The 60948-nt window shown below is 37.6% G+C and overlaps 1 protein-coding gene and 1 pseudogene across 6 annotated transcripts in view; both read left to right on the top strand.

Moving 5' to 3' along the window:
* Positions 1 to 506: 506 nt before the first annotated feature.
* Positions 507 to 48520, top strand: LOC145467572 (receptor-type tyrosine-protein phosphatase S-like). Of its 5 annotated transcripts, none has more exons than XM_081451134.1 (35): positions 507 to 1253; positions 7074 to 7387; positions 10043 to 10190; positions 12481 to 12747; positions 13490 to 13663; positions 17679 to 17918; positions 19977 to 20165; positions 20940 to 21247; positions 22672 to 22819; positions 23809 to 24111; positions 24725 to 25012; positions 25171 to 25479; positions 26327 to 26433; positions 26946 to 27135; positions 28057 to 28159; positions 29208 to 29469; positions 30315 to 30366; positions 31056 to 31176; positions 31962 to 32098; positions 33006 to 33157; positions 34720 to 34801; positions 36505 to 36581; positions 37118 to 37157; positions 38232 to 38329; positions 39775 to 39891; positions 40765 to 40913; positions 41259 to 41394; positions 42191 to 42340; positions 43358 to 43460; positions 43977 to 44047; positions 44390 to 44524; positions 45148 to 45270; positions 45783 to 45937; positions 46467 to 46602; positions 47993 to 48520. In XM_081451134.1, exons 1-35 carry the CDS (start codon positions 1109 to 1111, stop codon positions 48071 to 48073), a joined length of 5610 nt encoding a protein of 1869 aa, XP_081307260.1. In that variant the 5' UTR covers positions 507 to 1108; the 3' UTR covers positions 48074 to 48520. The 5 variants fall into 5 exon arrangements, with proteins under 5 accessions (XP_081307260.1, XP_081307259.1, XP_081307263.1 ...); XM_081451133.1 differs by having other exon boundaries at positions 25171 to 25485; XM_081451136.1 differs by lacking the exon at positions 507 to 1253 and adding an exon at positions 4656 to 4938 and having other exon boundaries at positions 25171 to 25485.
* A 9945-nt stretch (positions 48521 to 58465) lies between these two features.
* The window catches only part of LOC145468735 (exosome RNA helicase MTR4-like), a 6259-nt pseudogene continuing 3776 nt past the window's right edge, over positions 58466 to 60948 (top strand). Inside the window, exons 1-5 of the transcript XR_014042241.1 lie at positions 58466 to 58532; positions 58620 to 58701; positions 59108 to 59173; positions 59542 to 59647; positions 60202 to 60258. The product of XR_014042241.1 is annotated as an exosome RNA helicase MTR4-like (transcript). The remainder of the gene's footprint in view (positions 58533 to 58619; positions 58702 to 59107; positions 59174 to 59541; positions 59648 to 60201; positions 60259 to 60948) is intronic.

The following is a 60948-nucleotide window of genomic DNA, read 5'->3' as shown; positions in this document are numbered from 1 at the left end:
AAGAAATCGTTTGCTTGACGTCGGCTGGCTCACAAATTTGCCGCGGTTTCAAGGAGCACAACCTGATCACGTGCGAGTCGAAAGTTCAAGTTGTTGTTTCCCTAGGGAGTTAGTGAGTTTCGACCCACGACACGTGACACGTTCTCCTCCAACGAAAAACGTGTTTGAGTTGGGAGGTATAACAAAGCTTATTCATAATTCATTGCCTATGGAGGTAGCTATTTCATTATTACTTTAAGCGGACTGATGTGCCAACTAGCTTGAGTTTTCCTTGAGCTAAAAGTTATCAAGGCGCATCCAGGTTGAATACCACTCGTAGAAAACAAAGCGTGAGGTCAAGATGGCTGGATATTGGCCAAGTTCTTTTTTTTTGCGTGTTTATGAACCGAGACGGAGTCGAAATCCATGAATACGCGAAAAAAAAGAGCGATGCCAACATCCCGCCATCTTGAAAGAATAAGCTTGGTCAATAAAGGATTTATTATATGGATGTCGAAGAACACTATTTCATTGCGGGACACAGCGGGTAATTCCGAGTGGGCAAGATAGTGCCATCTTGCCCGCTCGGGTAGCCAATCACAGCGCAGGATTTGATTGATCTTGCCCGGGCACGGAGCTAGCCACATAATAAATTTAGTCACCTCATGCGTACTATTCCTAATAAAATGTTTTGTTTCTTGGGTTCACGATCTCTGAGTCGTGAGAGGAAAATACTGCACTTGCTTCTCAGAGAGTGAACCTAGGTTCTTTTTACGGTTCCAGAGTACGGCAAACAATTGGGTCTATCGGGCGATACGGATGGGAAATAAGATCTCTGAATGGCCCTAGGTTGGGTTCAGAGACCTACAATTTTCTTTTAGCTAACCTGTTAAACTGGAATCCTTGTTTCCTATCATCGTAGGGTATCTATATTCGTTTTAGAGTTATTTGTAGTTTCACTTTTACGCAGAATGTGCTTATATAGTGTGATTAAGATATAAAACTTGTGAGAATTTTCGGACACCTTTTCGTTGAATCGAATTGTCCTTGAGCAAATGTCACGAAAAAGAGAAACGTCGCATTAATTTCAATCTAATTACAGACATTTCTATTGAAATCAAGCCTTTCAATGCAAAACGTTGGCCAAGCGAAAAGTCCCTCCCTCTTTATATTGTATTCTGGAGCCGAAATAGAAAGTGCCAAGATGTCGGAGCATGATCCCAAGCTATATTTCCGGGTGGCTTTTATCGCTTTACTTCTTCATTTTGCCTCAGGTGAGCGCAGTGTCGTTTATAATGTTTCCACAAGTTAAAGTTTCGGTTGCAGAACTTGTTTCATTTGGCTTTTTAGACTGATTTTGTAGCAAAGAGGGAAAATGTGTTTACTCTAATTAATATGCGAGACTATACGCAGCTAAGTCAAATGGGTCCAAACAGGATTTTGCGTCGAACTACACAACACCTTGCAGCTTTTTTTTTACATTCAGGGTTGATTTTCCTGCTCCTGTTCTCACTAACATTTTGCTGTGCAGTGATCTAAACAAATGGTATCTTCTTTTTGAACTGCTCATTTTAAATAAATTTCAGTCATAAACAGACATCGTATCGCTATGCAAATTCAGCGCAGTTGACACTTGACTAACTTTTGCTTTACAGTACAATTTAAGCATAGCCATGATCTGTTTCTCAGGAACAGAATTGAAGCTAGATGTATTAATTCTGCGGCAATGAATTACTAGGTTTTAGTATCTTCTCTTAATATGTAACACAGTATAATTTAGGCTTTTAATTAACAATTAGACCCGTACCCGCAAGGGCTACGTGTCAATAGCCCATGAGGCGAAGCCGAATGGGCTATTGACCCGTGGCCCTTGAGGGCGAAGGGTCTAATTGTTTTAGTATCACCCAACTAGTCGGACAGAAAAGGTAAATAATAAAGTTAGCAAATGCAAGTTGAAGAAATATTTATTTGGGAATAAAACGAAAGAAAACGTCACGCTCGATGGCGCCAATTTCGCTACTCGAGGACTATTACTAATAGTGCCCTAGTAGCGTAGCCAATCAAAATGCAGGATTTGCATTAGTCCACTAGTTGGGTGATACTAAAAGACTATATGCAGGGGTAATAATGCGATGTTGTTATTGCTTTCATTCCGTGATACTGGCTGTTAGACGCACAGAATTCATAAGAATGTCTTTCGAGTTTTTGTCTTTTACCTTATTACAATCAACATGCCATACAGGTTAAAGATTGAAGCGCAGTCAGGATGAGACATAATCAAAATTACGATAAAAATGTTCGCTGGCTAAAAAATTTCAAAAAAGAACATGAACTTTCGGCTGTCAATCTAGACTACAGCCTTCCGGCGACGGATAAAAAATGGAATGCAAAATGATAAACTATATGCAAGAAAAGGCGAGATAAAAATATTAAGAAGAAAAATGTATAAATTAGGTGACTATTATATATATATTTCGCCGATAAAAGTAAAATATAAAACTTTAAGGTAAAAAGTTGTTAAAATTAACAGCTATCTGTTTAAAAAGAACACTATACTGGTTTGGAATCGGCGTAGAATTATTGTCAGCATGCTTGGTAGCAGAGGTGTGCCAAGCCTCCAAAGTTTTTCTAATGCGAAAGGAGCCTTTGTCGATGACACTAGAATCATCAAAATCTATGCGATGGTCGAACGACCACGTATGTTTTGCATTGTTTGACCATTAGCACATGTTTTGACATTCCTGATATATCTTCTTTCTTATGAGTTTCAAAACACTGGCCAGTTCCGCCTACATAACACCAATCACAATCGGCACAGCGTATTTTATAAATCACGCTCGGTTGATGTTCAATATTCCACCTATGTTATTTCCCACATCTTAAAGCGGAAATTTTCCAAACCACCCACACACGCCATCCCAACCGAAGAATTGGCTTGCATGTGTTTTGAAAGGGCTGCGTCTCAAGAGAATCCTAATCGTTTTGCTGTCTTTCCCTTCATCAATGGTGTCACGCAACCACTAACAAGAATTCTTCAAAGGCACGACATTCAGGTTGTAAATAAGCCCTTCAAGATTTTACAACAAGAATTTCCTTCTCCCAAATTCAGACCATCTACCATAAACGTCCACCTCTCCTCAGCGACCAGTTTTCCAAAAATACCATAAGTTTCCAAGTCAAATCAGTATATTTGGAACCTCTTGTAAGCGACCACCTCTCGTAAGCGACGACGACCACTTTTAGAGCTAAAGGTTGAAATTTTCTTTTATTTTTAACCTCCCGTAAACGACCACTTGACAGATAATAGAGCGTAACTGGAGCGTAAATTGGATAGTAAGTTGTTGCAGCATTATTGCATTCCTGGGTAGTACAAGAGACGGAATTTTTTTCAATAAGAAGCCCCAGATTTTCTCGAAATTGACTTTTCTCCTGAATAAAACATTTAAAACATGGGGTAAGTCTTATGGGAGGTACGAATGTAGCTGTGGATTCCCGAGGCGACAGCCGAGTGGATCCGCAGACTACTTTGACAATGTTATGATGAAATTCATCGTCAATGACAGGACAGACGCATGAAAAACTGACATCAATTTGTTTTTTACGATAACAAATTGTCAAATTGTCCGCTCTCGCTCGTTGACGTATCGCATTAATTATAAATTCATGTGTCTGTCCGCTTATTGTCAATGAAAATTAGCCAATGAACTTACGAGAATTGATGAGAAACCAGAAACTGCAAGGGACCCCATACGAAAAACGCTGCCAATGTAGGATCTACAAGAGATCTGATCAGCCAAAAAAATATAATAACAAACAATAATCCGCAAGGCTGATACTACGTGAAAGACGTTTCGAGACACCAACATGACAAGAACTGATAAAGCAGGATCGCAACAGTGGGCAGCTGTTTCGTTCTTATTGGGACTCGTCAATTTAAGACTGTGTAGCTTTATCGGTTTTTGTCATGTTGGTGTCTCGAAACGTGTTTCACGTAGTATCAGCCTTACAGTCTATTTTTTGTCGAGAATTTATGTAATTATCGTAAAAGTGTTCGTTCTTGCTCGTTGACGCACTGCATGAACTATAAATTGATGTGTCTGTCCTCTTATTGACAAAGAAAATTAGCAAACGAGCGCGCGAGAATTTCTGCAGTTATTGTGAAAAAGCAGATACAAGGCTTACTGAAACAGATGAAACATAAACTTTCCATGGCATCAGTTAAAAAAAGAATAACTAAATAAAAGAAATCCAGTGAGTGACAAGCCCTGAAAGAAATCGCGTGTGTTTACCGCTTTTGCATTGCATCCTTTGAATAATTTTGCCAGAACTAATCAACAATTTGGCAATATTAAGGACCTGTAAATACTTTTTTTCCGAGAAACGGAACCAAAAGACGAATTTATACAGTCTAATTAAAAGTTCTCTTGAAAAATTTACTTCACATAATAGACATAATAGACTCCATATAGCAATAACCTTTTAGTCCATTAGAAAGCAACGGTGAGATCATCGACAATCGTCAGATCGTTGAATTTTGAATGCAGACCGTAAGTTATTCAGGCTGCGGCCGGTCTATTTTCGCGCCAAAAATTAAGGCAGGGTTACTAAGCTTGCAGGAAGCACACACAGCCCACGATGGCGGCCGTTTGTTATTGTACAAGTTTGGCGCGTGGTCATGTGAGTCATGCAACGAAACTAGTACGTTTTTGTGATATTTTAAACTCTGGACGTCCAGTTATATCAAGTTTGTGTCAAATGTTGTCTCGAGGAATGTCACTGAAGGTGACTGAAAGTGCAGAAATTATGTACATGTCCTGTCAGAGACCCTCCCAGAATGTTGGCGCAACTCTTCAGTCTTTTAACTGGCAAATCTAGGCCTTTGCCGGCTTTTTCACAGCCTGGGTTGGAAGATCTCTGCTACAAACAGTTGCTCTTGTTTATAGCGATGACCAAGCAAAGGTACCTTGGTATGGCTGGTATCGTTTTGTGTTTTGTAGCGGAGAGTGAGGTGGGGGCTTTTTTGACAGCTGTAAACAGTGGCAAATTTAAGCTTAGAGTCAACAAATTCCGAACAAAATTGAGCTTCGAAGTAACAAGAAGCCTGGCTACCGTCCTCGGGCAGTTCTAGCAGTATGAAGTCTTAAGCCAAATTCTATGTAAACACGAGTACATTTGTAAGCCGTTTCAATGTAGTTCCGCTTGTTTTTCAACTCTTTGGCAGCTGTAGAATGATTGAGAAACAAATTATTTTCGCATTTGGATCGTGTCTTACTTATGATCTATTAGAGGACAGACACATAGATGACATCATTAACATTCTTTTGTTTTCTTTGTTATCTTAATAATAAGTATATTCCATGCTGCCATCCATGCATCTGTTCAGTAACAGATCACAGAAGACGTCAAAATGTAATGAGGACATCAGTGATGCACTCGGCTATCGCCTCATGTGCCACTTTTTTGTTAGGCTCGATTACCAGCCGCTGTTCGGGAAAAGAGCCCACGCTCCTCCCCCAAACTCACGGCTGGACTCGTGGACTTGGCATTGTTAATTTCAACCAATAAGAAATCTGCCTGCCTGAATCGAGCAGGCTGCATAAATTAGCTTTCTTGCAGTTGCAAAGGAGTTCAGTTGTGCGATGTGAAGTGCGATCGCATTAGTGGGATATTTAACCAAATACCGTCAACTGATGAAATCTTGCCTGATCTAAACCATAGTGGCATATACAACATGCAAAATAGTCAACGGACTTATACATTAGAATCTATATTTGAATCATGTGGTGCCAGAATATGAGATAACGAACAAAATAAACCAAGGGAGGGATAAACGCAAACATCGACTTCAAGAAACAAAACACTCAGTCAAATTGATGTGTACCTTAGTCTTCTTGAAGAGAAGCAACACCAGTCCCTGGTGAAGCCAGACAAAATTAAATTTTTAAATGAGTCAAAGCAAACCGAACTAGCAAAACATAAACATGGTGTCAACACCATGCACACTGTCCAACATATGTGTGACCTTTGGCATGACGGTTGCTACAGCATAGTCAAACAGCTCTGCTCTACCTTTTTTTTTGGAAAAAACTCTTCTATAGAACACAGCATGTAATGCCCTCTGGCAACAATAATGTGAAACAAACTAGGTTGGAGGGTCAAAGTTAAAAGAGGTGGCGAAAACGCCACAAGTTTTACGAGTCGTAGGCATCATGTGGGCCTGCCTATCATTGTCATCAGATGACATTTCTGGCCACCTGAAGCACTGCAAAAATTACATTATGAAGTTACCTCACAGACATGCTTTGCCGCTCACGCGTCCAGCCATCTCTTCTTGGGGAGGAACGTAGACCGGACTCGAGAAAGCAGGCGGAAATCGAGCCTACTTTTTTGTTCTTATCACTTTTTTATGTCATCTGTGTTCTATTACTGAACAGATGGGTAGCAATATGGAATCTATTGGTCTATTAGTCAATTAGACACTTAACGAAAACGACACTTTTCAATATTTAACCTTTAATTCTACATGTTATTTCATTGTTTAAATAAGTAACACATTCTGTGAAATTCCAGAGGGTGGGAATTTTGTTTGCAAATGAATTTAAAAAAAATCAGAGGATTGCACAGGCACTTCCTGGTCAGATTCAAATGTTCCCCAACCCACAAATATGACCAAGGATTGGCTGCCCAATCCATGGTATATTTTATTTTGACAAATCCTGATGTTTTCTCTACACTCCTTTTTTTTTCAGATGGATTTATCTTGTTACACGTACTTCATAAATGAATGCAAGCAAAATAAAAATAATGTAAAGGAGACTGGATTGAAAATATGATATACAGAGTAGATACCTCCAGGTTTCAATAGCTACCCCTGTACATGCACCTGTAGTGCTTAAACATTGTATGAGGGTTTTATCAGTGTACATGCAGTGCACATAATACTCGTATATTACTCTGAAATTAAATGTAAAACAGTTAAGTACATGTAGTCAGACATTCCTTTCTCCTTTTACATCTAGGTACATGTTGGTAAGTTAATTTGACAAAAGAGTTGTGATACATTAAATTCTTTGTTTTTTTTGTATAATTTCCAGGAGACTGTGTTAATTTAGATCTTGGAATGGAAAGTGGATCAATTCCAGACAACAATATAACTGCTTCCTCAGAAAAAAATGCCAACACAAGAGCCAAGAATGGTCGACTGAACTTTAGATCAGGGTCATCATGGTGTGCAGGAACAAGTGACAGTAATCCATATCTACAGATTGATCTACAAACACTTCATATCATCTGTGCTGTGTCCACTCAAGGGAATTCTCAAGCAGATCAGTGGGTGAAGACCTACAAACTTAAGTTGTCTACAAATGGGTCAACATGGACAGACTACAAAGAAGGTGGACAAGTTAAGGTAAAACGTCATATATACAGTCCATTTAGATAACACCAGAAGTAAAGAGCTGGATTAGTTGGTCCAAGACATTTACTTGCTACCCAGAGTTTCATGCTTCTTCTGAAACAATCATCAGGTAACTGCCAGAAAAAAACAGTTATAGGGAAAGATATTTGAAAAAAATCAGAACAATACATAATACATTGTAGGTCAATAATAGTAGTTATTACAATTCACCTATTATGTATTGTAGCATATATTTCTGTACACAAGCAAGTATTCACTGTATTTCTCATAAGAACTGATCAATTGGTTTGTTTTGCTTTATATAATAATTAAATGAATGTGCGTACTCTGATTGGTCAATCAGCTATGGTTTATTGTGCCAGTAAACTCATAGAAATTTCACATGTCTTCTTAATTATTATATAAAAGCAATAGACCACAAGTTTTTATGGTTTAGAGGCATAATAAACCAGTTGGGATGTTGGAAGAAGACTAGAAGAACTCGTAAATCACTCGCCTGTGTCTCATGATTTATGAATTCTTCTCATGTTCTTCCAACATTCCACGTGGTTTATTAGCCTATAAACCATAAAAACTTGTGGTCTATTGCTTAATTACACTGGTGCTCTCTGAGGGTGGCAAAGGGTTTTTGCGTAATGTGTGATCGCCCCAAAATTACCAGCGCAATGCGTCATTGAGACCAAATTAGCCACAGGATGTGGGATCAGACATCACAATGTGATGCATGATTTGCTTTTGTACAAGCATGTGATGCATGATTCACCAATAATTAGATTTCTGTGATAAGTGAATGTTCCTTGAACTAGATGGATACCATTACCTACATGTATAGTCTTAAAAAAGTGTCAGACGTGACACCATTTCTGGTCTCTTTCGTCCTTTTCTTGACCACTTGATCTTTGTGGATCTTCATGATACTGTAAGTCCAAAAAATTGTGACACAAAGGAAAAAGCTTTTTCTTATGGTTACCGTATACATGTACCTTCAGATTGGCAATTTTCTTCAAATTTGTGTTTTTGGGTCAAAGTAATGGTTGAAGAGTAATCTCTAATAAAAATTTAAAAAGATTTAAAAAATTTAAAAGAGACTAAATATTGGCGGCGAAATGCCAGTTTTACGTTTTCACTGGAAGTTAAAGTTTCCCTCTTGATTGGCAGCCCTATAATGTGTATGCAGTCAACCAAGATGACTTTTGTGGGAATTGCCTGGATACGAATGCCACCCATTGGCTACTCAGTTGATCAGCATTGTTGTTCTGACTCTCAAACACTTTTTGTGTCGTGTGTAATTCTGTCAAGTTATAAGTAAACTTGGACCACAGAAACTCCATGGACCAGTTCAAAAAAGGGAAAAGAGCGAGGAACAAATAAAAATACATCATCGAGTGAGGAAGTGACAGTTGGCCTCGCGGATGAAGCTATAGCTATTGTATCCAGCAGGCAAAAAAAATCGAGTCAAGAGAAGAGAAAAGTTCTGTAAAAATTTGGGAACTTGACAGTGATAACAGCGATGTTGACAGATACTTCTGATGAGTCTGATACTGATGAAATGTTAGACTCATTGAGAGCCATTGGAATATTATCCATGCACAGTTGCTCTGCCATGCTTTCTTTTGTTTGTTTTCTTCACCCAGCTGCTCTACGGTTCGTTATATTTTCCCCATTTTCCCATACCAGCTTCAAGAAAAACCAAGCTACTTAAGAATTAACTCTCCGGCTTGAGCACAATGCGAAACACAAGGTTAGGACGGTTTTTTGGAGACTCACGCATAAATTATTGGAATAATTTTATTGATTCTTGTGTTATTTTATTTTAATATTATTCTGTTTTAATTATATTTTTTATGACCTGTAAAGTGCCTAGATTACGCTTGGATAGGTGCTATAAAAATGCTATTTATTATTATTTAGTACTATAAATTTCACCAGGAGGTTGACAGTAGTAAACTTTCCCTGCCCTGATTGGTTTAGTTATCTGAGAACCCAGTTGAAGGCATTTGTGGGCAGAGTTTGTTTGTGAAGCAAGAGATTTTTCTTAGCGCTGTTTTCTCGAATAATTTTTTTTGCTTGAAGTGGACATTTTAAAGAGTTATAACTCAAAGGGAATTTGTTCGGATTGCTCTCAAATTTGAACAGTAGGTAGTTTAACATACAAACAACAAATTGTTGTGAATTGTTTATTTCCAAATATTTTTTCTCTGAAAGTGACAAGTTTGTATGTCACTCCACATTTTTTTTGAATCCTGAATGTTCTGTAAGTTTTTCTTGTATTAGAAGTTCAGTTCAAATAGTTTTGCCCACGTGTGAAAACTGGTTCACAGCTCTCCTGTTGAATGAAACCCCTGGGCATAGCAAATAAACATAAAATGCAATGCTTAAAACACCCAATACTCTGAATTATGATTATTATGTTTTAGTGGTTTCTTTTTTTGTTAAAATGACAAAACAGCAAAGTAAAAGAAAATACAAAACAATTATTGCAGCACAATACCAGTACCTATATCACTAATTTATATAAATTATTTAATCCTCTGAATTACAATGTCTAAACAATCATGCTATCATTTGATCAATATTTTGCATTTATGCTTTGAGTTTCTGAGTTTTTTTGTGTTTTTTTTTTTGCTGTTTCTTTTTTGACTTCAGTTTCTTAGTGGAAATGAGGACAAAAACTCAATGGTGAAGCACATTCTTTATGAAGGTGTTTTAGCAAGGTATTTGCAATTCCTGCCAGAAACTCACCATGGTGGTGTGTGTTTGAGAACAGAGTTGTTTGGAGTGAAACTAAAACCAGGTGAATACAGATTTTATTCCCTATACAACTGTTTTACCATGGCCTAATGGTTGCTGTCCTTGAATTTTGTAGGATTATTCTAGGTCTTTTTAGTGCAGAGTGCACTATTGGGATGGTTATGGGAGCTGCTTGCCGCTAAGGAACTAAGGCGCTATGGTGCTATGAGGCTATGGCGCTATGGCCCTATGGCACTAAGGTGTAAATTTTAATGTTTGTTTAATTAATTAATTTCAATTAATTAATTAGTCTAGAGGCAAGGAAGTAGTGGGGGTAGAGTGGGAAAGGTATATGTGTACTCTACGTAAAACACATTCCATCGCCGTCACTTAACTTTGAACATCGCAAAGCTATATATTTGTTTCAGGTAACTTCTTGCTCTCCTTGTGGTACCATTCTCCTTAGAACAAAACTAATTTGCCCTAAACGCATGTGCAGATTAGTTAGCGTTTGTGGCTTCTATATTAGGTGAAGGATACATTGCGTACGGAATCACGTACAAATGTTGAGTGGTTTTCCTTATGGTAGAGCTCAACATGTAAGACACATGCGTTCTAGCATCGTTAGTGTTATACACTATCTTTCCACGCAGTATTTTATATATCATGTCATGTGACCAAGGACGGCAGTTATTTTTCAGGTAGCGCCAATTGTCCCTTTTTATTGAAAAAGTGAAATGTTGCTGTGGCTGCGTAGCTTTTAGAATTACACACAGGTTGGTTCAACAAATATCATCTGCTGTTTTCAATCAACAATAATGTGCTTGTCAGGATTCAAATGTATTGCTTCTCCTTAGCGGCTTGTTTATTTCTTGCCTTAATTGTGTCTGTAAGAGAGACCAAAAAGTTCCCAAGTTAGTGGCTTTAATACTCCGCAAATTGCAAATTTGTAACAAAAGAAACCAGGAAAATGCTCAAATATTGCTGCAGATGCCGTGGCACCTAATGAAAGCGCAAATTAATTTAATCAGTCTTTGAGGAGACTCATTCATATCGGCCAAGTAGCGCTGTTTATCTTCAATACTTTTCGTTGAAATGTTTCTCAGCCATCAATATCGTTGTGTGTTAATTTTGAATTGTTTTATTGTTAACAACAAAGGTGGCAACAAAAAGAAAGTGGTATTTCGTGACTCTCTGATAATTAAATTAGTTCTTGTTCATCGGTAAAGATTTGCATTTTTAGTAAAACAACATCGTTTCTGTTCCGTTTCTTCATCACTACATCAGATATTTAACTTTCTTTCATTTATCTCCAAAAAACAAGGACATCTTCCGTATGTTTTGGAGAAAACAAGGGTTTCATATTACATGCCTTTGCGAGGAAACAAAAGTATCAAGTTACAAAGTTGGTGTGAAGAGCTAAATTGTCATGTTTGCTGCTTCAGCGTATTATTGAATTTAAAATGGACGAAAATCAACGTAAAACACCAGTAGTAATTAATTTGTACGTAATTTTTGGACCTTGAATGAAAACACAACCTTGAAACATACACACTGCAAAGGGGAAAAGCCGTAGCAGACTACCAAGGTAGACACAAACCGGAAGTGAACCGAGCAGGGTTGAGTACTTATGGGACTACTGTACCAGAGCTATCAATTGCGCTCTGCACTATCTGAGATTGTCTCTCTAGTTCCACAAAGTTTCAAGTGAATGTAGTCCATATCTTTTAGTGGATACTTTTGGGACTGGAGTGGTAACTTTAAAGAACCGAATGTAGTTCCCAGGCATCAAACCCATGTATCACTTAGTTCCAAGTCAGTTAACCAGTCTCTTTGCATCACCACTGTGCATAGTGCATGTACACTGTATGCATGGGACAACTTTGCAAATTTGGCAAACTCCTGATGTGAAAGTAGCCTCATGGTTAGTGTGCTCGTGTCTGGATGGAGTGGTGCTGGTTCGAGGGCCTCCTGGCCATGAACATTGCGCTGTGTTCTTGGGCAAGACACTTTACTTTCACAGTGCCTCTCTTCACCCAGGTGTATAAATGGGTACCAGTGAACTTAATGCTGGGGATAACCCTGTGATGGACTAGCATCCCATCCAGGGGGAAGTAGAAATACTCCTTGTTACTTCGTGCTACAGAAGCCAGGATAAACTCCAGCCTGATGGGCCATTTGGCTTGTATGCAGACGTAACCTGATGTGAATAATCAATGAAAAGCATCTCTGTATGCACTTATCATTCAGAGACATAATGGTTAATCCTATGTAACAGTCAATAATTATTTAGAAAATTGAGGGGACAATAAAAAGTTAAATAAAATAATGTTGTTTTCTGGACTGACACACAGAGAATCTTGCTCTTGGAAAACCCACAGCTCAGTCTTCAATACAAAACAATGACTTAATTGGTGATGCTGTATCAGGAAGAGCAGTGGATGGAAATCCTGATACTAATATGCGAAACAAACACTGTTCACAGACAAAGAAAAACAACCCCAGCTGGTGGCGAGTGGACCTGGGTTCAGATTACGTGGCAGTCTCTCAAATATACATAGTCAACAGGTTCAGTCCAGGTGATCCAACAGAAACCAGTAAAGACTATGAAATAACATTAGGTGAGTACACTTTTATTGAAACTGTTTTTTAATAAGCCTGCATTAAATTAGTTTTAATTACGAATGGGTTTGTTTATGCAATTATTAAGATTAGTACAGATCATTTTGGCGAATTGTACAGCGCCTAGAGCAGGCATGGATAGGCGCTATATAAATATTTATTTATTATTTTATTTATTATATGCAACTTTGTCATTGAATTGGCTTATGTGCTGTCTGTTAATGATTCATAAAATATCTTCACAGCAAGTGAGTAACTCAGATACTGAACAAAGAAAGATGTACTAACCCATTGAGTCCTGGAGCTTTTTGCCAAAAATGCACGTTTTGGTCATTTTCAGCCTGGATATGAGCCAAATTAGCTGCAATGTACTCAAAAAGGCAATTGCTTCATGACAGCATGCCTCTCTTTCCACTAGCATCATGTTTTATGACATTTTTGCTCGGGCATGGGCAGAAATCAAAATTTCAAGATATCGGTAGTTTTTGGTCCAGAAAGTGACCTTTGTCTTTAGGCTTTTGGTTTTTTTATTTTACAATGTATTATTTTTCGCCTCTCCTTTTTTTCGTTTCCTTATCTTTTTGCTGTAGTGATTGACCTCCTACTAGACTTGCTTCCAGTTCAAGAATTCTTTCTGTATATTAAATTTTTTTTGTAGAAGTATGAGAAAACTATCAAATGAGAGATCCCTGCAAAGCTCTGAAAGATCAAATTAAGTGCAGCATACTATTTCAATGATAGGTCGCAACACAGATGTGACAGCCAACTCTAAGTGCATGGGAAGGTACACTTTTATTAAGTTCAAAGCATCGGCTGTATGTTTCACTAATCCACTGAGGACTGGTAGATATGTTGGTATTAAGACTACAAAGAGTCAAGCTCTGCAGCTATGTGAGGTGGAAATTTACTCACGAGGTAACTCAACATTGATAATAAATATGATTAAGAGACATTATTATTATTATTACTTTTATTATTATTAATTATTATTATTATTATTAGTGAGTTCTTCAAATAGCTGAAATTGCACGAGCTGTTTCGGCGAGTGCAATTTCAGCATTTTGAAAAACTCACAAGTGCAAATTAATTCCAAATTGAACGACAAAAACCTTATGATTACTTATTGATAATTAATGTTGCAGTTCCTAGGGAGAAATGCTTTAAATACCCTGATAATCACAAGCAATAAACACATGTTCTATGGTGTAAAGGGGGGAACGCTGCTCCGCAATCGGCTTGACAGAGGAACTTCCATTGCGTGACCAAATGCCAAACTTATCTCCCCAGCAGTTAATTCTGCACTGGATTGGACAAATCGGCAAGGCCTCGCCTGCGAACAGGCTCCTGGTGAGCCCAAACGAAGCGAGGGAGCCTGTAGACATTCTATTGATGCCGCCGTTCTATGATACCAGCTCCTGGTATCATGATATGATTGATTAAATCACTGATTGTTGACATCTTTGAGATGAATATTTGACAGATCTTTGTAAAATTATACGACTCTAATGGTTCGTTACAATAGTGCATTTGCTGTTCTCTTTTAAGTCTCGGTCTCTAAACCTCTCGTTATTTCACAAGTGATTCTGAAGGGTACTTTATGCTCTGGTATGAGCAGGAATTTTAAGTAGAAGCTAGTGGAGTGGAGCCGTTTGCCGGTACTATAGCAATTTTTTTTAGAGGTCAAAGGCATGGTTTCCGCACTTTCCACTGTTATCTGCTTGTCGCCTCGCAGAGTTTGACACCTTATAATTTCTTTAGGCTCATTTCAGTGTTGCAAAATATGTTTTAAGCTCTTTAAGTATTGGCTCTGGCGGGACAAAGTTAAGTTTGAAATATCCCGTGAACATGTTGCTTACTTGCACTCTATATTATAACGCCCGGCCCGGCTATTTGATTAGCTCAATTAGAACTGCTTGGAAGAACCGAAAATGTAGCTTCTTGACAGGTCTAATTACCTCATTGACTGATTTGTTACAGGCTTATCACCAAGGGCAGATAGGCACATCAAAAACAAAGTCCACAGGCTCCCCTGTCCCCCCACTCCTCCCCCCCCTGATTGCTTTGCTCTCATAATTCTTCTGTTTCGTGCTCGCCGAAATTTTTTTCTGTCCCTGCCGGGAGCCTGTTCACAGGCTAGGTGAGGCCAAAAGCTTACACGTCCTATAAGCGAAACTCTAAACAGCACTATGAGCTGACCTTCAGTCAGCATCAAGCTAGAGTGTAGACAGTTCTCAAGCCTTACTTATCTCCCCAGCACTATAAGCTGACTCCGCCAGCACATGCTGGATCGGACAAGAAGAGGCATAAAAAGAGCATTGCATAGTGCCACTAAATGAGTGAAAACAAAGCTTGGGGAAGTCGCTGCAAGACTTAACCGCCACTGATACCTGCGGAGCATTAATAATATAAACATGAAAAAATTTACGTAGAGGAAGTGCCGGAAGACCTTTCTTGAAGCCATGTTTTCTCATGTGAGAAAACTTTTTTCAAAGTTTCCACACAAAATTTTCATCCTCATTTTACGTAAAATTTCCTATTGTCTTTCAGCCAATCATAATTCAGAATTACGATGTGTAATTTGCACTGGTGTTACACTTTTTGCACTGGTACTACACTTTTTGCACTGGTGTTACACTTGAACTGCATTGCTCTCGGTAATTTTTTCATGTATGTCATCATCATCATCATCATCATCATCGAACTAGCAGGAAATCTGTGTTGGGGAAATATTGGTTGAGTTCTTTTCACCTGCGGTTTAGTCCATAACCTCGCAAAAAAAGGATCACAACCAGTATTACCCTAACAGCAACAATGACTGTTTCCTTTTGTGTAATATTTTGAAAAAGCAAATTGGGTTATTCCAGAAAAAATACACACCCCCCTGATGGATGGCAAACTGGAAATTCTCGCAGGAGGGGAGGTTGATGGCTCAGGAAATCCGGGCGGGAGGAGGGAGTCTGAACCTAAAAATTCTTCCTTGGGGGTCACTTTTAACTTTAACCTCGATCGATATATTTTAACCACTTAAAAAATAACTTTGCAATGGTAAATCTTGTAGTCTTTCAGTTTATAGTGTTCTTACCTCAATCATGAAGAACCAGCGCGTCGATTAATGGATAACAACAGCTTTACGACCAGATAAAACGCCATTGACTGAGCATGCAACGCCTGGAACATTTTTACGGTACCCAGGCCACCCGCGCCTGTGCTTTGTAACATCCTCAAAAATGTGAAGAAAAGACTATTTAGGCTGGGAGTCAGTTGTACTTTACTGTTTTATTCAGGCAACCCAAGAACTCGTTTTGCTGGCTAATATGCGTATGCACAATCTGCGTATAATTTCTTTCTTACCTCTTACGATGTGTAACCGTAAAATCGTGGTGACGAATTTGCTTGCAGCATTGGGAATCTAAACGACCTCACAAGAGCAGAACTTGTTTATAAACAAATATACTTATTTCGGCGTTGATAAGTTCTTTAAGTATTTCACATTGAAGATTCCTTGTCGGATCTACAAGAGTTTTAAGCAGTTTTATCTTGGCTGCTTCCACTTTATTATCCGTGCCTTATGATCGATATGGTAAAAGACAAGTTTATGGAAGCCAGAATGTGGGCATTACGCATGAAAAAAAAAAAAAGAAAGGCAAGAGTTCCAGTTGCCCTACAGACCCATAAAGCTAACAAAATTTAAAATTAGTCTAGTTTGAAAAGCTTTCTTAATAAGCTTAAGTAAATGTCACACTAACAGTTCTAACAACGGGAACTCGATCTTGTAAACACGTGCCAATGTAGGCCGTCTTGTCACCGAAAACTGAAATTATAGTTTTTATTTATAATCGCCTTAAGGACTTTTTTCACTGTAATTTTTCTTACATTTACATAATTTTTAAGACTTACGAATTTCTTATCTTGTACATTTGTTGTGGTAGAGAAAAAGGCAAATGGCGTTTAAGAGCAGAGTGTGAGACCACTCAAACATTAAACACGATCATTTGCATACCGTAATCTGATTTTAAAAATGTTGAAATTTAACCTGAAAAATTCGCAATATTCACCGAGCTTTTAAAATTATAATAAACAGGGATCTTTTGGATGAAATGTTATGTCTTTTCTATTGCCTGTTGTTTCCAGTTAGGGCCTTTAAAAAAAAAATGGAAATCCAGGTGGGAGGGGGCCTCTAGCAGTCTGGGAAATCCAGTCAGAGGGGGGGGGGGGGGGGTAAAAAATGCTTTCCATCCGTTGGGGGGGGGGGGGTGTATTTTTTCTGGAATAACCCATTGCTGCAACTGATTTTGAGCAGTCCATCTTAGCAGTTTGAATTGCAAAACTGCAAAATTCATGGAACCAATCAGAACTCTCCTTTTTGTCTTGGACCAGACTGCCATACACTGTACATGTATAATAAAATTAGCTCAACACCTGTCGTCGCCCAGAAACATGCAGGTCATCAATTGCTTACTAGGTTTATTCTAGCCTTCTGATTGGTTTACTAAATCTTGCTTACCAGCTATTATACTTGCTTGTGTCTGAATGGCTTAAAGCTTTTTGCCACATAATCACAAGCTTTGTGATAGCTATAGTCGACCATAATTTGGAGCTTAACAGCCAAATTTTCTCCTCTTTTCATTTCATCAATTCGTTTAGATCAAACTGAAATGACTACATTATCTCATCATATGAGAATTTAATAAAGCTATAGTTATTCAATTGGCCCTTGTTGGATACAAGATGATTATAACAAATTTCTTACCTTGTGTTATTTTATCACCTTGTATTGAATGTGGGCTTGTGGAATTACAATGACAGCATATTGTTAAAATACAGTATTAACCTTGTAGCCATCCCTGTAGAAAAATTATCATAAACGACTCTTAAGTAAGTATTGTGGTTTTAACCCTTGGTAAAGGTGATGATCAATTTTTCACTTAAGAAAATCTGGCATTTGACAAACAAACAAACCAGAGTAGTACATCTCTTGGTGGTATAAGCAGAAGAGCAGTGGATGGTAAAAGTGCAACAGCCTGGAGTGCTGACTCTTGTACGCATACGGCAGTTGAAGACAACGCCTGGTGGATAGTGGACCTGGGAAAAGGGGAGCATGTTACTGAAGTGTACATTGTCAACAGAGACATTCTTGGAGACAGACTGTCAAATTTTGAGATCAGAGTTGGTAGGTTACTATTTCTTATATCACCTGATACATTTATATATGCCCACATGTACATGTACAGGACCGTTGCCAAAAAATTAGGGTAATCTGCAAGTGTGTGGTTTCATTTAAGCAAAGTACAAATAGTAGGGTCATGTTTTGACCATCTAACTACAGTGTATTTATCAACTTGAAGTTGATGAAAGTAAAATGAACTGTCTTAGAGAGTTTTTTAGTCAAGAGCACTTAATTGTCTCTAAAAATCAAACATATTGCAGCAAGCTAAGGGTTGATCCTTTGATTTCGGTCATATTCTAATGTTACATGTAGTTAGGAAAGGGTATAGCTAAAATCACTTGGCAGTTTGCAAATTCTGTTAAAATCACCACTTGAGACACTAAATTATTGAGAAAGTTTGAGAGCCTTGATTGCCTGCTAAAACAGTCTGTCTATAACACTAGGTAGCTATTGTTTATCATTTTCTTCAGGAAGAATAACATATTCGTTTACTGTCTGGAATTTGAGATTTTAAGCCCAAATTCAAGCTATGCTGGAAATTGTCTTACAGAAACAGAATAATCGTTTTCTGTGGTTTTGTCTAACAAAAGTAACCAGTGCTTGAAATGTGAGTAGCCGATGAAAACATCGGCACCCAGCGCTTCTGGAGAACCTTACAAGGTTTAAATAGGTACATACATGTACACACGATGTAGAAAATCTTTTCAATATATTTTCACCTTATTATTTTGGCTGTAGAAGAGAGGCAAAAATGTCCTTTTTGGTGCAGTTTGTTGGATTTCTGTTTATAAAGTTAGAAGTGACAAGACCACCAGCTGTCAGCATGTTCAATGGTCGAATGCCAAAAGACTCAAACTTTTGACAAAATTATTTTAGAATCCCTGCATTTTGTCAACTTCTAAGTCAAATTTTGAATGTTGCTTAGTGTGCTGTAGACAAAAATTACATCTGATTGTTTGGTCATGATTTTAGTTATTCCCTAGCCTATAACTACATGGTAACCTTAAAATATGAGTGTAACTGACTCCAGGCGCGATTACCGCAAGTTAAGAATTAGAAATTGAAGGACATGGAAGCACTGATCAAGAGCACCAGACTTTGTGTTGATTCCAACGAATATCTTTTTTACAATGATCCAATGCTCAAAACCGTCAAACTAAAATACAAGCAAAATATCTAGTCTATTAGCGACACGAAATGACAAAGCTGAACAATAATCGGATATGATAAACGCGCGAATGCAGGAAAGGGCAGAAACAACTAAAGTACAAATAAACCGATGAAATGAAACTAAGAAAGGTAAAAACATGCTTACTGATTGTCCTCTCTGTACGCCTGAGTAGTTATAAACAGATCCAAAACATCGCAATAAACGCAACAAACTTCACAAACGTAACAACAGATCATGTACACAGACGAATTGTAAAACTGATGCACGAAGTTCTGAAATATGATCTGATGGAAACGTCACTAATATCTAACCTAGACAGTTACAATGAGCAAAATCAGATTTTCCACCCTTGCTGCATTAAATTGTAAAATTAGTCTGATTTTTATGCTCTTTAAAAAAAGTTGATGTTTTATCTGGTATTTTAATTTTGTCATAGAAAGTGACAAATTTGGCAAACTCCTGATGTGAATATGGGAGACATGGTGGCCTCATGGTTAGTGTGCTTGACTCCGGAGGATTAGTGGTCCAGGTTCAAGCCCACTGGCCGGGGTTATTGTGTTGTGTTCTTGGGCAAGACACTTTACTCACACAGTGCCTGACTCTCCACCCAGGCACGTATAAATGGGTACTGGCAAATTTAATGCTGGGGGGTAACCTTGCAATGGACTAGCATCCCATCCAGGGGGGAATAGAAATACTGCTAGTTGCTTCATGCTTCTGAAACCTGGGGATAAGCTCCGGCCTGATAGGCCACTTGCAATTGGTTTGTATACATACTTTACCTTACCTTATAGAAAGTGACCAATGGCTTATAGTGTATTTTTCATTTATTCAATAAAGACCAAGCAAAAAAATATATCTGCACATGTACGGTATGAATTCTCTTTTAGGAAAAATATCTGATCATGGGGGTGTGACCAACCCTGAGTGTGGCAGTGGTAATTACAGTGTTCCAGAAGGGCAAGGTTTACCCTTCTTCTGTCGTCCTCCTTTGTATGGAAGATATGTGACAATCAGAAACTTACAAATGAAAGTTCCTTTAACACTGTGTGAAGTTGAAGTGTATTCTGAAAGAAGAGGTACTAATTTATTTGTTGATGCTTATGATAATAAAGGTGATAATGGTGGTGGTGATGATCCACAGTTTTATATAGTATGATACATGTACATGTATATCTAGTTAAAAATTGAAATTCATTTTGCATAAAATTACGAAGATACATGTACCAGTGTAACTCTTTTCTCACGGGGTCATGCAATGCAGCTTATTTTAAGTTAAATTTAAAAAGGCCAATTATTGTTTGACGTATAATTTAACAAAATACAGTGAAACCTCTGTTAAGCGGACCTCCAATTAAGCGGACACTTAGCCTGGTCCCGAAATTAGCATGTCATATTTCTCTTTATAATGAACCCATATTCAGCGGACACCTCTTTTAAGCGGACATGGACACAAAAATAAATTGTATTTGGCTAATTTCTATTGTTAAAAACATCCATTAAGCGGACACCAGACTGAATTGACAATGTGGCATTGGATTACGTCCTTGAAATAGTTGATTAAATGTACTGGTATTATTGTTGCTGTATGGAAAGGGCATTATTACAAACAAATTAAAGTTGGCAGTGGAAGCCTGATGAACTTGAACTCTGGATAGCTTCGTTAAGAACCTGGAACTTTATTACAGTACAGAGGAACCATTGAATGTTAATTGTTAACAAACATTGCACAATTGTTAGAAACCTTTATTAAACGGACACCCTCTCTTAAGAGGACACTTGGGAAGGTTCCGAGGGTGTCCACTTAATAGAGGTTTCACTGTAATACACATCAAAGGGGAATCCTTTTTCAGCATGTCCAATGCAGTCCATTGGCGTGGCAAGCAGAGATGCATTTCCTGACAGCTCTTTCTCTGCTTCATCAACAAGAAGTGGTAATGATGCTTTTAAAGGTCGACTATATGGAGATGGCGCATGGTCACCCAGTGATAACAATAATGCTACAGACTACCTGCAAATTGACCTGCTTTATGAGTTTGTCATCTGTGCTGTTGCTACTCAAGGAAAGACATTTGCTGATCACTGGACAAAAACGTACAAGTTACAGTTATCGTTCTGTGGTAGCAATTGGGTCATCTATCAAGAAAACAATGTTGACAAGGTTAGTTTAAGTTAAGAACTCAGAGATGTCTGCTAACGTTGGTCTAGAAAGCTCCCATATACATTATATACACTTAAAATGAATCACCCTTGGGAGTTTGGCTTCCGGAATGTATCACAGGAATATTCATGTACATACTGCTGTTTAGATCATTATTGCACCTTCCTTATGCTTTCTCATCAAATTCATAAAGCACATAACAATGTTCTTTGTACAACAACACTTTAAGTCTAACACTTTGATGTCAATGAAAAACAGGTGACTCTTTTTTCTCAGAAATCACATGATTTTCTGTACTTATGTGATTCAGTTGGCATAGTTGGGTTAGCTGTAAGGCGTCTTCCTTGCGTGATCTCTACAAAAACAATTTTCAATGTGTGGAATTTAACAAAGTTTAACACAATCACAAACTTAATTGTTTGCATTGCTTTGCTTGTTTTAATTTTTTGTTGTAAAAAGTCGATTCAGAACAGTTTTTCCCATTGCAGAATCACCCTTGGAAAATAAAAGAATCACCCTTGGGATTTTGGCTTCTGGAATTCAGTTTTTCGTTTTTGTCAGAAAGATTTCTTCATATTGTCAGAAAAAAATTCCATTTTTGCAAAGTGGGTTTGAAGGTACATGTAAATCACAACTTACTCTAAAACTTTTCAACCACTGAATTCATGTACATATCTTTTTTTTCCTCCTGAACAATTTTTTTCTCAATTTTTTAACTTAAAGTGGATAATTGCTGCACAAAAAATCATGCAAAAAAAATATAGATCACCAAGCTGGTTTAAGAGAAAATGAGCATTTATATGAAATTACCAATAATCAGAGTTAACTGGGAGATCTGCTGTTGGCCAGCAGATGATCGCTGCGGGCATGCGTAGTTGTGCCATTGCTGTGCAGTTTCACCCAAGTGGTTTTGCTCTGCCTTGCTTTGTCACTTTGCGTTTGGTTTGCCCCATCCAACCCACCTCTTGGTTCATGGTGGGCCCTTGTGTCTAGGTAAGTATACTTATTCTCCACTGAGAATTCAATGTGACAGGTGCCAGGGGGAGGTGACCCGTGGGAGGTTGCCATGGTTACCCCCTTTATTTGCATTTTGCCCACACTTGCTCATTGCCTGCTTTGCTGTCAATTGAGACAAAAAGTTTAAAGGTTTTTAGATAAAGTTTTCAGATTACAGCATTTGCATTAGTATACTAGTAGACTTCTACTAATAGATATTAGAAAATGATTTTCCTACGTGAACAATGTTTTGAGATGAAAAGCATGAGTATTCCATGTCACAATTATTATAATTTATAATCAATTTTTTTAATCACATATGTAAATCTTATTACATATTCACATGTCAGAAAAAACCTTGCATCTTGCATTAATGTTTCCCATAATTGTTATTTTGTGTGTTTTTATCCTACCAAATCATATTGCAGGTGTTCAATGGTAACTCTGGACGAAACGACATAGTTAAACACAGCCTCAAGGAATATGCAAGCGCAAGGTTTATACGGTTCCAGCCAGCAAATTACTCCACTCGCAAAGCTTTAAGAGTTGAAGTTTTTGGAATACTTGTATCTACAGGTATTAATTTGAATTGGTGGTCAAACATAGCAGGGGCAGATCCAGGATTTTTCAGAGGGAGATGGGGTAGGGCGGGAGGTGGCTGGGATCTTGGGGTTGCAGGATCAATGGGACATGCCCCCAAAATGTTGCAATGTGTGAATTGGAACCTAATTGAAAACTGTTACATCAGAAATACTGACAGTGCTACAAGTTAGAAATAACAATGAGGCACCTGTCCAGGCGCCTATTTTTAATTTTTTGTTTTGCTTTTCCAAAACGAAGGTGCCTATCCATCTAATCCAGTCCCCCTAACCCTGCCCCTGCATAATAATCATTTCTCAACAAGAGTTTCAGTAATTCTATTAGTGAATGTTAGTTCACCAGACCAGCAACCCTTTTGATATCATCAATTGTTGCACACGAAAGCCACATGAAGGTAGCTTTAGGTGGCTTAGTTTTCCTCGGTATTGTTTTTCTGTTTTGGCTTTTGTTTTTGTTTATTTCGTTTTTGGTATACCGGCAGTGAAATTTCACCTCCTTAGCAACTGATATGCGAAAGTCGGTTTATTTTTCCTTAAAAGTGTGGACTTGAAACAGTTGGAGAGTTATTGTTAGTACTCTTCTGTAAATAAATTGTAGTGTTGGTAAACCGGCCAAAACAGTAGAGGAATTCACCTTTTATAAAAAAAAAAAACAAAAAAACAAACAGTTTATGAGTAATTTCTAAGAAATCGATTTTGTAATAAAAACTTAAGATAAAAGGTCACAACATTTCAACTTCTCAATTGAAAGTCAAAATGTGATGACTTTTATCATTAGTTTTTTTTTGCAAAAACATACATTTAGAAATCAAAAGTATTTTGAAATGTCTTTAGTAATAGTGTTATGCTACAAGCTGAAGAACTTCAAATATTTGCTGTATTTTATGGATTCACCAAAGTGAAATACTTTGTTTAGCAACTATATTGTTTTCCTATAATAAAGTTTATTCTATTTCATTTCTGCAGTTCCTTCACGAGCTCCTAGTGGTTTTACAGTGGCTGCAAGTTCATCTATCAGTATTTCAGCATCCTGGGATTTACCACCTGAAAATGCCAGGCATGGAAAAATATCAGGATTTAAACTGTTCTACAAAAAGAAAGATTCTGTGGGGTCACCATTAACTGTAACTATAAATGGTGGGGGAAGTCACACTGAAGACGTCACTGGGTTAGCGAAGTACACAGAATATGAATTTCAAGTGTTGGCCTTCACTTCTGTTGGTGATGGACCAAAGAGTTCTGTAGTGGTTGAGAGAACAAAGGAAGATGGTAAGAACTTACTAACAGATCTACAATCGTGGACAAAAGTCCTTGGGACACTTACGTAATGTAGCGGATTATCTGTGTTTTAGAACTGAAGTATGAAGAAAACGCTGCTATATCCTTTATAAACGGGTATCTGTCCCCCCTCCCCCCCCTCCCCCAACACAATGTTGAAAATCAGGTGAAACTGCATGTGCTAGTTTTCAACACATGTATGGGGGGTGGGGGGCGAGGTTAGGCAGGTGAAGTTGTATTCGCGCCTGGCGTGTACGCAAAAGCGCCAAAAGTGCAAATTTGTCCCAAGACTTTTGCCCATGATTGTAGATATTTTGGTGATAAACTCCACCCCTCTGATTGTAGTAGAATGCACCAACATGTTTGTGTGCTGCAATGCACAAAAATTTAAAGATGTTTATGTACATGTACATACGGAGTGTATGTATGGTCTGTGTATAATTTTTGCACTAATAAGCAAATTCTTTACTTTGGAAATGTTAAGAAAGGTCAAGCTCTACAATAAGGAAACCGCCTTATGTCCAGGGAACATGTACTACACTGCAAATATATCTATATGGATACCTGTGGCAATAAGGCCTTAAATTGTCGCTTCTCTCACCAGCGCCTGATGTTCCTGCCACCCTCAATCACACTAATATAGCTCCAGACAAGTCTCACGGCCCAAAAGTAAACCTTACCTGGAGTGAGCCAATAAAAGCGAATGGAATTATCAGGAATTACACTTTGTTTTATGGTCAAGAGAAAGATACACAGAAAGAGACATTTGGAAACGATACATTGAGCTACTCAGTTGATGTGTTGGGTGGATTGACCTATCAGTTCTATGTCAGAGCTGTGACTATCAAACCTGGACTAAATGCTACTGTAACTGTGAATGTCCCAGAATATGGTAGGTCCAGTTGGTTCAAGTGATATAAGTGAGGTCATTGTGGAATTCATCTCACAATCTTCTGATTTTGTGGTTGGTTATCTCGTGGTATTGAAATATTCAAACTACTAGGCGCGTTTACTTTTTTAATCATGTGTTATTTGCTTTACCTTCAAAAGAACCAAGCGTTGGTCCAGATAATGTTTCATTCTCTGAACTGAACGAGACCACCTTTAACATTTCCTGGGCTCCTCTTACAAGGGAAAAGAGTCATGGTAAAGTTATCTTGTATGACGTCAAGGAAGAGTTGCTGTCAAGAGGAAGACGTCGAAAAAGATCTCCTATCAGCAGCAGAACATCAAATACAACAGCAACATTTGTTGTCCTTTATGATTTGCCGCTTTGTTCCCAGTACCATGTGTTTGTTAGAGCTTACACTAAAGTAGGTCCTGGACCCTATAGTCAACCTTTGGTATTGGAAACATCAAGTGCAAGTGAGTACAATCAAAATATTCAAACTTGATATACTGTAGTCCTTAACAAAATAGTAACAACTTTTTCAAAAACATGTATGATAGAGATAAACATTACATTTCAATCAGAATTGCCAATATCATCTGGGTAATTTAGGATAAAAACTTGTACGTAAAATTTGCAGTTATCAGTTACGTTACTGCAACTGATAACAGAACTGAAATCAAGATTCTCCATATGATATCACGTATCCTAAATAGACCATATTCGTATTCTCGATATTGTGCTGGAATTAACTTGCAAGTGAGGCTAATGCGGGGAGTCTTTTCAAATGCAAATGACATTAACCTCTTTTAATGATATTCCCCCCGCAAGAGCCTCAATTGCAAGCTAGTTCCAGTCCAATACCGTGAATACGAATATGGCTTATTGAAACTTGAGAGATCGAGTTTAACATCGCGTGTTTTAACAAAGAACGAATGAAATTTAAACCAGTGTATACAGTAGGCATGATAAGTAATAACATAATTCACAGTTACATCACAACCGCACGTTTGACATGAGATCATAGATAGCCAATGAGGTGTGTACGTCCCCCAAAAAATAGAAAAAATAATTATAAAAAAATAAAAACGTCCAAAAAATAATGCGCACGCTTACCATATTTGTAGAGCGTAGTATAAATACTCATATATCGTGATGGTTTAGCCAGTGAAAACTCTTGAATTGCATTATCCAATGATCCAGTTTTTAATAATGTAGTTTGACCGGACCTCACATTCTGAAAGTAAACATACATGTGTACGTTCTAAGCGTTTCTGACTGCATCATTTCACGCTTCATTTTGCCATCATCATCAAGGGCCAGAACCTCCCTGGGATTTGAAGGAAAAAAATTCTGGAACAACAGAAGTCACACTGGAATGGAAAGAACCAAATTTTACCATGAGGGATCCCACCAGTTACACAGTAAGTTGAATGAAGGTGTTCACTTCCTCGGAGACCCTGAGTGAAGGACAGTTAGTTGGGGCAGGACGAAGAAAACGTGGCCAAAATGTAGCGGCAAAAACTTCTGCCGCTACAATTTTTGCTGTTGCTAGTTCATCTCGCCACAATTAACTGGCCCTGGATCTCTGTGGATTAAGTGTTGTTGAACCGTGATCTCCAGAACATTTTGAGTAAGTGCAAGATTTTGCAACTCAAAATGAACTTATTTGATGTTAAAAAGCCGCATAGATATCGGTTAGACATCATCTGTTCTTTGAAATAACTTCACAGTTTTCCGGAAGCAGTTTGCTCTGAAACTTAAAGCATTGTTCTTTTCTTGGGACAGTCAATGTCTGAACAAACATCTGAGAATCATTTTCCCAATAAGTAAAAACTGCTGATTAAATTATTGTCAGTTTGTCATTTTGTGACATTAATTTAGATGCAGTCCGGTCTTACAGTATTATTTTTAACTCGTTGTTTTACCTGTTAAGGTAAAGTACAGTGGAACAAAGTCTTACAATGAAAGTTTCAAAGACGACGGCTTAAAAGAAGCAATAAAGTCAACAACATATTCTGTGAAGAATCTAGTGCCAGGCTCTCAATATGATTTCGAGGTCTATATAACCTCTGTTTGCGGAAAGAGTTCATCTGCATATGTGAAAGTGGAAACAACAATGGAAGGTGAGCATTCCCAGATGATTTTGATATAAATTTTATAGTTCAATTTCAATTCGCGAATCGAATTTTTGTGTTCATTTTTCTCAGAAAACAAAACCGTATTTTTCTTTTGGCTTCTGGGGTAAACTTTTTACATAGTTGTGATGCTATCCAGTCAGAGTTTCTAACTGGCAATGTAAACATGTCCTAGCTAGACAAACACTGATGAACTCACCTTGCTCACTGTCAGATGTTGTGTGCAAAAATGCAAAGTTACTCCTTTCTGTGTTGAGTTGTAATGTAAAATGTGTTGTGTTACATTTCAACTGTTGCCTGGTACAAAAATAGAGAATAATGCTTGAAAGTTCGTTTATACTGTACCTACTATGTTGCAAAGCAAAGCTGCGAAAAAATGGTCCAAGAAAAGTCATTTGTATAAATGAATGATGAATATCCACTCCGGTTGTTCATCATATGCTTAGCTAAACCCCAGGTCTTCCCAAATTCCCCAACACCCTATTCATTAAGGGAATGAAACACTTTTTTTTTATTTTTGAAATAACTCCTTGTTGTTTCTCTACTTACATTGCATGATATCCCATTTTAATGCACGTCTCGCTAGGACCGCAAATAAAATCTCCAAGAAAGATCAGTCTCTGGCTATTCTGGCTCATCAATTGCTACTTCTAATTCTTTTTCAAAGCTTGTTAATTTGACGTGAAATTTTTAGATTTTCCTTTGAGTTGGATCTATTTTTTTTGTAAGTTACAAAACAATGACTTTTAATATCATGACATAGCTCATTTGAGAAGAAAAACTTAACCAAAGTCGAATAAAGAATGGCCAATTAATCTCATAGAAAAAGTAAAATTTTCATAATAGCTCCTGGGTAGATCAAGTAGTACACAAATGGTGTAATAACACGGCTGTTTCTTTGTTTGGTAGCTCCAATTGCACCAGTTGTACTTAATTTGACCGATGTGACTGTCACTGAGTCAGTCGCTGGAATTTATCTGTGGCCTGTGGAACAAAGGAATGGTCCAGTAAGGTGATTGTTAGAATAACGTTGTAGATATCAACAAGCTGCTTTTCCTTTAGATGAAGTAGATTGTCATGTAGATGTTGCACTTGCGTTTGGAGCTTCAGGGTCTGCCTACAAGTACATGTCTACACTGCGAGAGTTATCGTCTCGTTAAAAACGGCGTTGTCGCTCATCATGGTGGGATACAATGAATAATTAAGTATATCTTTTGTCGCTTGAGATGTAGATCTCAAAATTTTTATGTATACTCACTGTTTAATGGATATGTGAAGTGATTCCATTGAAGTTCAATGACGTATCTCCAACTTTACTTTCATGAGATAGATAATAGGGGACTTCAGATTTGAGAACGAGTACGAGATCGAGTACGAGAACGTCTTTTCAATTCTAGTTTACAGGCTTCACATCATCAAATCACATACCCATCTCATCCCATGAGCTTCCCTCTCTTCCTAAAACCAACATGAAGAGCAAGGGTTCTAGAAACGTCACTGGTTTGAAAATTGAAAATCGTACTCGTACTTAATCTCGCACTCGTAGTCAAATCTAAAGGTCTCTAATGATAAGATAACAACGAAATTTATATTACTACAACGAAGCAAAGATTATCTTATTTTTTACCTCAAATGCTGGGCGGGCAAAGCCTATAAGAAAAACCTTATAAGGTTCTTAATGGATAAACATTTTTAGACAAAATATTTTTAGATGTACGACGTATTGTTAATAGATAATTATTTGTAATTAGTTTTTTAGGACAGTAGGTAGTTTTGGTAGTTTTAGTAGTTTTAATTATTGTATATTTTATATTTTAGATCTGTGATATTTGTATTTCTTATTTTAGATTTTAATACTTTTTATTTTATAGAGGACCTCCCTGAAAACCACGTATTTACGTGACGGGCGCTTCCTCTTTAAAGATTGTTTTTATTATTATATTATTATTATTATTATATATTGTAATATGGTATTAAATCATTAACCTTTTCCATGATCGCATGATACCGCTTGTCACAGTAGTGAGAATATAATTGGTTTTGTTTTTTGGACATTTCAGTGCTTATGAAGTTATAGTTCTGAAAGTTGTTGATGGAGCAAAAGAACTTCCAGATGATTATGATTCAAAACTGAAAGATGCAAATAACACTAACAAAGAAGACTTTTACATTGCTGCTGAGATACCAAATGTTCCAGTGTACGAGGAATCTTGGAAATTTACTGTTGGTGATGACAACACGTACGAAGGTTTTGTTAATAAAGCACTTGAAAGAGGAGAAGAGTATGTCATCTTCCAAAGAGCTGTGACCCGTGACAATGACGTAAGTAAATATGAATCAGTTTTTCAGTCTAACTCAAATTTACAGGAAAATGATTGTTTGAGTCAAATTTCAAATGTCCAGCTGAATAGTGAAAATCATTCAGCTGCCAACTCCACCGAACAGGTAGGACTTTTTATGGTTGAGGTTTCTTATTTCTTAGAATAAAATTAAACGTACATGTGGGGTAGTTTAGGGCAGAAACTACAAAATTCCCCCACACTGGATTGTTATAATATAAATGATACTTAACTGTGAAAAGGGCTTTTGTTGGCCTTGCTGTTATCATGGGGTGCCCTATCTTAGATCAGGTCAGAAATGCAGAACAGATTTCCCCTGACACATGGCAGTAGCAAAGATAGTTTGCAGTTAAAATGGCTGAAGCATTCTAAAAGAGGCATACACAGAATGCCATTGTATTATACAGTTTCTGCAATTTTGGTATGCATAAAACGCTTTTATTCAATGGAGTTTGATGGTATGTACCTTTGGATGAGAAAGTGATCAGGAATGATTCTTCTAAACATTCTATTCAGTGGAGGTCACAGTTGTGTTTCATTGTTCAGGTCTGATTATTTTTCCCCAGGTTATATTTTTGCCACAAAGTCAGTGCGGTGAAACTGTGATGATCCTTCATGTTCTATATTCATCTCTTAGTTCAATATGCCAGTTGAATCAAATAATCATTTTGAAGTATGTGTATGACTCTAATTTAACTGTGTGGACATGTGACATGGGTTGAGCGCTACACATCCCCGTTCATTTTTTTTTTTTTTTAATTTCAGTTAACCATTCTTCAGCCTCTGAAACTACTCTGAACTTTACGTTTTTAATTTTGTTCTTCATAGCACAATTTAAAAGGAGAAGTCGGCAAAGTCGCCAGAATTGTTGTTGCTCAAGGTACGAATTTACATTTACTACAAGTAACTTTGGAATCCATTGTTATTTTACTGGAACTTAATGATAAAATAAAAAATAAATAACTTTATTTAAGTGTCAAATGTATTTAGCACTGCTGTGCTAATTGGGGACGCTGTAAATAAATAGATAAATATTTATAATAGAGCATAAACGAATTTTACGAATTTTACGAATTTTACGAATTTTACGAATCCCAACTGGTGGGTGGCTGACCAGTTGGCTATTTACACAACGCCCGAGGAGTTGAACTCGGAACTACCTAATCTAGAGGGAAGCTGGTGTACTAGACCTCAGGTCTATTGTTATTTCCAAAAGTTTTAGCCTAATGACCAAGGTCCTTGTCCTCGTACTTAACTCTTACAGTACTACTGTTTCTTTCTATTCAGTGTTATTATATCTTAACCTTTAGATGACCGTGAGTAAACTCGCACACATGGACAGTAGCAGAACTTCCATGTGTTTTGTTGATACCGGAATTTAGCCTAACTAAACTGGGACTTGACTTACGTTTGGATATTATTATTTAGCTATGAAGAATAGTAAAGAACACAAGAAATCACTGACATGTTTACTCTTCAATCTCGTCACATAGGTCTGTTGTTTTGAATCTAAGGCCGACTGTTTTTCTTTAACTGTTTTGTTTGGTACTTTCTTTCTTTTTAATGAAGATGTTGGAGGAAAGGACAAAACAGAGGGTTCTGATTCGTTTAATCCTGCATTTGTTGCTGTGCCTGTTGTCCTGTTGTTGCTTATTTTAACAGCACTAATTGCCGTAGTTTGGTATCGGAGGTATGTTTGATATCTTGTAGCATTCTACTATACAGTAAGAGCAGATTGTAAAGGATATGTGATGGAATTCTTAGATGTGTTTCTGAGGTTCAAGTTCATGTTAGCCCTGTATGGTTGCTGTTGAAGTACTCAGGGAGGGGGGGGGGGGGGTTATTAGCGAGCCTCGTCACTGTGGGTACGTACTTTATAGTGATATTTAGAATCCAGATCCTGTGATCAGGCCTGCTCAGGATGCATATGTAGTGCTTTTATAAAACCATTTTACTCCTACAGTGCCTAAATGAGTGTATTAATGGTAACAGTGATAGCGCAGCCTGAGAAAATCACTAGTTAGTGTGTAATGAAGAAATTAGTTTCTAAAGAAACTGTTGAGCTCTGTCGGCGGTCAAGGGAAATGTTTAGATATTTATCAATGTGAAGTTGATGCATAAGCCCTTGATCAAAGCAAAGTGGAAGATTGTTGGTTGTGTGTGTGTTTATGTAGCGGAGCAGGGGGCTACGCTAATCATGGGACTAGTATCCCATCCATACGGACAGGGAACACGGACACAACACGGAGTAGTAGCAACATGCTCCTGGTCACTATGCTTCTGACTGAAACCAGAGTTAAACAATAATAGGTTGGGCTCTTACTTGGCCTGTGTCCTGGTGCAGCTGTCGTCATACCTTTTTGGCGTCGTGATTTTCTGCAGGAGCCAAATTCCCAATGTGGTGAAAAATGTCTGAATTTTTTATGTGTTGGATGTGTAGTCTGCACAGTTTGTGTTGTTTTTTTTGATCAAAAGGAAGTCACAAAGGAAAAACAAACGTGACAGTACTCCTTTTCAACTTGATGGAATTTCACATGGCTCAGTTGATGCCACTGGCAGCGCAGCCAATCCAGTTTATGAAAATGTGGCTGATATTCGACAGCATCATCAAGGTAGTTTAAGATGTTATCTTTCAATAAATAGCACAAAGGCATCGTTTCTTGTATTATAATTCTGAGAGAATTATTGCTTTAGTCATATTCAAAAACCACACACAAGATGTAATCATTCAGTGAAGATTCAAGATCGAATAAGACTGCAGTGGTCTTCGTTTGACATGCAAAGCAATTACGAACGAAATGTTACAAAATATATAAAACACTCGAGCAAAGGACAGAAATATGCCAGACTGCACATGCGTAAATGCTGTAAATACTGTAAATACTGTAAATACTGTAAGGAAAGTCAGACTTTTCGGGGAAAACCCATTCATCATTGTTTGATTCTCAGAAGTCAAACAGTTGAGCTTAGGCTAAATATGTTACAAGCGTCGTTCTCTGTGTGCTTATAATTAACAGAAATTGCAAAGAGAGCGAAGGAAGGTGACAAGATGAATAGGCGTAAAAACATTTCTGTTACTTAGAATTAAAACTGGAAAATGAAAAGTTTAAAGTCAACGTTTAAGCTACGAGGGACCAAGGTCTTGAAACGGAAAGTCCCCCTTCATTTTTTTGCACACAGTTTATTGGGTTCCAGTTTTAAACACAAAGTGTTGAGAAGAAATTCCAACAGGTCAATATTCGAGCCTTCCCAAATCACCAGAAGTGAACCGAACTTGTCAGGCTTTTGACCTGTGAACTCTCTCCTCTCAGTCTCTTATCTGAAACACAAATGTAACTCTACGTAACTGCATGGCGCTGATAATTGTCATACGCTCTTTAAAGTGTGTACATGTATCTCTGCCCAGTAGTATTTTTATAAAAAATTAGCTATTGATCACTTAACTATTAAGGTTTAAGCTAATGCGCATGGTCTCATAACAGAAGACCAGCAAAATGTTATGCAAATTGTTTTACCTAGATGTTGTGGAAGTACCTCCCCCTGAAGAAAAAGAACTGGTGTACAGTGAAACAGAAGATAGTAAACCCAAACCAATTCCTGTGGCTGAGTTTGCGAGATACTTCAGGAACAAGTCAAGTCATGGAGCAATTGTTCTGCGAGAGGAATTTAAGGTAACATGATTGTTATAATACCACATAACTCTTCTATTCACGTGGTTGGTGCTAAATAAGCCTTACCGTAGAATTCCGAAAGTAACGGCCCCCGTTACTTTCGGATTTAGCAGGCAAAAGGGGCCACTACTTTCGGGTAGCCGTTACGTATGGGTAGCCGTTTCTTTCGGAGGGTTAGAAAACATTAGTTTAGTATTTCACAGTTGTTTTAGACAAAGCGGATGCGAAGTTCCGTTATGTATGCTCACATAAACAAAGCAGACTGCAAAAACAAACACAGCCCTAAACGTTGTAGGGCATAAGTATATTGGTCGCATTATATCGGAATGCAACTGTTTACGCTATATCATTTGACTCTGCTGCCAGACAAAACAGCTAATAAATCAGTTTCACGAAAAATTCAGTTTAGCTCGAAATAAAATCACAATTTGTTTAGTCCTGCAGTCGGGCTGTTCCATCCACGTTGTGCTTGAGATCAGAGAGTTTCTCTTTTAGTGACTTCTTCAAAGGGCCGCTATTTTCGTGCAGGCTGTTGCTTTCGGGGAGACCGTTAATTTCAGGGTTCAATAGGAAGGTAAAAAATCAACGTTGTTTTCGGGGAGCCGTTATTTTCGCGGAGGGAGGGACTTAACTTTCGGAATTCCTCTTAATTTATGATCATCATCATTCGAGGGTTTCAGCAGATAAGTGACTTACACGCATGCAAATCCTTTTCAACTGGACTTCTTTCTGAGAAAACATTCCCTGAAGATGGTGTATCAAGGAGGGCACAGTCGTTCTTGGAGCAGGTCAGTTTTAGTGCCCAGTGATCACTGCCCGGCCCTGAATGAAATTTTCATTTTATATTGCCAGTAAATCAATAAATCATGTGGGGCGAATATTAGAAATTAGACGATATATAATTATTTCAGACTCCCCTCCAGTAAATGGACTGTCAGTTTGTCCGGATAATTGATTAACAGCATTTGTGCCAAAGCTGTGTTTCAAAGTCAAGTGATAAGCAACTATTATGACGAGGTTGAGTAGGATATCGTGATTTTTCAGTGATAACGTTTTTTTTTTTCAGATGTGTAGCAGCCCTCGTAAGCTTGTAATTCTCTTCATTGTTTGCAGCTGTTATTGTTTTAGGGCTAGGGGCATTGTTTCTGTTGTTTGTTCTATTGTTCTCTCAAAGGGTAGCAAGCCATTTATGTGAGACCTTACGAGAGCTGCTACATCACCCGTTTTTTTAACCAGTAATTGCTTCATTATTCGACTAGTAGGTTTGTCTTCAGCAGTTTTAAACGGGAAATACCTCACATGATAAAAGAAAATAGTAAAGTGTATGTTCAGAATGGTTACTCTTCAACTTGACTTGCTGTTTATTTTACTTTTGTCGAAAGAGCCGAAAGTATTGCAAACTTTAATTATCAATTGCACTATGTACAACATAACAAAGTTTTAAAACATTTATCTGCAATACTAGCAAAACTGGTTGCAATTTCTATGGTAGTTATGATAAGCCTCCAGCTTGGGCAGAATTGTTCCTGACACTGAAATGGTAACTTAATTTCTTTTTTCAGAATTTACCGGCTGGGTTAGAGTTTCCTTGGGAAGATGGCAAGAACAACCGAGTTAAAAATCGCTATGGAAACATTACTTCTTGTGAGTAACTACTTGATCTTATTTGTATTTAACGAAAAAAGCGCACTACTTGTAAACAACTTATTGCTGACTGTAAGTAAATATCGCGTCTTTTTCTTTTTCTTTTATATATAAATGATATGCCTAAATGTTCCAATATCTTAGAATTTCACCTTTTTGCTGATGATACAAACTTGTTTCTTAATAATCCTAGCATTCTAAATTTAGAAACCAACTTAAATGTAGAACTAGAAAAGGTAAGCCAGTGGTTATATGCTAACAAATTATTTCTGAACATTGAAAAAATCAGCTTTGTGGTATTTCATTCTCCGCAAAGAAGAATAGCTCATAAGTTGAATCTTAGTATCTCCAATATGTCTGTGAAATCTGATAACCAAATTAAATATTTAGGACTCATTTTTGATCCCAATTTGAACTGGAAACAATACTTACACGAATTGAGCAAGAAGGTTTCAAGAGGTATTGGAGTACTATCTAAAATTAGATATTATGTAAATGGAAACATATTACATCAATTATATTATTCAATTATCTACCCCTTCCTCACCTATGGTTTATCAATTTGGGGCAATACTCATAGTACTACTCTTAAACCCATAATAACTCTTCAAAAGAGAGCTATATGCACTGTAACTTTTTCAAAACCAGATGAACACTCTGAGCCTCTTTTTAAGGAATTAGAGATCCTTAAATTAACTGATCTTGTTACCCTTCACAATGTACTCCTCATGTATCACTATTACTATAATCTTCTTCCATCTTCCTTTGAAAATTTATTTCAAACAGTAGCATCTGTACACACATACAATACTAGGCTTGCTTCTAAATCAACCTATTACATCAATACCATCAAAACAAACTATGGTAAATTAAACATTCGCTTTGCAGCTGTAAAAGTTTGGAATCACCTTGACGAAAGCATTAAACACCTCCCCCTTAAAACGTTTAAAACCAAAGTCAAGCTAAACATCTTACAGTCTTACTGTTCATGAGTTTTCAACTGGTATTTGTTTATTTATTTTTATTTATCTATTTATTTATTTATTTATTTCTTCTTTTCGTCTCTTTTTTATTGACTAATTAATTGCTTTCATCAAGCTTTAGTGCCAATCTATCTCCTGTACTTAAACATTACTTAACTAGTTTTACTCAACTCGATTAGCTTTATACTTATCCTGAGTAAACATTACCTCTTTTTTGTAGTAATATATTATATTGTAAAGTTTAATTTTTTTTTTCTATTTGGTAATAAAGCTTGTTGTTGTTGTTGTTGTTGTTAAATATGCCATATTTGATTCGTTGTGAAGCTTTAAGCAAAAGGGGACAAAACTGGTTTTAAGACTTGCTTACCTCGAGTTGGCAAGTGTTATAAAAGATAAAATTTGACTTCTTCCGAAAGAGTTACTATCCTAAAAATAAATACAGTAAAAGCTCTTTCTGTTGAGCTCCCAGAGGGCTTCTTTCATTTTAACTCCTTTTGGGGAGAGGCTTAATTGATGGGATGGAGGCAAGAAAGAAGGGTCGCTGTATGTGTAAATCCCCTCGCAATAATATAACACACCGTGTATATCTGTCAGCTTAAGGTAAAGAAGGTAAAGTTAATGTACTTGCGTTAGATTATTGTTAGATCATTAATACTTTCATTTTGTCTTGCTAGTGCTGACACTATTTCAGTGTCATTGAAAGGCTCTTTTTCTCAATAGATGACCATTCTCGTGTTGTGTTGGAGAAAATAGAAGGAGACCCAAATTCTGACTACATCAACGCTAGTTATATGCCGGTAAGCGATGCACTTTCATTCTATTCTGCAGCGCAATCTTTGTCAGTGACATTAGTGATAATTAAAACTAAACAGGGTTGCCACAGGTCAGGAAATGGTCAGGAAAAAAATCCTTCAAAATCAAGGAAAAGTCAGGGAATTTTATTTTGGGTCAGAAATTGACATTTTTTTAAATTTGAGCTTGACAATTCATTAACAGACACCATAGTCATGTAACCATCACAACGAACAAGTTGAGATTTCACTGTTTTGTACCAGTCATTTGACCGTGCATTTGAAATTGAAAATAGTAACAGAAATAGGGAATTTAAGCTTTCTCGGGTTAAAATCGTCATTTACTTTGTATAACAGAACAAATAAATCTTGTTTTATCAAAAATAAAATAAGCAAACTCCTGGATTGTTTAATGTGTATTCGGTTTTACTAAAGCATCCTTCGCAAATTTTATGTAACACTTATTGGGGTTGGCATCATAAAGAGCATTTATAGTTGACAGTGCGTAATTTTATTTGTATGTATTCAATAATCTCTCCTAGACTTTTGATGAGGAAACTATGCGCTACATTGCCACTCAAGGTAAAAACTAGCAGAAGATTCCCATACCCACAAATATTCTGTTAAGTCAACACGGGGTTATTTTAGTCGTGGATAGATTGTTTTAGTTGTGGATGGTAGTATTATTGGTCCTGTCAAAGTGATTGTGATTGTTAATCATCCTGCAAAACATCCACACCTAGTTAAACATGTACTTCGGTTTTGCTTTTAAAAATTTTATCAGTTCAGATCAAATTGTAACTTGTTAATGTTGTTATGCCACTTGTACCGAGTTCCGAAATTGGAGTTGTAATTGTGAGCAGTGGCATGCAACGAAGGCTACTAACAGAAGTGTCCTCTGACGTTTTGAGGAGTAATGTGTCTGTAAATATACTTATTATATGGCTAGCTCCGTGAGCGGGCAAGATAAATCAAATCCTGCGCTGTGATTGGCTACGCGAGCGGGCAAGATGGGACTATCTTGCCCGCTCGGGTCTACCCGCCGCGTCCCGCAAGAGAAATTTCCCCGGAGGCCATATAATAAATCCTTTATTGACCAAGCTTGTTCGGTCAAGATGGCTGGATATTGGCCTCGACTCCGTCTCGGTCCATAAACACGCAAAAAAAGAACTTGGCCAATATCCAGCCATCTTCACCGAACAAGCTTGGTCAATAACCCATACTTATCTTTGAGTAAGGTAGCTGATATAGTTTTCTTGCCCGCTGAGTCGGCAGAAGAGGCTCTCACCCTCTGAATGCGGGCTGGGTTGGATTTGGATATCAGGTTTCACAGTTGTTTCTTTGTTGTCATGGGAACAGCAGATTTCCCAGCCACCCAGGCTTTTGGCCAGTGTGTGTGTTTTTACTTTCAACAAAGTTATAAAAAGATCTATCAAGGTTTGCGTTTTGATGTGATATGCTGTATTTGTACAAAGTTTTGAACTTTGGTTTTCAGTGAAGTTTTGTTGCAATCTTGGTTCACCAGAGGATGACAGTCAGTGTGTCAGAATTAATGTCTCCATTGATTTACCCTGCGAGCAGTTGGTCCAACTGCTCCCAGGGCACCATTGATTTCGGTCGCCTTCTGCAATGTTTCCTTAATGTGTTGTTTAAAAGGTCCTACCCAAGAGACATTGAATGATTTTTGGCGAATGATCTGGCAAGAGAACTGTTCTACTCTTGTAATGCTCACAAACCTGGTTGAGATGGGAAAGGTAAGCTTTCATTTAGCTCGTTTAGTTCAAAACGTAGCAGATTTAAATATGACGAAAAAGTTGCGTTAGAAATTCACGATTTACAAAATTATGCTAAAATATTCAAATTAATGTTTACTGCATTCCAACGGTGGCAAATACTTTTTGTTGTTGAACACTGTTATGTCTTGAAGTTTAGAGTTATGTTTTGAAGTCATGAAAACTTTTTTGGTTTTTCTTTTCGCGATCTCGGGAACGAAACTTTAGCTTATGACGACATTCCAGTGTAATTTTCGGGTAATTTTTGATGTTGACCACTTCTTCAATAATTTTGAAACGCAACGTTTTTGGCGGTTCAAGCGCCTCCTTCATTGATAAATTTGTAAGTGTTACAGTGTATCAATATTAATGAAATCTTAAAATAAGACTGTTTGTATTGTCTTGCAAGCATTACTAGCATTTCAGAAAAATCTATCCAGCCGTTTTTTTAGATTTTTGAAAAAGCACTACAAATAAAATAATACCCGAAAATTTTAATGGGAGTGACTGAGAAAAAAATCTCGTTCTTGAGATCGCGAAAAAGAAAACCAGCCAAACTTTCATGGTTTCAAAACATAACTTCAAGACACATTTTGGTATTATTTGAGGTAATGTCATCAAAATAGCGTTCAAGTGTCGGTCCATTTACAATTATGATGTAAAGAGTATAATTTGACTTGTTTTGCTATTTAGTCGAGATCAAAGATACAGAATATTTTTATTCTTGTATATACTGTTTGTCATACACCATAGTTTTTAAAAGGCATTGGTACTGGATTTTTCTTATCACATCTGGTTCGCACAAAATTCATGTTCTACCGATTTTCAATTTTTTTGTATATCGTTTCCATGAAAATATCGATTGCCTTGAGAAATACATAGTACGAAACTTCAATCCATTTGCAATGAGTGGTTTAATTTTTATATCGGGAAGACTCTTTAAAAACTGCTTCAAAATGCTTGGTAGGCCCAAGAAAAAACTGAATCGAGACACCTAAAAATCAACACTCCTGAACTGCAACTGTCCTGTTTGAATATTTGCTACAATAACAAAATGACAGTTACTACATTTATTGTAGGTAAGTATGTAAATCATACGGTTGTGGAAGTAATATATCAAGAACGAGAGACAGTGTTTCATCGGGACATCCAAACACCGAGAAGAGAGTTGAAAATACGATGCGCAGCGGAGTATTTTTGACGGAATTCGAGGTGTTTGGATAGCCGATGAAACACTGTCTCGAGTGTTTGATATATCTTCTCAATCGAAACAAAAACAAAGGAGTAAACGGAGAAGTAAAATCGTCAAAATCTATGCTAAGTAAGACCGGGTATCCAAACCTCCTTCACGGTTGTGATTTTCTTTGTTTTAACTTGATGAATTATTAATGATTTTGAGAAAAATATCTTCATTTACATGTCTTTAGAAAAAGTGTGACCAGTACTGGCCAGACAGTACCACCCAGTATGGCTCTATTAGAGTCACTTTACAGAAGACTGAAAACTTTGCTGATTACATTGTACGAACATTTATACTGGTGAAGGTGAGGAAAGATAGAATAATTATAAATGATTCGTATAATATTCAGCTGTAAAAAATAAGGCCGTTGCTGTCTTTGCTAAATTAATATTGTGTATTTGGTTTTGGATAAATGTGCAGATTTATGGAAAATTTTGCGGAAGGGGGGGCGGGAGTGAGGGTGGAGGAGGGTCGGGGGTTTCATGGTGACACCTATTCACAATAACGAAGAGTTAAAAAAACTAACTTTCAAAATTTAGTTTTCATCACGCTTGTACTGATGTTGCTAAACACGTTTTAAGTAAGACTCAACATTTTAATAATAGTACGTTACCAGTAAAGGCGAAATTTAAACAGATGGTTAAACATAGGTGAATGCCACAATATTCTTAATTTACATCTGCCGAAGAACGTTGACTTTTGTTCAGTGTAGGTAGTCCTTAACAGCCTAACAAATGACAAAGCTGCAGTCCCTGGATCTCAGTTCAGTGTGGAACTTAAAAAGGCTGGTTTTTGTGAAGGGAGGAAAACTAGACTACCCGAAGAAAGCCAAATACGATGACGACCGTTAACTAAACCCACATACGATGCCCGATCCATGATTCAAATCCGTACTATTCCATCCCATCGTCCCCTCCCCCATCTCCCCAAATAAAACCAAATTGTGTTAAAACAAACTGTGACGACTATTCACAATCAAGAAATTTTATAATTTGATCACAACGATCACAATCTCGACTGTGAAAACAAGAAGCTATATCAATTGTGCAATACGCAAATAAGGTGACACAATCTAACGGATGACATTTATGAAGGAAAAGAAACACCATTACGCTAGTTGAAACGGGATTTGTCAAAATAACGTTTAAGAAATGCATTATGTGACTTTGCTACTTAGGGTTCAGAGAAACGTGAGGTCCATCAGTTTCATTACGTCACTTGGCCAGACAAGGGTGTTCCAGAGCGTTCCACAGCACTATTGGGATTTAGGTGGAAGGTTCATGCTAGACACCAGGCTACTGGTGGACCACTTGTTGTGCATTGCAGGTAACAAATGGTCGGTTCAGAGCTGTCGTGAAGTTCCAAAAACAAACAGTTCTCTGTACTTGTTGTCATAGTAACTTTCAAAAGTGTCTACTGAATTCCAAAGCCAGTGGTATGGTCTGAATGTAGGGACGTTTGCTAAGGGGAAGGAGAAAGCAAAGATATACTGTACCACTTCAACCTTTTTTGCCTCAGTTTTTAAAAGAGTCCTTGACAAAAAACTGCAAACCTTTATGTGAAAATGTTTTGGATTTGAATCAAATTGAAAATGCTGATGAAATGTTTTGCAGCAAGACTAGTTCCTGCTCCTAGTTCCCCTTATGAATGAACCATTTGTTTCATTGTCAGTGCTGGTGTTGGACGAACTGGAACGTACATTGGCATTGATGCCATGCTGGAGGGTGCTGAGGTGAAGAAGAGCGTGTTCATTCAGAATTATGTTCAAGTGATGCGGAGATGTCGTCCCTATATGGTGCAGAAGGAGGTAAGCAAACAGCTGTACTTTTGCACATTGCCTCTCTGTCTTGATTTACATTGATGTTGATGGTTTTGGTGTTGGTGGTAGCGAGGCAGCGGCGGGGGAGGAGGAGGAGGAGGAGGAGGAGTGATGATGTTGAAGTTACTGCTTCTGATCATGACGATAGAAGCAAAGAACTCGGAAGTGTAGCAGCTCTCGTAGGCTTGTAATTCTATTTGTCATCAACAATTAAGGCCTGATGTTTTTACCGTGTGCAAATAAAGTTATCTATTCTAGTGTATTCTAGTCTGGTCTAGTCTAGTCTAATCTAGTCTAGTCTAATCTAGTCTAGTCTAGTTTAGTCTAATCTAGTCTAGTCTAATCTAGTCTGGTCTAATCTAGTCTAATCTAGTCTAATCTAGTCTAATCTAGTCTATTCTATTCTATTCTAACGTGTAGCAGTGTTATTGGGGCTAGTGGCATTGTTTCTGTTGTTTGTTCTATTGTTCTATGAAAGAGTATCGAGTCATTCATGTGAGACCTTGCGAGAGCTGCTACGTGACCCAAAGAACTAGTGCAAGCTGTTAACGTTCCATAAACTAGTGCTTTTTCTTTCTTTTCCTAACATTTTCATGAAAGGATGAGAGTCCCGTAAAACACTGTGGAAGCACAAAACCATTTGCTGAACTCCCAGACATCCCCCAAAACTGGAACTTTCTCTTGTCTCTATTTAAGAATAGTTAGCCAAACACACAACAATGTATTGCATGAAATTCCTGAAAAAGCAACTTCCAGTCAGCTTCTAAATTTAACTTCTTTGCAGGAACAGTATGTATTTTTGCATCAAGCAGTGATGGAAGCTTTGACCTGTGGAAATACAGAGATTGCCCCTCAGGACTTCAGAATTACAATGAACAAACTCGCCAGAGCTCAGAAATCTTCGCAACGGACAGGATTTGCAAAAGAGTTTAAGGTACTACATCTGTGCTTAAGCTGTTTCAAATATTGAACACATGTATCTACTAGTCTGACCTGTTGAGACCTGATCTCTAGGATTCACAGTTCTCAGTTATTATAAGAAGTATCTCACACATTCATTTTTCACTAGGATTGTTAAATTATGGAATGAATTACCAAGAGATGTAGTGAAAGTTGATAACCTTCAGGAGTGTAAATCTAAGTTCAAATTGCACTTTAAAATTTAATTGTAATTAAGGATCTTAATTTTAATTTTGATTTTATGGTAATTTTTTTTACGGGAATTTTCACGTAGGGATAACCTCGTTTAGTCGCAATGTACAGGCGACAATGGGCGACGAAAGTAGTTGAAACACTTAGAAAATGACGCTTTACGATATTAAAGTACTTATTCTATTTTATTTGCATCTAGCGTTAATTCTCTGATACCCCCCCCCCCCCCCCACTTCAATGGTGCTGTGGTCTATGCAGTCTAAGAAATAGAAAAATCAACATTATTTTGGGGGAGGGGAGTGGGGGAAAACGTTTTCAAGACGCTCGAAAATCGAATTTTACCGCTAAGTGTCTCAACACTTTGGTCGCCCATTGTAGGTAGTCTTTTAGCCAGTATTTCCTCATCAACATTTGTTATCGAAAATTAAACTTAGCGTCTGCTAAAATCGTGAAGGTAAGTTAATGAGAACGGGAAATGTAACAATTATGACGGGCATTAGAGCTAGGATAACGATAACTTTATTTTTAATATTGCTACCTTTACTGTGAAAAGCAACTGATTCCTTTGGAAATAATATGGTTTTTTATTGACTGTCGTAAATCCAAAAACAACTGAAGTAATCGCTCTGGCCAATCACATCAAACACACGCAATCCAGCGAACCAATGAAAACTCAAAGAGATTACATATAGAAGACACAAAGCTTTGGCTCTTTGGGTCACGGAAAAAATGCGTTAACATCAACAACAAAATGCTCTTTCTGTTAATGATATGTTTTTCTTTCTATTGGTTGTCTTAGCGTCTAGAACTCGTCAGTGCCTGCCAGTCATCAGGGCAAGAATCCGAGGCAGGATTTAAACCTTCCAGCATCAACAAGAACAGGTTTCCTAATATTGTACCACGTAAGTGTTGGCTTGCCTTAGTTTGTAAATAATGAACAAGCCTTGAAGCAATTTATAACAATATAATAACAATTGTGAAATAATACTTAAAACTATAACCATATCCGAACGTTGTCTGAGGGTCGTTCGATTCTTTCTGACGACTTTCCGAGAAATTCCGAAGACTTCCTATAACGTTCTATTATGTATCAACAATGGTTAGCACATTCATCAAAGGTAATTATTGTGACGTCATCGTTAATTTCATAGGCAAACTGCTGTTAACGTTTAGGACGTTTAAGGTTGCCCTAAACACTTTAAATGAGAATAAAATCCGACGAGAACATTCCGCCCCTTTTTAAGTGACGGTCCTTCCCCCCTCCGCTGTGTAAAAATATTGCTCTTTGGTTTCTTTCTACTTCGCATGGTTGTAGGTATACAAGTTGTTTTGTTGTCGTTGACATTTCGAAACTTTGTACGCCTTTAACACTGTCTTCTTCTTCTCTGTCTTAACACTGTCTTCCCTTGCCATTCTAGTGGATTCCTCCCGAGTGTTTCTGAGTTCTTCTGAACCAGAGAAGGATTACATTAATGCCTCTTTTGTTGATGTAAGTAAATAAATTGTGATATTTTATAGTCATGAAGTATATAGCACCACCATGTATGGTGCTGTACACCACCTATCATTTTTACTGTAGATGATTAGGTGAAGGTGACCCTATCCATTGATTTTTTCATCAGTGAACATTACATGTTGCTATCTTAGAAAAGACGTGAGTGAATTCCTGAGCTCTGACATCTTCTGCCAGCTAATGGAATTGTTGTTACAAATATTTATTATGCCAATGAAGGCATCTTAAACTTTACACTTTTCTTTCTTTTCTTAGTAGTGTGTTGGCGATGCTGAGATTATGTTCTTAAGATTTTAATGCCTTTTCATCTTGTATCAGGGCTACAAACAACGCGGCGCATGCATCCTGACTCAAGCCCCATTGGACAACACTGTTGAGGACTTCTGGTGCATGATTTCACAGTATGAAATTGGCACAATTGTGATGTTGAACAGCTTGAAAGAAGACAAAGAGGTAGATTTCGCTTCATATACTTACATTCGAAATTGAGGGTGCAGCTATGGCGTCTTTACCCGTTATGGTGTTCCACTTCTGGGACAGAAAAAACGTAGCATTGCATTTAAAATCCTTGCAGCAGCGAATTACTACATTTCACCGCTTAGACAGTGAAGAGGGTCGCTACCTAAAACCAGCCCATTACAGTATTTCAGGTCTTACTTTTTCCAATACATATATTGGATAAAGAAATTTTGTTCCAGCTCTTTTTCAATTGAAGTGTCGTGTAAGAAATGTCTCATTAGCCAGGCTTGCTTGGGGACAATACTAGGAGAGTATCCTTCCTTAGCGTTTTCTGTATGAACCTCGCTGCGCTAGATCCTTACTATCACAACTTGGGGAAAGGTAAATGAAGTTAAGTCGATAAGCAACTAAAGATATAGTTGGCAAGGATGGAAACCATTCGTTTAATATCTTTCCTATTCTTTCAGGAATTTTAATAATGAAAATTGTATTGTGTAAACAGATATCAGCGTGTGTGATTTTGCTTTATTTCCACGCAGTTACTAGAGACGATGTTAAGTCGGTAAGCTATGTAAAAATGACATACAAATATAAGAACTTTTACGTTCTCTCTGTAGAGTTACCCGCAGTACTGGCCTACTGAAGGATCCGCACAATATGATAGCATTACTTTACAGAAAATGTCGGAAAACGCTTCAAAGAGCATCACGACTAGGAGGTTTAGTGTGTCAAATACGAAGGTGAGATGGACGGGACCATTAGGGGTGAGCGGGGATTAAACTAATAAAGCGTCAATCCCTTGATGTCCTGAATTGGAATTTATAATTTGGATGGAAGGAAGGTGGTGGGAGGGATGGTGGAAAAACAACGGTTAAAATAAACCCTTAAAATTCATTACATTTGTCCACTTACCTCGCCCCCAAATTAGGAACCAATTTTTGCTGCAGAAATATAAGGTTACTAAGGAAACGTTATTTGCACTATTCTAAATTTGAAGGTGAACAGATTATCCTGTAACAGTTTTGAATACAGCTCTAGACAGCTCTCAAGATTAACTGATAAAGATAACGTTTTCTTGGCAGACGTTCAAATCATCTTGGTTGTACGCTCCGGCTCTTTAACAATATAAATGGATGCTGTATTATTTTTCTGTCTCATTTTCCTTAAGACTTATTAAACCGATGCAAGGGTATTGTCCATTGGCTCCTGTTTCTAGCCATATCTGCAATGTTGCTCAATTTACAATCCTTAGCGACCAAGAAAACAGTCAACTGTGCAGCACTTACACTTCACTGGATGGTCCAACCCTGAGTCGTGCCCAGATCCTAAGGAAATACTCGACTTGCTGGCTGCTATACAACGGTCCCAGCAACAAACAGGAAATGGCATTATTGTTTTTCAGTGCAGGTGAGTAGCAGATTATTTATATAGTACCAAATCTGCTAATTTTCTAGTGCTTAACCATAAAAGCCACTAAAAGATCATATGTAAGTAGGCAAAGTCTGCATACGAACGAAGGGGTCCATCAGGCCGGAGCTTATTCCGGTTTCTGTAGCATGAAGCGACTAGGAGTATTTTTACTACCCCCTGGATGGGATGCTCGACCATCATAGGGTTACCCCAGCATTACATACACCGGTACCCATTTATACACCTGGGTGAAGAGAGGCATCGTTAGAGTAAAGTGTCTTGTCCAAGAGCACAACGCAATGTCCTCGGCCAGGGCTTGAACCAGGACCGCTCGATCCGGAGACGAGCACGCTAACCACGAGGCTACAGCGCTTCCCAAAAATTTCATAATGAGAAAAAAATAGAGAAAACTTTAAAAGTGAAATTGCATAGCTCTAAAGAGAAAAAAATATTAAGATTAAATACCTTAAAATATAACTTTTTTTTCCTAAATCATTAAACGGAGTTTTTGTTTCCCTTTGCTCAGTGATGGAGTTGGTCGCAGTGGCTGTGTGTCCACCATAATGTCAGTGATAGAACGAATCAAGACTGAACAAACAGTTGATGTGTTTCAGACTGTTAAACTGATTCGAGCCAGGAGACCTGGTGCTGTTGACACTTTGGTAAGTTAGTCAATACTGAGGGATGCTTATTGTCGTATCGTTATTCATAGTAATATGTCTGATTTCAAACCTAACTGAAACAATGACCGAAAAAAATCGTTTTTCTTGCCTGAATTATCGTAGCGAATAGAACTGAGAAAACGGGAGGATAAAGAAATTTGTTAATTGTTCTCAAATATTAAACCGGCGTGTTTTTATGACAGTATAGTACTTTTTTTTTCTTATTTGCTTTATGATTTAGATTTAAGGTGCGCGGAACACCGATTTGATATTATTTCATGCTGTGATAAAACGTGTTTTTAAACCAATCAGAGACTGCGTGCAGAATATAGTCTACACGATAGCATTCTTTATTATGGAGCAAACTGGCCAATAATCACTGATTGGTTAATCATAATTCTGATTGGTTCCCTGAGCGGTCTGAACTTGTTATCACAGGCTGATAACATGCTCACGAACTAGGCTCGCCGATTTTATTGTTGAAGCATTGTACAACTGAAAAACGTTTTCTGTTACGCAAAAACGTTTATTAGTTATTAAGTGTTATATGGTTCATAACGCGCAGTTGCCAAGTATTCATGAGTTACATGTATTTAGAACCAAATACTTGATTCAACTACCTCATTGACATTCGGTCCGTGATTGGGAAAATCCGCATCATTTTTTTTTTTTTTGGATCAAAAGAGAGTTGCTAAAGCAAAGACATGCAAAAATTACTTAAAGATTTAAGACCCGACGTTTCAGGTAATGGCATCATCATGACTCCGAAACGTCTAGCATTCAGTCTTTCAGTAATTTTTGCATTTTTGCTTGTTTTTGCAAGTTTATGAACATCTTGGTCAGCTTTTGTTTATTAATATGCTAACCAAAGATACAGTGCCTTTTCTATCGTCGATGGTTGGCTGTGTTATATTTCTGGGAAGGTCCAAGCGCTCTGTTCTCTCACCTCGTACGAGGTCATTTTCGCGCTCGCCCACAAGGACTAACCCCGTGATAGGACGTGTTAACTCAAAGTCTACAAAAGGGACAGAGCAGGAGCGTAAAATAACAAAAACAACCTCACTGTCTGCAGTTATGTGTGAGATTTAATAAATCAGGCATTAGTGTACTACAAACGTGGCGGTTTCGAGCATATTTTCAAGGTGTTTCTTTGGAAGAAGCCAGTGTAAATGAACAATCGTTTACTTAGGTTATCCACTCTTGCATGGACGAAACCCCCAATGAGTAACCTGCGTAACATGCTGATGCTATACCAGTCTACCGATATACATGGTTTCGAATGTAACACAAACACGAAACAGGAGTAAACATCAACGGGAACATCTCGATGATATTTACAACTGAACGATTTCTATGTCCTTGGCTTATTGCCCATTTTTCCGTTTTGCAGGATCGCTACGAGCTGTGTTACAAGACAATCCAAGCATACCTGGACTCCTTTAGTACTTATTCAAACTTTACAGATTGTTAAGGAGTTATCTTAACAGTTATATGATTCCTAATTTAAAGGTTAGGTCAGCAAGTCAGACAGTGAGTCGCGCAGTCAGGCATCATTTTATTTCATTGGTAGGCATGTATGAAAAGGGTCTATGACATGAAAGACGAGAAACAATGAATTGGGAACGGTGTACTTTAAGTATTAAGAGGGCCTTTCCAACATCCGTCACTTCTTAATTTATTTGCTAGTCTGAGAAGTAGCAATGAAAAATCGACAAGCTGTGTGGTAGTGGCCATGGACTATTTTTGAATTGGCCTTTCTGTCTGAAGGTTTCTCGTGTTTCATATTTGGTAGACCTTTTTTAAGGAGAAGCACTTTTTATCGATATATGACTGTATGATGATTACTGTTCTGACCAGGACAAGCCAAATCTGACACGTTTCAACTTGTCTGTTTTTGTGTTTTGTTTTGTTTTTTTTTTTACAAGACTAGGATATACAAACCAATAGCAAAGACAGTTAAAAAAGTAACTCAGTTTTTTTAACAAAAATGTCATTCAGTGCCTTTTTTTGTAATCTTTGACGTTTAATTATGATACGTTTATTACATAGCTGTAGAGAGATAGTTTAAAATAATCAACAGAGAAAATTTTCTGATTATTGTAAGTAGATCCCTGATGGGTATTTCAAAATATATCTCATTTTATTTGAAAATAAAATGAAAATATACTAATATTAAAATATTAGTATATCTTTATGTGAGATATCTTTTTATAATTTGCTTGATGGAATCTACACGAGATCGTGATTTGGAAATCGAAAAAAAAAAAATTGCTATCGTTGTTTTGCGTTTTACCCATCTGAAAACACTTCCGGGTTGGGTCAGAAACCGCTAGGCCTGGGACTATTAAGTCCGTGATGTCGAAACAAGAAACGTGGGTAGACATATCTTTTTAACCAAACAAAGAGAAACGAAAAAAGTAAGTGAAATATACAACTTTGGATCAAACTTGTAAAACACCACGAAAGCTATGTAGACCTACATTCTGGTTTTATGTCACGGCCTGACAAGTGCCAAGCTCCCGCGGTTTCTGACCCAACTGGAAGTGAAATTCAGATGGCTAAAGGGCGGTGAAGAAAAAACGATACCCATATTTTGTTTTGTTTTTTGCTTTACATATCATGATCTCGAGTAGATGCCATCGAGCAAATAAAAAAAATATCTGTCATATACACTTCTAAATTATACTAAACATCCCTCAATAAAATCTAATCTATCTCATCCTGCAAAGCAGTTTGTAAGTAATGATTTGTTTAGAGCTACATGTACCATGAAACCTTGATTGAACGAACCTCCATATGCCGAGGATTGTTGATATAATAGAGATATAATATAGAAATTTTAAATAGGATGACAAAGCAAGGTAACCACCTTAAACTGCCGCCATAAAATTTGAATGAACGAAAAAGGCATTTTATTATCATTATAATATAGAGATACACTGCATCGAAATTGTGGAATTCTATACCAGACGAAACTAGGAAGATTCAAACACATGTGGCTTTTGAGAACAATTTAAATCTCACGGGACTATGAGTGAGTGAGATGGGGGACAACGTTTATAACAATTTTACATTTTACAGTTAATTAGACATATATTGTAACTAAACTATCTTAACTTGTGATTCACTTTTATAATTGTAGTTTATCTTAACTTTGTACACTTCCAAGGAAGTTTTTTTTATTTTGTATTTTTATCCTATATTATTTCGTGGCGTACCTGGAAACTAGCTTGCAGCTAAGCGTACCGACCACGTTAATAAAGCGATTGATTGACTGGTTTATGGCAAGCCGTTTGTAGCAAAATTTAATCCTTGCAATATATGTTTAATCCTTTAAATAACGGTTTTATTTAAAGATAGAAAAAGGCATTCAATCCAATGGTAAATAAAATTTTTGGTTCAATTCAATCTTTTAATTTTCACGATTCAATCCAATACCTGGAATATTGATTCAATCCAATACCTAAAATATTGATTCAATCCAATACCTAAAATATTGATTCAATCCAATACCTGAAATATTGATTCAATCCAATACCTGGAATATTGATTCAATCCAATACGTAAAATATTGATTCAATCCAATACCTGGAATATTGATTCAATCCAATACCTGGAATATTGATTCAATCCAATACCTAAAATATTGATTCAATCCAATACCTCAAATATTGATGCAATCTTCCTGGGCCGAGCGCGGCCAACAGGAACGAGAGTAACTGAGCACTAGAGAGCACTGAAAACATGGCGGGCGAAGGAGAACTAGAGTTAGAAGTTGAGTTTCCTAAGTTTCTTGCAGACATCTTGGATAAAACGGAAATAATTTTTGAGAACTTTGACTCAGAAGTTGGAATCATGGAAGACCATTTCTTAAAATTCCTGTTGAGGTGCTCGAGGAACTTTGAGGACTAGGATTCATCTGGACAACGATAACAAAGATGATTGGAGTTTGGAGATGGACAATTCACAGAAGATTGACAGAGTATGGCTGAGAAGATATGAGGGGTTTCAACAACTTACCTGATAAGGAACCGAAATCATTCAAGAGTATGGATATAATTTCATTGCAGGTTTCTTTAAGTCCATTGGGTTACGGGTTCAACGGAGAAGAATAAGAGAAAGGTTAGCAAAATTAGATCCCCAAAATACTGTCTTGAGATGGGGTGCGTAAATTCGCTTTGGCATCTGGATGGACATCACTCTCTGATCCGATGGAAAATATTAATTCGGCTGTATAGACGGATTTTCACGGAGAATAATGTTTTTGAAATGTAGTGCCAGCAATAAAGCAGAAACAGTTCTTGAATTCTTTCTGGATGCCGTTAAGAGAGACGGAGAATTTTGGCCTTCGAGAGTACGAGTAGATCATGGTGCTGAAAACGTTGGTGTGTGCGATACAATGGAGCAGGTTAGAAGAGAGAAGAGGGGCAGCTTCACTGCAGGGCCATCAACACAACCAACGAATTGAAAGATTGTGGAGGGATGTTTCCGTTGTGCTTCCCACTTGTACTTTTACACTTTTTGTAGTATGGAATTGTCAGGCATCCTGGACACTGATAATTCAGTGCATCTTTCCACCTTACACTTAGTTTTTCAACCAAGGATAAACCTTGCTCTTTGCCAGTTCACTGAAGCTTTCAACCACCAAAATGTAAGAACAGAAAAAAAACTGGTTGCCATACCAAATGTGGCTTAATCATATGATGCAGCCTGAAAACCCCCTTTGAAATGGAAAGTCATATGATTTTGAATACTATGGTGATGATCCTGATGGTCCAACTCCATTGGACAGTGATAACAATGTTATAGTTGAAGAAATTGACCTGGGACAACATGATTCATTGCAGTCATTTGTATTGGAAAGGGTAGATCCCTTAAGATAATCAAGTCAAATGGGAGTAGACATCTTCCAAGAGGCTCTAGAACTAGTGACAGTTAAACTTGGGCAACTGACAATTGTATAATACTACATGTGTGTGGGCTGGGTAAAGGAGATTATGGCCCTTAAAGTATTTTGGTAACTCAATTCACAACAGAAAACCTCACCCTGTATCAAGTAAATTATTTTCTCATCTTCCTTTTCATTGATATACAAAACTCAGAAACTGCTTGAATTACAGAATGCCTAACTTCTAGCAACACAACTAAACTGAAGAGAAATCAGGGCATTTGATAACTGCCATGTGCACTACTCTGCCTTGTAGATTTTTCAGGTGCTTATCAAAACAGATGTTAAAATGTGGCAAGGTTAATTTGTTATCTTATTTTCAAAAGTACCCAGGAGACAAGACTAACCTCTTGGTGCACTGGCGTAATGGCTACTAACAGGACTCATGTCACTAGCCAAAACTAACCTTGTACCAGCCAGCCTTTTTCATACACAGCTTCACTGACTTTTTTATGAGTGGTCAATCTTGGACATTTCTTGTTGCATCTAAAATGTTAATAATAATCACTAAGAAAATTTCACTCCCACAAACACGAATCCTGTTTTTCTTCAATATGCTTATGTTCAATCTCTGATGTACTTTTATCAGTGTTGCCATTTTCTTTTATCTCCCTTTAATAGTTAAATATTTATCATATGCTTATTAAGGCAATTATTTCCATGAAATTCACTCATAGTTTCCCTGTTTTCATTAGTTTCTATTCTCTTCAGTTTTACTTTGTCAGGATAATTCTCAATTTTGTCTTCATCCAGTAGACCAGTACTCCATTCCATCATGATTGTCACAATGGCTAGTGAAAGTGCAAAATCTACTATTCAAAACTGAAATGTGTGGCTAGTTGGCAGTAGTGTTAGCCTTGAGCCCTGGGTACCCGATAATATTCACAACAAATTGGTGCCATGTTTGTAATAGAATATCAAGAAAAACATCGTTTTTAGGAAAGAAGTACCACATGTGGGTTAAATAATGCAAAACATGAGACAACAACATTGAAAAACTTAAAACACATCCCAATGTTCAATGATTGCTGTCTTGTAAAATGTAAAGGTTCTTATTTCAAAAATAACTTAAAGCCAGGTTTACACAAGCAGTTTTTGTGAGAAACATGTTTGACTGTGCACACGGCACAGCAAAAATTTTGTTTACAGTTCAAAGTTTAGTGTGCCAGTAATGATTGGACAGCAGAAATATGCACAATACCAAAGACCAATGTGGTAGCAAAATTTGCCACAGTTTATGTTATTTGCCACAAAAAGCTAGCACACACAGCTTTTAATAAACAAATATGTTTGTCTCATAAAAATTGGTTAACTTACATCTACAAAAGCGGCAGTAATAGAATCTAAATTTTCCGTGTCCCTTGTGTCTCGGTTGTAGCAACGTCTCATTTACCTAAGCAGACTAATGGTTTGATCAAGAACTTCGGCGTGCGCTTCTGCAACTTCTGAGTCAAAATTCTCAAAAATTATTTCCGTTTTATCCAAGATGTCTGCAAGAAACTTAGGAAACTCAACTTCTAAATCTAGTTCTCCTTCGCCCGCCATGTTTTCAGTGCTCTCTAGTGCTTAGTTACTCTCGTTCCTGTTGGCCGCGCTCGGCCCAGGAAGATTGCATCAATATTTGAGGTATTGGATTGAATCAATATTTGAGGTATTGGATTGAATCAATATTTCAGGTATTGGATTACACCAATATTCGAGGTATTGGATTGAATCAATATTCCAGGTATTGGATTGAATCAATATTTTACGTATTGGATTGAATCAATATTCCAGGTATTGGATTGAATCAATATTTCAGGTATTGGATTGAATCAATATTTTAGGTATTGGATTGAATCAATATTTTAGGTATTGGATTGAATCAATATTTTAGGTATTGGATTGAATCAATATTCCAGGTATTGGATTGAATCGTGAAAATTAAAAGATTGAATTGAACCAAAAATTTTATTTACCATTGGATTGAATGCCTTTTTCTATCTTTAAATAAAACCGTTATTTAAAGGATTAAACATATATTGCAAGGATTAAATTTTGCTACAAACGGCTTGCCATACTGGTTAACTGATTGATTGATTGATTGATTGATTATCATGGATGCCTTGTTTTTAACCGTAATTTGCAGATATTTTTCTTTAGTATACTACTTTTTAGAGTTATTTTTCAGTGAATTTTGATCCAGCTATATTTTATAGAAGATATTACACAGCGTAAGGATATGAATTTTATTTTCGGGTGGTAACACCAATACTGTATTTGACGAACGCGCACAGACCTTGCAGTGACCTTTTAAAATAAAAACCGTGTTTTTAACTACTGTATTAAACTGTTTGTCCATTGGAAAACCAAGCACAATATATTTCAGTGAGTAGAATGAATTATTTCCAGTGGCAGGATTTGGGGAGCGTGGGGAGAGACAGGGGGCCATAGCCCGGGAGAATAGATGGCGGGAATCATTTATTAAGCGTTAAAATACTTTCAAAAATAAGAACCCAAAATGTTTTGACTTACATTTAGCATCCACCAGGATGTAACAACCATTTTTTCTGTTAATTAATAATGGTAATTGAACTGAGTGGAGTGCAATTTGGTCTGAAATCATACGCGTAATTTCAAAATCGAACTCGCGCTGCGCGCTCGTTCGATTTGAAATCACAAGTATGATTTTAGACCAAAATTACACTCCACTCAGTTGAATTGCCACTTAATTAGATCCATTTTGAAATCGCACAATTTTATCGCTTTAAATTTTAGATTTGTGTGCATTGTTCCAGTAGTCGGTTTGTTGAAAATAGCGGAACCGGAAACGCCTTTACGCCATTTAGTATGCAAAACGATGTTATGTGACGAAAATTCATTCGAGCATGACAAAGAAACAAGTAGTTCTGAAGTCAGAACGAAAATAGTCTACTTCATGCTTGAAAGTTCAATTCTCGTCGCCTGAATCAATGATGGAAGGCCTTCCTATCTTCTGTGGTTGAGGCTGAGACTTTTCGTTGTCTTTGGAGAAGGAATTTGAAGGTGCATCATGTGTAATTCTGCGATGGATTTCTACTCCCTCGAGTGCACGATGCCCAATGGATAGTACGTTTGTTTTTTTCTTTTAAATACCATCTAATGACATGATTTTAAGGGAGTCCAGCCCTTTATCATCTCCGTTTCTTTTTGTGATCTCGGCGTAGGACTCAATCCACAGGACCTTGTCAAGTTCTTGCGGCGCCATTTGTTTCAAGATATTTTCAAGATGGCGGGACTGCACTAGCTTTGGAAGACGTTCGTTCATTCACTGTTTTGTGGAGCCGGGCGTATTTTGACTATGTTTATTCACAGCAACATAGTTGAGCTCTTGTGTTGCTTGGTTCGAAACTACCGGAAACCTGGAAACATCTACCTTCTTGAAATGGCTCTGAATTTGTTGGTGTGTGGTTTTCATTTGTTTATGTTTTGCTGGACTCGGTATCATACGGATCTTGAGCAGATGTTGAAGAAAAATCGCCAAAATATTCGTCAAAATGGACACTAAAAGTTAGAAACTTCCATTAAAGTAGGTCTTCAGCCTGAAGAAGCTCATAATCGTCATTCAGAAACTGTAAGTAATTAAATTCGTCAATTGTTTTGGGAAAAAAACAATAACAACAGAGTTTTGGCAGTATTAGTTGCAAAAATCTCCACACAGTGGCTTTTTCCCTTTCATCTTCCTGAAATTGTATTGATTACTTTAAAATAACCTTGAAATCTGATTGGTTGTTTTGTTTTACTGTCCCATTCTCATTGGCTGAGAAAAAGATGCGATTTAGAGTTAACAAATGGTAAACGCCATAGCGTGCGCTATTGAGTTATGGATGCATGCGGGAGGTTGCTAAGCACGAAAGAAGTGTAAGAGTCGCACTCGGCTATCGCCTCATGCGACTCTAGCTTCTTGAGTGCTTAGCAAACCTACCAAGTGCATCCATAACTCAATAGAGCACGCTATGGTGTTTACCATTTGATTTATAACATAACATTGAGACATTGGAAGAACAGAAGTCCTTTTATTGAGCTACATCACAAAAAAATGTTCGTGTAGTCTTGCATGACAAGAGAAAACAAGCACGCGAAAATTCATTCATGACAACCGACTGCACACCAGTAACTCGATAAAGTTTCATCTTCAGACAACTGTGAAGACAATTTCACATTTTTGGCAGAAGGACATTGGCCATTACTTTGGAAACAATGTCTGTCAAAGGATTTGCTTTGTGAACGTTGGCACACACGTCAGTAGCGTACACCCATGGACAAATAGTAGATGCTGAATTAACCAATCAGAGTGCGTGCTTTGCTTTAGTTATGTTATAACAAAAAATAGTGCAATTCATGAATAAATCACACCACTGAGAGCCAATCAGATTGCAAGGATAACCAGTGATTTCAAAATGGATTTAATAATCATCTAACTGGAAGCTAAAATTTAAGACAAAATGGAGAATTAAAATCGTAAAAATCTTAATGTTAATAAAGGTCAGATATTCAAATACCGCTCGTCACAGTCATGTTTCCTTTGTTTAAACTTAATTAATTTTTAATGAGTTTGAGAAACAATTAATTTTTCATAACACTGGTTTGTAGCAGTATTTTGAATTGGCTATTAAATATTTGCTAATAAAAAAACTGGACTTTATACCATTTTAGGTGGTGCCCATTTTGTTGAATCTGGTGAGGGCAATCAGTAGTGTCAGTTTGTATACTCCCAAAGACTTGAGGTCACTGGACAGTCGGTAGAGTGTTGGCAAATCCATAAAGGTTAGCTAAGTAAACATATTGATGAACTTTGCAATACCTGTATATCATTGAGATGGGTAGAATAGAAAAGACCACAGCTACATTTAAAGATTGTCTTCAAAGATAAATAATGCTTTTGTTTCTGTGGCAAAACTTGAAAATAAGATTGACCAACAATGGTACAATCTAAGAGAAACATAGAACAGTGATGAATCCCTGTCATCTCTTTCAGGGATGGTGGAACCAAGTGGGGCAAAGCCCCCTCCCCCCCCCCCCCAATTTCAAGCAAACAATACATGAAATATCTCCAAATAACTCCAGACCTCCTACAAGTTAGCACCTCTGGCATTTGCTTGTAAGTACCCCCCCCCCCCCCCATTCAAAATACGCTTCGCCATTCCTGTCTTTCCTGTCTTTAACTTTTAAATTCAATTTCAAGAAGGTACAAGGCACATTAGGATAACGGTTTTATCATCTCAGAAAACACGACTTCTCCCAATAGATCAGTACTTAAAATGCATTGCGATAAACATTTGCGTGTATAAGAAAGAATAAAGATGACTTGCGTTGGTTGTGTTTCTAAAGGAAGTAAAATTACAATTTCCAGATGGCCTGCCTTTTCTAGATCCCATTGAAGACATGGGAATCAGAGATGATGGGTTAAAATCTGTTATATGGGTAAAAATGTTCCCAGTTACCAATAAATTGCAATTCTAAATTGATTTCAGATTTATTCTTGGTTTTCTGTGAAAATCTTTATTTTGCCATTTTGCCCCATTACCTTGCTCCCTAGGGGAAGGTGCTGTGAGTAGCCTAAATACCTTGGACTCAAGTTGAAGCAGTCTGGGTTCAAGCTCTGGCCTGGGTCATTGTACCGTGTTCTTGAGCAATATATACTTTGTTTCCACATTTTCTTTCAACCCAGAAGTATGAATAAGAATTGACCTATTGTAGTAGCCTGTGAACAGGCTCCAGCTGGAAGGGTCTGAGGGCCGAGAAGGAAGTGGCTGAGAGAAGCCTGTGTAGCAAGCATTCCCATACGAGCTGACTGAAATCAGGCTGTGCAAAGGAGTTTTTCACATTCGGGCCGTGCAAAAAATGGGACGAGAGCAATTCAGACCACGTGAAGCCCCATTTTTCACGTGGCCCAAATGCAAAAAACTCCTTTGGGTGGCCTGATTTTGTTCTGCTCATACACAGGCTAGACTAACAGTGAAGTAGCTAAGGGGAGCTGGGCTCCTCTCTCCCCACCTCTCTCTTCACTTCTCTTTCTTCCCTCCCTCTCTTCACCCCATCTTCAACTAGAGAGCCTGTTCACAGGTAACTATTGTTTGGGCAACCTGACATATGGGTTGGCTAACATGTTATATGATGATCTAGCATCCAATCCAAGGACAGTTAATTTGCCTCTTCCCTCAAATGCTGTGTAAAACAACCTCTCCCCCCCCCCCCCCCCCAACTCTGAGCCTTTAATATTATTTATTTCGATGATTTATGCTGTGGCTTTTTTGCTTTTAAACAGAAAATAGAGACATTAGAACATCGTATGTACACTCATTCACTACACAATGATCCCTCTCTAGAGTCACTGTACAACTTATGCAAAAAGAAAGCACAGGTAACGATGAAGAGTCATTATTAAATTTGAGTGAAATAACCCAGAACAACTTCCTTTGGAGGCCAAATTTTTAAAAACTCTTTTATCTGGTGATTCAAATTAAAATATTCAGAATACTCAACAGAGTTCCAGTGGGCCAGTGCCAGGTCTTATAATTGAAAGCTTTGTGTGAACAATCAACTTTGTGTTTGTGATCATTGTGTGCAATGGGAAACAAAACAAGACTAAACATCTCTAACATCCTATTAATAATTGTTTTTCTTCGCTCTTCAATTGCCTAGCATCATAGGTACATAAAGCGTCCAAAACATGTACACTATGTGGCCATATTGCAGACCTACAAGCCTCTGTGTTAACAAATGTTTAGTGAACTCCCAGGAATAAGGGCATGAGCCTCTTTCAACCAACCAGTCAGAAAGTTAAAATCAGTCATTTTCCGACTTTCATTTGCTTTCCCACTCTTTCCACTGGTCACTTTCTTGCAGCTGAGCCTCGGCAAATGGACAGCTCCAATTAAGTAGACACCTGTAGTCATGGTCAAAGCCACATACAATCATTATGCTACTTTTGATCCCAAGGGTGCCCCCTCATCGGAAGATCGTCTGTATCATTTGCATTTTTGTTCTAGTCATAACTGGTCAGTTTGGAACTAATATTTCTGTTTCTTCTTCATAGATTTTAGCTGAGGTCAAAACAGGAAAGAACTGAAGAGAACAAAGACAATCTTACAACTTGATGAACTCAAGTGTAGGAAACGAGTCTTAAGAAGGTAACCAGATTTGAAATGTTCATGTTGTAGACAGAAACTGTGTGCAATACTGTTTTAATGAACCACTGCAGGGGCGAGGTGAGGTGGCTTAATGGTTGATTTGTTTCAAACAGTGTGTGTTGGAGCCCTGACCAGGGACATAGTGTTGTGTTCTTAGGCAAGACACTTTACTCTCACAGTGCCTCTCTCCACCCAGGTGTATAAATGGGTACCAGCAAAATTACTGCTGGGAGTAACCCTGCAATGGACTAGCATCCCATCCAGAGAGTAATAGAAATACCTCTGGACTCTTAATGCCTCAGAAACCAGGCTAAACCCCCCTGCAGAATGAGATGTTTTGGCCTGATACACACTTCTTAATTACAACCTTAATGGACAGCATCCTTGTGTGTTTTCTTTTTCCCAGGTTAGGATATACCACGGCATCAGATGTTATTGAGCTCAAAGGACATGCAGCTTGTGAACTTAGCAGGTTGGTAAAAAACCTAACATTTCAACCCATGCGCGAGTCCTCACTACAAGTGGAAGACATGGTGCAGGAAAATTGTTTGTGTATCATACTCAGTCAGATATCGAGATCAGTTGCAAGCTCTGGCAGGGCTCCTTGTCTTGTGTTCTTGAGCCATGCAACATTCACCACTACCCTTGTGCAGTTATATTCAGAAAATATCTCAGTTCAATAAAGAATAGAAGCGATGCAAAGACGTTCAAAACCCATAATTACATGTAGATTTGGTTAACTGTGTACTTTTTGGTAAATTGGCACCTGTGAAAGTGAAATGAAATGGCTTTGAAAACTGCGTATGTCAAAATTAATCTCATTTTGTGCTTCATTCGCAGTGGAGACAAGCTTTTACTCACAGAGATGATCTTCAATGAAGTGTTCAACGACCTTACAGTTCAACAGTGTGTGGCGTTGCTCAGCTGTTTTGTGTTTGAAGAAAAGGTATAGTCATGTATTCATTTACCTATTTATGTATTTGTAGTTTTCAGCTTGTAACTGGTTTCCTCTTGTAGGCATTGATTTTGTTAGTTCTGACTCAAAAGACAAGTTCGTGGGGGCGTGACTTTTAGGTTATTGAGCCGAGAAAAATATGACAGGAGATAATGTGTTGTTTTAGAATTGGCACCCCTTAGGGGTGAAAATAAAATTTCAAGCCACACCCACAAAACGGGATCTTGGTACCTCTTAGGGTTCTTTTCAAAATTACCGACAAGCACCCCTGTCCTTTATATGGGAGTCCCCCACCCCACCCCACCCCGAGACAAATTCCCCCCTACTAATTGCAATATTCTAGTCACCTGACTACTGAGATAGTAATTTAAGAGAAAGTTAGATGACAATCGAAAAGGATCATAACATAGGATGATAGGCTGTCTTTGTTGTTGTTGTTGTTTCCATGAAATACACTTTTCATCTTGGTTTTATTGTGGCATTCATGAGTTTACAAGACATTGTCTGATTAAAGTCACATAATTTTTTTTTTATCTTTGAAACAGAGTGATGAATCGCCCAAACTGACAGAAGAGTTGGCAGGTCCCTTGAGACAGATGCAGGTAGGAATAGTTTACATTGTTTATCAGTAGCCGATGGCCGGCCGGGTCTTGACTTGATATATATTTAGTAATTTCTGTCTGTCTGTCTGTCTGTCTGTCTATCAGACAGCCAAACATCTTATGGACAGTTCCATGTAGTACGGCTCTAAGTCAGTCAGTGTTGGTGTTGATTATTACGTCCGACTTGTCGGTTTATTAGGCATTTTATACGAAAAATCACTTTGTCAGTCATTCAGTTAAACAAACGATCAGTCAATTAGTTGGTTTGTCAGTAAGTCAGTTAATAAGTCGGTAGTTCGGCCAGACAGATGGATGGACGGACAGCAGAGACAGACAGACCAGTAGACAGACAGTATGTCAGCCAGTCAGACAGGCTGACTGTTTGTCAGTCAATCTAACAGTCAGTCAGTAATTCAGTCATTCAGTGAGACAATCAGTCGTTCAGTCAGTCTGTTGGTGTGTTGTCAGATAGACAAGCAGTTGGTTCTTTGGGTGGTGATCAGTCTGCTGGTAAGTCAGACAGACAGTCCGTCAGATAGACAGACAGTCAGTCAGTCAGATAATTAGTCATCGAAGAATGAATCAACGTGTGGCTGTTTTGGTAGATTTTAGCACATAACACATCGTAGCTGTTCATTTTGCCTTCATTGCATTGCGTTACTATGTTTTCAATTCTAACATCACATATTG

This window comes from Orbicella franksi, chromosome 14, assembly GCF_964199315.1.
Source record: "Orbicella franksi chromosome 14, jaOrbFran1.1, whole genome shotgun sequence".
Lineage (NCBI taxonomy): Eukaryota > Metazoa > Cnidaria > Anthozoa > Scleractinia > Merulinidae > Orbicella > Orbicella franksi.
The sequence above is the reverse complement of the archived record's forward strand: the minus strand, read 5'-3'. Positions and strand labels throughout refer to the sequence as shown.

Excerpts from the sequence above, each read along its gene's own strand:
- LOC145467572 (XM_081451133.1), top strand. The coding sequence starts at position 1,109 with ATGCAAAACGTTGGCCAAGCGAAAAGTCCCTCCCTCTTTATATTGTAT. Across the intron at positions 1,254-7,073 it reads ACTTCTTCATTTTGCCTCAG|GAGACTGTGTTAATTTAGAT; the intron begins GTGAGCGCAGTG and ends TATAATTTCCAG. Across the intron at positions 31,177-31,961 it reads GCCGTAGTTTGGTATCGGAG|GAAGTCACAAAGGAAAAACA; the intron begins GTATGTTTGATA and ends TTTGATCAAAAG.